We start from the raw sequence: 72,089 nt of genomic DNA on the forward strand, positions 1-72,089 counted from the left end.
TTGACAACAAGATGACAGACTGAAGATGCTGGCATGAAGAAATTCGTGGTCGGTCGATTTCTTGACTACAAGATGACAGACTCCAAGAAGGTTATCAATCAAGTCCAAGAGCTACAACTTATTCTTCATGAAATACATGCTGAAGGGATGTCGCTAAGTGAGACCTTTCAAGTGACTGCAGTAATTGAAAAATTACCTCATGCTTGGAAAGATTTCAAAAATTATCTCAAGCATAAGGGCAAAGAGATGGGACTTAAAGATTTAATCGTAAGATTAAGGATTGAAAAGGATAATCGTTGCTCTGAAAAGAAATCTAACAGTCAACTTATGCAAGCCAAGGCACACATTGTGAAGGGTAAGCCAAAGAATAACAAAAAAAGGAAGCACTCTGGTGAAAGTTCAAGCCAAGGGAATTTTAAGAAGTTCAAAAGCAAGTGTTTTGTTTGCAATAAGACAGGACATCGTGCTAGCGAATGTCAAAACCGCAAAGGTCAAGACAATTCCAAAAAGAAGAGTAATGAAGTACACATAACCGAGGAAGAGAGGATGTCCAAAGAGATCTCTGACATAAATCTTGCGGCTGTGGTATCTGAAGTCAACATGGTGGGAAACACTAAGGAATGGTGGGTTGACACTGGGCCTACTCGCCACATATGCTCTAATAGAAAAATGTTTACCACCTATCAAGAAGTTACTCATGGAGAGCAACTGCTTATGGGGAATTCTTCTACATCCAAGGTTCAAGGCCTAGGAAAGGTAATTCTAAAATGACTTATGGAAAGGAACTCATTCCTAACGATGTGCTTCATGTGCCTGATATCAGAAAGAACTTAGTCTCCGGACCATTATTGAGCAAAAATGGTTTCCGTTTGGTTTTTGAGTCTGATAAGTTTGTACTACCAAAGAGTGGAATGTATGTTGGGAAAGGATATCTTAGTGATGGTTGTGGACATCGAAATTTCGGTGAAGGGAATGTTGACCAATAATTAAAATTTCAACGCTCACGTGTCACATAAATTTTACATGTAGCGTGTGACTCAACGAAAAATTGAAATAAATTGGAAAAGTCATCAAATAGGACACGTGTCATTACCTGGCAGAAATGATTTATTTCATCTGATTATTTAAATCCAAAAATCAAGTTGTGGAATTCTATAAATAGGAAGCCAAGGCATTCATTTTAGTGAAAAGAAAAAAAGAAAGGAAGAAAGAAAGAAGGAAATTTACATCACACCAAAACCTTGAAGCTTTGAAACTCTAAAGCTCTCAAGCAAATCCCGAAGGATCAAGAAAACACTTTTCGTTCTTCGTCAAAATCCTCCTAAGATCAAGCCCCAATGGCCCTTGAAGAACTTCCACCGACTCAAGATCAAGCCCCGACGGCCCCTTGAAGAAAGTGTTCATCGTTCATCATCTGTTCATCCTAAGATCAAGGGTCGTTGGCCCCTTGAAGAAAGTGTTCATCGTTCATCATCCGTTCATCCTAAGATCAAGCCCCAACGGCCCTTGAAGAACTTCCACCGACTCAAGATCAAGCCCCGACGGCCCCTTGAAGAAAGTGTTCATCGTTCATCATCCATTCATCCTAAGGTCAAGCCTCAACGGCCCTTGAAGAACTTCCACCGACTTAAGATCAAGCCCCGACGGCCCCTTGAAGAAAGTGTTCATCGTTCATCATCCGTTCATCCTAAGGTCAAGCCCCAACGGCCCTTGAAGAACTTCCACCGACTCAAGATCAAGCCCCGACAGCCCCTTGAAGAAGGTGTTCATCGTTCATCATCCGTTCATCCTAAGATCAAGCCCCAACGACCATTTGGATCAACAACCTCAACAAATCCACACATCCAATCGTTCTTCAAGATTAACACCAAAAGCCCTTGAAAATCCGCTCATCCATCAACCTTCAAGATCAAGCCCAAAAGCCCTCGAAGATCCGTTTATCAACTGTTCATCCCTAGATTAAGCCCCGACGGCCCTTTGGATCAACAGCTCATCCACAAACCTACACCCTACGAAGATAGAATCAGAGGATCAAATTACAAAGAAATTGTAACCCCAAAAATCATTAAACACAAAATATATTTTGTGCACGTATTCTTGTTTCTTGTTTCAGGAATTTTTCGTGTTTACAAATTTGGCACGCCCAGTGGGACCTCTCTACCTCTCATCTCTATCCTCCAATCATCGAAAAACGCAAATGGCATCAAGAAAGGATCAAGCTGTTCCTGCAATCAAAGCAAAGAACAAGAACATCATCGCCGAAAGTGGTGATATTTCAGGCATCATAACCCGAAGTAAGGCAAGAGCTCTTTTTGCCGCGGCTTCCGCCCCTGCATTGACTCTGTCAAAGGAACAAGAGCACCTGAGCTACGAGCCTGTGATCACCCTAGCCTCGCTAAGGGCATCAAGGGGGGAAAGCCCGAAGAAATACTCAGAGTCCCTACTCACCGACGCTGATTCGAGCGGCAGTACAACCATGCAAGTCATGACCACTGGAGCAACTTCAATCGAGGAGCAGCTAGCTCAGATGAATGAAGCAATCGCAAGGCTCACACGGACTGTGGAAGAGAAGGACTTGCAGATTGCCGCACTTGTCAACCAACTAGATGCGCTGCCCGACGTGAAAGTCGACCCAAATATTGGCCTATTAAAGAAAGAAGACGACGAAGAAGAGGAGCCACCAGCGGAGAAAGTTGAAGAGAAGCCGAAGCTAGACCAAACAACGGCATTCATGGGATCTCTCTCTATCCAGCAGCTACAGGAGATGATCGCAAGCACTGTCAAGACACAGTACGAAGGAAGCTCGCATGACTCCGTACTGTACTCAAAGCCTTACTCCAAGAAGATTGATGCTTTGAAAATGCCAAGGGGTTATCAGCCCCCAAAATTCATGCAGTTCGATGGAAAAGGCAACCCGAAGCAACATGTCGCCCATTTCATTGAAACTTGCAACAATGCTGGGACAGAGGTGATGCGAAGATTATACGCACACAAATTAAACCCTCTTTTTGTCAAATTGTAGTATATGTATAAGTAGGGATCGTTCTGGACCGGAGATTAGGAGGGATTGTTAATCTCTTGGAAACTGACTTAAAAACGTAAAAACAATATAAAACACTATACTAGACTCAAAGAATTCAAAAATACTTTAAAACATAAACTAAACAGATTCTAAGCACTAAAGAACAAGAAAGTAAAGGGGGGGGGTTTGATTTGACGAGATTAAATTAAATGGACAAATTGTAATTAAAGGCAGAACGTAAATATGAATGAGATGAAAATATGGATGATGGAATAGCCAAGGGGTTCTTCTCCACACATGTTACACTTGCATACAAGATTGATTCTCAGTTGGTCTTTCGATAAATTATGAAACTCAATGCTCCAAGTTAATTAGGTCCGCTTAAATTAACTTTCAGATTTCCCTAGATTCGTTGGATTGAATGGAATACGCATTACAACCAAATTATTCTTAATCAAAGTCCCTAACTATGGAATACGCATGATAGAGACATTCAACAAAGATCATTAAGTTCAACGGAAATCATAAACATCGACGAGGCATTCGTTACTATGGAATACGCATGAAACTTATGCCAAGAATTCGTTTAACGCGATTGTTTATAAGCAACCTCCACTACTTGTGAATATAAGTTCATAACGATTAGGTGAAATTCACTTATATTCTAGCGTCATATTTATGCATGAAAATTAAGCTTGCAATCTCAATGAACATACATAAATAAGTTATCAATCAAACAGTTAAACGAATTGAATCCACAACTTATGAAATTCCAACCAAACGTAATCAATTCATATTGCAAATATAAACATGTATTTTGAATCACCCCCTAGCTAAAGGGGGGTTTAGTTCCTCATAACTTTGAAATCAAAGAAACATCTAAACATTCCAACAACTCAAACTTGAATTGTATGAACGTTTAGGCACTCTTCTCTTCCATTACAAAACAAAGAAAATTGAATTTAAACATTGAAATCAAAGAAACACCTAAACATTCCAACAACTCAAACTTGAATTGTATGAACGTTTAGGCCCTCTTATCTTCCTCGTTGTTGTAGCACAAGGTCTAAGGTGAGGTTTGGGGGATTATGGAAATGGATGAGGAGTGGTGTTTGGATTATAAGGGAATGGATGGGAAGCTCACGGCTAGGGAAGGGAGAATGTGTTTGTAATGTGTTGTGTATGAAATGAGATGTTCCTTGAATGAATGAATGCAAGGGTATTTATAGGAGTAGTGGAGGGAACATATGGCTATGTCATTTGTAGGTGAAGTAGGTGGATGTTGTAGGTGGAGTAGGTGGATGTTGTAGGTGAAGTACATGTGTTTAAATGGTTGAAATGTGTAGATGATTATGAGTGATAAGTGATAAGTGTATGATATGTTAAGTGATAAGTGAATGATTATGATATGATAAGTGGTGAATGATATGTGGTGAATGATAAGTGGTAGTGTAAAATAGGGAACAAAGCCCTTCCTTGCATGGCAAGGAAGGGAGACACAAGGAAACACACGACAATGTCCTAAGGTTGCTAGGAATGTTATTTTTGTGTTCTAAAATGCGTAGGAGTTTTCAATGATGTTCAAACATGAGGTCTTTTTAGGATTTAACTTTCCTACTTCAAGTCTTCAATTTCGTCCATCCTTTTGGCTCCAAGCATATGATATCCATTCCAATCTCTAATTTGCTCCAAAAGGCTCCAAAAGGCATCCTTTTGCATACTTTGCCCTTAGAACCTGAAAACACACAAAAGAAGCATAAAGAACTAAAATAACTAAAGAAACATAACATAAATGTACGAGAACAAGCCATTTAAGTCGCATAAATATGCTTCTATCAAGAGGGAGACTACCTCGTCAAACAGTTCGTGCGTTCGCTGAAAAGTAACGCTTTTGACTGGTACACTGACCTCGAACCTGAGTCTATCAACAGTTGGGACCAGCTAGAAAGGGAATTCCTCAACCGTTTCTACAGCACTCGTCGTACTGTAAGCATGTTAGAGCTGACCAGTACGAAACAGTCGAGAGATGAACCTGTCGTCGTACTGTAAGATGTGCGTTCAAGGCATGCACTGGGGGTTACATTACATCCTCCAAGGCATAAAACCAAGAACATTCGAAGAGCTAGCAACCCGTTCCCACGACATGGAGCTGAGTATCGCTAATCACGGGAAAAAGGAGCCGATTACTAACTTCAATAAGGATAAAGTATTCGCCCCAAATGTAGACAAGACCGGGAAGAAGCCCGCTAAGGAAGCTTTCACCGTCAACACTACCCCCATCAAGACCCCCTCAGCGCCCATCAAGACCTCCTCAGTGCCCATCAAGACCTCATCAGCGCCCATCAAGATCTCCTCCAAGAAGAAAGCGAAAGAGATAAAGACAAGTGAGCCTTCTCGCACCCAAGACAGATACAAGAGCACATTAAGAGAGTTGGAACAGAAAACGTACCCTTTTCCTGACTCTGACATGGCTGCCATGTTAGATGACTTGCTGGAAAAAAAGGTGATCGAGCTACCCGAATGCAAGCGTCCTGAAAAAATGAATCGCACAAACGATCCTAGATACTGCAAGTACCATCGTATTGTGAGCCATCCTGTTGGCAAGTGCTTCGTTCTTAAAGAACTCATCATGAAGCTAGCACAACAAGGGCAAATTGAGCTCGACCTTGAGGACACGGCCGCAACGCATACCACTACAATTGCGTTTGGATCATTTGATCCTGTGCCTCTCCAAACGACACCTGACCATTCCCGTGAATGCTCAAGTCGCACGGCACATCCTACACAACCATCACTGGAGAGAAGCGACCAAGATGCACATGCTGATGATGAAGAAGGATGGATATTGGTAACCTACAAAAAGACAAGGAAACCAAGACCACGAGTCATACAGCCAAAGGTGGAACAAAGAAGAAATCACCACGGCCGCAACAATGCGAAGCCTAAAAGAAACATAAAACATGATAAGACAACATATGCTGGGGAACCTACAGAGTAGGGGCCACGCATTCCCGTTTCCTTACATGAATACTTCCCGAATGACTTTTTCCAACAGAGCACTACTGTGGCCTGTCACATGGTTGAAGTAGAAATAGAAAAACCCTCAAAAGGCAAAGCTATCGCCACTGAGGTAGAAAAGACCCTTACACCTGGAGAAGGTCTGCCAACACACTTTAGCATCGAGGAAGCGCTACCATTGCCAAAAAAGATGCGAAGAGCACTAGCAGCAGTCTTGGCAGGTCCCGACGACCACGAAGTGCAAGAAAGTAACGACGAAGGCTCGAAGCTTCAGCCACATGTTGTGCTGTCCATGACGCAATTAACTTCACTGACGAAGACCTACTGTTGGGATCAAAGCCTCACAACCGTCCTCTCTTCGTCTCCGGGTACATAAGGGAATACAAAGTCAACCGCATGCTTGTGGATGGTGGGTCGGCCATAAACATCATGCCAAAATCAACAATGACCATAATCGGCATCAAGGTGAATGAACTATCCCTGAGCCGTCTGCTGATCCAGGGTTTTAACCAAGGAGGACAAAGGGCGATGGGCATGATCCGAGTAGAGATGACCATGGGTGAACTCAAATCAAGCACGATATTCCACGTGATTGATGCAAGAACTTCCTACAGCTTGCTTTTAGGAAGACCTTGGATCCACGCAAATGGGGTAGTGCCATCCACCCTTCATCAATGCCTAAAATTTTACCGAGAAGGAGTGAAGGTGATCCAAGGTGATACCAAGCCATTCACCGAAGCTGAATCACACTTTGCAGACGCCAAGTTCTACATGGATGAAGACATGGTACCCGAAGCCCTTCCGGAAGATATCAGATCCACGGGCAAAGCAGCACCTAAAAAGCAGGACTGGCAAGTCATGCCTAAAAAGCAAAAAAAGCAGGTCGTGCCATCTTCAAGCAAAGACGATGACGAGTTTGCTAAACCTGCAACAACCAAAGGGAGTAGGATGCCGTCAGAAGGACCGAACGCACCCATATTTCGATATATCCCGATGTCAAGAAGAAAGAATGGTCAATCTCCATTCGAAACTGGAACAAGAGAAGCCGACACACAGTGGCACGCGGATAATCTGAAGTTGCTCAAGACAAATGCAGTTTTGCCTTTGACACAGCTAGGGGGTGCTACGGTCGCAAGACTACCACAAGGCTTCATAAAAGCTCTACCAAAGAAGGTGGAATCAAGCTTTCTTCCAACCAAGAGGACCGAGGAAGGTTTCGACCCTAACGCCTACAAACTCATGTCAAGGGCCGGGTATGACCTCACTTCTTCTGCGGTGGCTGGAAAGAAGGTTTCAAACACTGTCAATGACGAAGAACGTAACCTCACCAAAACTCAAAAGAAGTTGAAGGAGCATGGTTACGGAGTTGACAACAACAAAGCCAGACTTGGTTTCACACCAAATGCACCTGTGATGATTTCAAACAAAGCGAAAAACACTAGCGCTCAACACATCAGCGTGAGCATTGAACGAGACCAAGAAGAGCCTAAACCCTCCCATCGGACGTCGGTCTTCGATAGGATGAGCCATTCAAGCTCCAGAACTGCAGTGCTTAATCGCATTGGTGGTCAAGACCGAACCTCTGTCTTCAAGAGGCTTAACGACACCAGACAATCCTTATGCCAACAAGCTCGAGAAGACAGCACTGAAGAGGAGATCCAAGATGTTTTCCACATCACGGTTCAAGAAGGTAAAGAAGACGAAATCCCCGAGGAAGATGTCACTGCTGCACCACCACAGCTCGAAGATGGGGGGCAAGCCACGATCGATGATCTCAAGGAACTCAACTTAGGTACAAGCAAGGAACCAAATCCTATCTTCGTAAGTGCATTATTAAGTACAAACGAGATAGAGGAGTATTATCAGCTTTTGTTAGAGTACAAAGACGTCTTTGCCTGGACCTACAAAGAAATGCCCGGCCTGGACCCTATCATCGCTGTTCATCATCTTGCGGTCAGGCCTGGAACACGGCCGATAAAGCAAACTCAAAGACGCTATCGATCTAAGCTTATCCCACAAATCGAGGTCGAGATTGACAAGCTAATCGAAGCAGGCTTTATTCGAGAAGTACAATACCCCAAGTGGATCTCCAACATCGTCATTGTCCTTAAGAAATCAGGACAAATACGTGTTTGCGTAGACTTCCGGGACCTCAACGATGCTTGCCCAAAGGATGACTTCCCCTTGCCAATCATTGAAATCATGGTGGATGCAACCACTGGCCATGAGGCGTTATCATTCATGGATGGCTCTTCTGGGTACAATCAAATTCGCATGGCGCTCGAAGACGAGGAACTAACAGCCTTTCGTACTCCAAAAGGTATCTACTGCTACAAGGTGATGCCCTTTGGTCTAAAGAACGCTGGAGCTACGTATCAACGCGCAATGCAGAAAATCTTCAATGACATGCTACACAAAAACGTAGAATGTTACGTAGATGATGTGGTGGTTAAGACGAAGAAAAGATCAGACCACTTGAAGGATCTGCGAATAGTGTTCGAAAGGCTGCGAAAATACAACCTCAAGATGAACCCGTTAAAGTGTGCGTTTGGCGTCACCTCTGGAAAATTCCTCGGCTTCATCGTTAAGCACCGTGGTATTGAAGTAGACCAATCAAAGATCAAGGCCATTCAAAGCATGCCCGAGCCAAGAAACTTGCACGAGCTGAAAAGTCTACAAGGACGGCTAGCCTTCATCAGACGCTTCATCTCCAACCTCTCAGGGCGTTGTCAACCATTTAGTCGCCTTATGAAGAAAGATGTTCCATTCGTATGGGACAAAGCATGCCATAATGCTTTTGAAAGCATAAAGAAATATTTGTCAAGTCTACCTGTCCTGGGGCACCTGTGCCCGGGAAACACTCATATTGTATATTGCTGCTCAGGAAAGTTCAATCGGAACACTCTTGGCGCAAGAGAATGAATCCCAAAGAGAAGGAGCACTTTACTACCTCAGTCGAACTCTCACCGGCGCTGAGTTGAACTATTCCCCAATAGAAAAGATGTGCCTCGCTTTGGTGTTTGCCATTCAGAAACTCAGACATTATATGCATGCTTACACCATCCACTTGGTTGCTAAAGCCGACCCTGTCAAATACGTTATGACTAAGCCAGTCTTGACAGGGCGACTCGCTAAATGGGCTTTGCTTCTTAATCAATATGAGATCATCTACGTCCCAGCTAAAGCCATCAAGGGACAAGCGCTAGCAGACTTCCTTGCCGATCATCCAATCCCGGCTGATTGGAAAATCTCAGACGACTTGCCTGACGAGGAGGTGTTCTACATCGACATCTTCCCGACATGGACGATGTTCTTCGACGGATCCGCACGAGCAGACGGAGCGGGGGCAGGAGTAGTATTCATGTCACCACAAAGGCACATACTACCTTACTCATTCCAACTGAATGAGCTATGCTCCAACACTGTTGCTGAGTACCAAGCATTGATCATCGGGCTCCAAATGGCGATCAACATGGAAATCACAGCTCTTGAGGTATATGGCGATTCCAAGCTCATAATCAATCAACTCTTAACTGAGTATGAGGTGAGGAAGGATGATCTCGTTCCATACTTCCGGCTAGCGACCCAACTGCTACAAAAGTTCGAAGCTGTGACACTAGAACATGTGCCAAGAAAGGAAAATCAAATGGCGGACGCTCTCGCCAATCTAGCCTCGAGTATGACACTAGGAAAAGATGAAGTTGTAGACGTGCCAGTTTGCCAAAGATGGGTGATTCCGCTCGTTAATAAAATGTCACTAGATGATACAAATGTCGTCTCAGTACTTCCAGTCGATGCTGAAGAGTGGAGACAGCCGCTGATCGACTACTTAGAGCACGGAAAGCTTCCAGATGATCTTAGACACCGTTCCGAAATACGTCGACGAGCACCTCGCATCCTTTACTACAAAGGAACACTCTACCGACGCTCTTTTGAAGGACTGCTCCTAAGATGCCTAGGTGAGGAAGAAGTTAATCAAGCCATGGAAGAAACACATTCAGGTGTGTGTGGGGCACATCAATCTGGACCAAAGCTACATTTCCAGCTTAAAAGAATGGGTTACTACTGGCCGAGCATGGTAAAGGACTGCCTGGAACACGCCAAAAGGTGCCAAGCCTGCCAATTCCACGCCAACTTCATACATCAACCGCCTGAACCATTACACCCTACAGTTGCTTCATGGTCGTTCGACGCATGGGGATTGGACGTTGTAGGACCAATTACGCCAAAGTCATCTGCAGGGGAAGCTTACATCCTAGCTGCAACAGATTACTTCTCCAAGTGGGCTGAAGCCATACCTTTAAGGGAAGTAAAAAAGGAAACTGTTGTTCGTTTCATCAAGGAGCATATCATCCACCGATATGGGGTGCCTCGCTACATTATCACTGACAACGGAAAACAGTTCTCCAACCGACTCGTGGACGAGCTTTGCGACAAATACAAGTTCAAGCAGCACAAGTCTTCCATGTATCATGCTCCGGCCAACGGCTTCGCGGAAGCATTCAACAAGACGCTGTGCAACCTCCTGAAAAAGGTAATCGGCGGAACAAAGAGAGACTGGCATGAAAGAATAAGTGAAGCACTTTGGGCATATAGGACTACACATAGGACTCTTACCCAAGCTACACCTTATTCTCTCGTATATGGCGTAGAAGCTGTTCTACCGCTTGAAAGTCAAATCCCCTCACTAAGGATGGCTATACAAGAAGGCTTGACTGATGAAGAAAATGCAAAGTTGCGCCTTCAGGAGTTGGAAGCGCTGGATGAGAGAAGGCTCGCAGCTCAACAACACTTGGAATGCTACCAAGCACGGTTAGCCAAGGCATTCAACAAGAAAGTCCGCCCAAGGTATTTCCAAGCCGGAGATCTCGTGCTGGCATTGCGTAGGCCTATCATTACAACTCATAAGACAAAAAGCAAGTTCACATCAAAGTGGGATGGACCCTACGTAATACAAGAGATCTACACCAATGGCGCCTACTTAATCATGGCAGAAGACGGGTTGGAGATCGGCCCCATCAACGGCAGACTTTTGAAGCGCTACTACCCCTAAAGCAAACGCACCACGCTCCTGGCCCGCAAGAGCATAAACTGTGTACGGCAAAATCATCATCAAAACCATCACTCATTTGAACTATGTTATGACTTGATCTCTTCTTTGGAAGAGTACGTAGGCAACTTGAAACTTCAAAACTTCAAGTACAGTCACATCAAAAAAAAAAAAAAAAAAAAAAAAAAAAAAAACACTTTGAAGAATAAAAAGCAAATTCAAGAATGCAAACATTTTATTTCTTTAAAGGAAAAAAGTCCGATTACAAAAGAAAAAAAAAAGGGCAGAAGACACTACTCGGAAACTATGTCCCTAACACTAAGGAGGCGGTCTTCAAGCAAGCCTTCCAAAGCCTTCAAAGTCTCTACCTCGGTGAGAGACAGGATGGGCAACTCCATAGCCATGTCTTTCTCTTGTTCTAGGCGTGAAATCTCCTCTTGGCATTGAGAAAGTGTAGCTCCCTGCTCCCCGAGAACACTTTCAAGTTTTGATGCCTCGATGCCCAGCTGTTCTTGTTCTCGCATCAACGTATCTAGACGTACCCGGACGGAAGCTAAAGAAGTCTCTGTAGATTGATAATCTCCCGAAGCAGCTTGCTGAGAAGACCGGGCTTGGGTTAGTGACAAGTCTATTGCAGCAAGTTGGTGAGCTCTAACATCTGGACTCAACTTCTTCGAGGAAATAACACGCAAGGAAGAATACTCAGTTGAGGCGGCCATAAGTTCGGCAATCTTGATCTTCAAGGATGAAGAATCAATGTTAAGATTGTCAATTGCAGAAATAAGTTTCGACAAGTCCTCCTTAAGCAACGCAAGGTCCTCCGACGGGCATTTTGAAATCCTCCCCTCAATATGGCTCTTCATATCCATTGCCGCATGAAGATTGATGCGATGAATAAGCTGCTCAGTACCACTAAGGTTTGGACCTCTCAGAGAGATCTCAGAGCTAGCTGGCAAAGGTGTAGAACGCATGACGGGATCTTGCATGCCTCCACCTACACACGGCAAACTTGCGAAATTTGACGAACTTGGGATAAGCTCTGTACCAGGTGGATCCCCAATCTCCTCGCCTGTAGGTAGGTCGCCTCCAAATAGCATCTCCGTATAAGAATAAATACCTGTGGTCGCCAAGTCAAAAGAACAAGAAGGCCCAACCTAAAGAAAACAAAGAAAGCTGTTAGAAGCAAAAGCTAGAACAATGAAAGCAGAAGAAGTCATAAGAGAGATGAAGATGCATACGTCTTTCTCAAACGACACACTGTCATCGAGTTGAGGGAGCCTAAACATTTCTTTCTTCTTATGACGAAAATTGACATCGCTATCGGCCTGAGCGCCTTCAAGACGTCGCTTGTTTAAAACTTGTTGACCCTGCCGCAAAACAAGTCCATCTTCGTGCGAATCAACTTCATCACCAGCCTCTTCAGATACATCCAGATGTTGAGAAGACAAGCGTGGGCATTGAGGGACTAAAACCACTGGTCTATCTTGCAAAGTAGCAGCACTCGCGCAATCAAAAGATATCAGTTGTGTAGGAACCACAGAACACCCCTCCTTCAATACATTAAGGTGGGAATGAGAAGAATTGGTACCACTTGCCATCCCCAAATTCTCATAATATACCTTTGACCACCAACTTACGTAAGCACGGGTTACTGGACTACTCTTGAACTCGTCTTTGGCCGACAGGGTGACAGAAGCATTTGTACATGCACGGGTACAAGACTCCCAATGCATATACACGGCTTGCAAAGAGTCTAATTGTTTTTTTTCCTTCAGCTTGCCTGGCACATGTTGGACAAAACCAAATTACCTGCTGAAACGGTGGGGACTATACGGCTGAACAATGCATCGATCTTCTTGCCGCAAAGAAACATACCCTGAGCGAAGACTTATAAGGTAAGATAAGTCTGAGAAGCGAAGATGCGAATCGTCCATGATGCCTCGCCGCACCGAGCCAACTCTCGCCAGATAGTCCATCTTCAAGCCTTCGCAGCTTCTAAACAGTGCTTGCACCTGGGAATCATCGAGGCTCTTCGAAGAAAGCACGCCAGAATACTTCATCATCAAAGGCCCTGACTTGTTTAGAGTTGAAGAAAAAAAATGAGTACCGAAGTACTCACCCAACCAACCATACACATAGTGGTAGGGAAGAACCGCGGCACGATCTTCAGTGTTTGCTGAGTTCGAAACAACACTCAAGCCATTATAAATATTGGCCAAAACCGGGATAGCAAGACTGAAAGATTCACCTGCAGCCATCTTGCTAGCAACTTTGAAAACCCCAGGACGAACAAAGTTGACGTCGCCGATTGGAAAAACAAACTTACAAAGCCAACAAGCTAAGAAAGCAGCTAGGTAAGATTCTTCTACATGCTCTGATGCTATGCCAAGGTCCTCAAACGCTCTCAACTCGGCAGGGGAACGGCGCCTAGCTGAACCAATGGCACCAGATGGATATGAGTCTCCCTTTGGCTTAGTGGTTTTGTTGCAACTTCTTCTCTTCGAGGACTTCTTGTACCTTGTGTCCTCCCAATACCAGAAGCGGATCCATGAAGAAATCTTCACGCCTGATTTACTTCGAGCATCTTGGGAAAGCTTGTGATATGCCCAAAATAAACAGCGACAACTCGCAGGCAATCCTCGGTTATTGCAGAGAGAAAGTTCCTCCGCACTAGGAACGACCTCGTCATAAAACTTACCTTGGATTGGCAATCCCCCTATCTTGTGGAGATCCCAAAGTGAAATTGACATCTCTCCTTGTATGAAGCGTGTTAGTCGCTGAACACCAATGCTCATTAGTATAAAAGAAAATTGAAATTCGGGGAGGCGGCTTACCTTTGTGCTCCGACATGAACTTACAAATAAACACCCCCTCGAAAGTTATGACATGTCCCGTGTCATAAAACCCTTTTTCAAAGCAACCCAATAGTTTGTCTACAAACATAGCCCTCATATACATTCGTGTAAGCAAAAACACACTTAACCACAACTAACACAAGGCAAGTAGGCAAAGAATATGGAATGGTGACAACATAAACACAAAATGAGGAAAGAACACAAACCACACTAGGTTGCCTCCTAGTAAGCGCTTTATTTAATGTCTAGGCAAGACATGGTAGCTTGTTCACGGTGTTGTAAACTCAAGAAAATCTACAACTTGATAAACTTGCTCTTCCTCCACTTTCTCCAAATATGGTTTCAATCGCTGCCCATTGACTTTAAAAGAGGTGCCATTCTTCATGTTCTCTATCTCCACAGCTCCGTGGGGAAATGTTTGCAGCACCTTAAATGGTCCCACCACCTAGACTTCAATTTACCTGGAAAAAGTCTCAAACGTGAGTCATACAACAGTACTTTCATACCTTGGTGAAACTTCTTCCGTAGGATGGCCTTGTCATGATAGAGCTTAGTCCGTTCCTTGTAGATTTTGGCATTCTCATATGCTTCATTTCTGAGTTCTTCCAACTCATTAAGTTGGAGCTTCCTTGCTATTCCAGCATCCTTGTAATCAAAGTTGAACTTCTTGATGGCCCAATATGCACGGTGTTCAAGCTCCATTGGCAAATGACAAGCTTTCCCAAACACAAGGCGATAAGGACTCATGCCAATGGGGGTCTTATATGCTGTTCTATATGCCCATAGTGCATCATTCAACCTCAGTGACCAATCCTTCCTTGTAGGGCTTACGGTCTTCATCAAAATGTTCTTGATCTCCCTATTGCTAATCTCCACTTGTCCTGAGGTTTGAGGATGGTACGGGGTTGCCACTTTGTGGTTGATGTTGTACTTCTTCATCAAGGATTCAAAGGGTTTGTTGCAGAAATGGCTGCCACCATCACTAATAATAGCTCTTGGGGTTCCAAACCTACAAAAAATCACATCTTTAAGAAAATTCAAAACAACCTTATGATCATTAGTTATTGTAGCAATGGCTTCAACCCATTTGGATACATAATCTACTGCCACTAATATGTATAAGTAACCAAAAGAGGATGGAAATGGTCCCATGAAATCGATTCCCCAAACATCAAAGAGCTCCACCACCAAAATGTTGTTCAATGGCATCTCATTTCTTCGGCTAATGTTCCCCATTTTCTGGCACCTATCACACTTAGAACAAAAATCAAAAGCATCTTTGAATAAAGTAGGCCAAAAGAAACCAGATTGTAAAACCTTTAGAGATGTCTTTTTGGCACCAAAATGTCCTCCACATGCCAATGTATGGCTGAACATTAGAATGCTTTGTTGCTCACTCTCTGGGACACACCTCCTAATGATTTGGTCAGGGCAATATTTAAACAAATATGGTTCGTCCCAAACGTAGTGCTTTACCATGGCAAGGAACTTCTTTCTTTCCTGAAAAGAAAGGTCATTTCTAATTATACCACAAACAAGATAATTAACAAAATCAGCATACCATGGTTCTTTTTCTTGAATAACAAGGAGTTGTTCATCTGGAAATGATTCATTTAGAGGCAAAGGTTGTCCAACTCCATGGTTTTCATTGAGCCGTGACAAATGGTCAGCCACAACATTATCACTTCCCTTCTTATCTCGAATTTCCAAGTCAAACTCTTGTAGTAAGAGTATCCATCTAATTAAGCGTGGCTTAGCATCCTTTTTTGTCATCAAGTACCTAAGGGCTGCATGATCAGAAAACACAATAACTTTAGATCCAACAAGATATGACCGAAACTTCTCTAAGGCAAAAACAATAGCAAGCAACTCCTTTTCAGTTGTGGAATAGTTAAGTTGAGCATCATTTAAAGTCCGGCTTGCATAGTAGATCACGTGTGGGAGCTTGTTCACCCTTTGCCCTAAAACTGCACCAATAGCATAGTCAGAGGCATCACACATTAGTTCAAAAGGTAAAGACCAATCTGGTGCCATAATAATAGGGGCCGAGGTTAATTCATGTTTCAAAGTATTGAATGCATCCATACAAGCTTTATCAAAATGAAATACAACATCTTTAGCTAACAGATTGCATAATGGACGAGTGATCATTGAAAAGTTCTTAATGAAACGACGATAAAAACCCGCATGTCCCAAAAAACTTCTTACTCCCTTCACAGTTGTGGGAGCTGCCATATTGGTGATGATGTCAATTTTGGCTTTGTCCACCTCCATTCCTTGGCTAGAGATTACATGCCCCAACACAATTCCTTGTTTCACCATAAATTGGCACTTTTCCCAATTGAGAACCAAATTTGTTTCCTGACATCTTTGAAGTACTAAAGAGAGATGGTTAAGACATTCATCAAAAGAGGAACCAAACACTGAAAAGTCATCCATAAATACCTCAATGAATCTTTCTACCATGTCAGAAAAGATTGCCAACATGCATCTTTGGAATGTTGCTGGAGCATTGCAAAGTCCAAAAGGCATTCTTCTATATGCAAATGTGCCAAACGGGCAAGTAAAGGTAGTTTTCTCTTGATCCTCCGGAGCAATTGCAATTTGATTGTAACCTGAGTAACCATCAAGAAAACAATAGTGTGAGTAACCTGCCAATCTCTCAAGCATTTGATCTATGAAAGGCATAGGAAAGTAATCTTTTCTAGTGCTAGAATTCAACTTCCTGTAATCAGTGCAAACACGCCAACTAGCCGTGGGTTTTGTGGGCACAAGCTCTTTGTTTTCATTCTTCATCACCATGATTCCCACCTTCTTAGGTACCACCTGAATAGCACTCACCCATTTGCTATCAGAAATGGGATATATGATCCCCACATCTAACAACTTCAACACTTCATTCCTCACAACTTCCTTCATGTGTGGATTGAGCCTCCTTTGTGGTTCACGGGTTGACTTTGCTCCTTCTTCCAAAAGAATCCTATGCATGCACATGGTAGGGCTTATTCCCTTGATATCTGCAATAGACCAACCAATAACTGATTTGAACTCTTTTAACACCCTAATTAGTTTATCTTCTTCATTTGGGGTGAGGTCAGAAGTTATGATAACTGGAAGAGTTTCAAATTCAGCTAGATATGCATACTTTAGATGTGGTGGACGTGGTTTAAGTTCAAGTTTTGGTGCCTTAACAGTGGAAGGGGTTAAATGTGACCTCGATGGTTCTAAAGGCTCTAAAAGAGGTAAAATATTCAAAGGATACGGTGCCAATGCTTCCAAGGCAGCTACCTCTTCCATGAGTGCATCTTCTTCATCAAACTCATCTTGAGATTAACTCTAAACAGTTTGTAATGGTTCATTAGATTGTGCCTGCAAGAACTTAGAGAAAACAAGCGAATCAAGCACATCAATGGCATAACAATCAAGAGATGAAGAAGGATGTGAAAGAGACTCAAACACTTTGAATTGAACGGTCTCTCCTAGCACTGTCATAGTGAGGAGTCCATTTTGCACATCAATGATGGTCTTGGCCGTGGCCATAAACGGTCTCCCAAGCAAAATAGGCAATTCTCGGTCATGTATAGGAGCTTCTTCCATGTCCAACACTACAAAATCCGCAGGCAAGATTAGTTTATCAATTTGAACTAGAATATCCTCTACTATACCTCTTGGATATTTCACGGATCTGTCTGCAAGTTGTAATGAGATGGTGGTGGCTTTCAATTCCCCCAAACCTAGTTGAAGGTATACGGAATAAGGCATTAAGTTGATGCTAGCACCTAAGTCAAGCATCGCCTTCTCTACCTTCTTGTCTCCTATGGTGATGTTGATAGAAAAACTTCCTGGATCCTTGAGCTTTGGTGGAAGTTTTCTTTGCAACACGGCACTTACATTCTCGGACACCACTACCTTCTCATGTGGTCCATACTTCCTTTTGTAGTTGTTTAACTCTTTGAAGAACTTCCCATAAGCTGGCATGTTCCTAATGACATCAAGCAAAGGTAAGTTAACATTCACCTTACTTAGAATATCAAAAATCTCTTTAAATGACTTATCCTGCTTGCTCTTGGCAAGTCTTCCAGGGAATGGTATTGGTGGAGTGTAAGGTTTCTCAGCCTTGTGAAGATTTGGTGCTTCAAACGAGGGAGTAGCATGGCTTGGTTCCTCATTTGGTTTCTCATTTTCTCCTTGAGTAACCCCTGCATTCACATGATCAGATTCATTAGTAACTTCATTGCCAACTCTATTATTGATAACCTTACCACTTTTAAGTGTAGTGATTGCTTTGGCTTGCTCTTGGTTCCTTTGGAGTATCACAGGTTGGCTTGGAAACTTTCCAACCTCTCTTTGGCTCAAGGCATCTGCAATCTGCCCCAATTGTGTCTCCATTTTGGTCAGAGCCGCCGAATGTTGTTGGAGAGTGCTATTGGTGGTTTGTTGGAATTGCAAGGTATTTTGGGCTAACAATTTAACCGTATCCTCAAGAGTAGGTTTTGGTTGGAAGTTTTGGAATTGATTGTTGTTCTTCCACGAAAGATTAGGATGATCTCTCCAACTTGGGTTATATGTATTGGAATACACATCATTCCTTGGCCTTTGATTGTAAGAATTCATGAGGTTCACTTGCTCTTGGACATACTCGGGGTAAGCCTCCCTAGATGGACATTGATGAGTAAGGTGGCTTGGTATGTTGCAAATGGCACACACTTCACTTGCTTTTGGCACCATGTTGAGCACGGATTCAAGCTTCTTTTCTAGGTTAGCTACCTGCAAAGAAAGATCATGATTAGAGCTTGTTTCATATACTCCAACTCTCTTACCCCTTACATCTTTGTGTTGAGCATTAGATCCCAACATCTCATAAATGTTATATGACTCTTGAGCATTCTTTTTCTTCAAAGCTCCACCTAATGCATTATCAACAGTTGATTGACATGTTTGGGTTAGTCCATCGTAGAAAATTTGCATTTGTAAGTGAAGAGGTAACCCATGGTGTGGACATTGCAACAAAAGGCCTTTAAAGCGCTCCCAACACTCATTGAAAGGTTCTTCATCATCTTGTTTGAAGTTGAAGATTTGTCCCCTTAATGTGGCTGTCTTTTGAGTGGAAAAGAACTTTTCCAAAAACTTCTTAGCCACGGCATCCCATGTGGTGAGTGAACCAGGTACTAGAGTCATTAACCAACCCTTGGCCCTATCTTTCAAGGTGTAAGGGAACACTCTCATCCTCAGATTTGCTTCACTTACTCCCTGTAACGGTAAACCACTCACAACATTGTAAAATTCTTTAATATGAGCTAAAGGATCTTCATTAGGTAAGCCATAAAAAGAAGGAAACATATGGAAATGTGAAGATTTAAGATCATAGTTTCTAGCTTCTGTGGGCAGCAAGATGCATGAAGGTGAATTTGGTATGATTGGTTGAGCAAAATCCTCCAAAGCTCGAAGATCATCTTGGTCGCCCGCCATCTCTTCTTCTCTTTCCCAATTAAAGTGCTCCGATCCTTCACTTGTTGGACTAGACGGTTTCCCTTCCTCTTCTTCACGGACAATGGAGGAACTTGTTGGCACAAAGCTTTCCAAAGTGTTGCCCTTTAACCGTTCAATTCTTTGGCCTAATTCAGCAAGTCTATTTGACATATACTACCTGAAACAAGATAAAACAAGTTTGAATAAAAATCAGAAATCTACTTAAAATGAAAAGAACAAGGTTTAATATCAAAACAAGCAATTATAAGGGACTGAAATCAGTCCCCGGCAACGGCGCCATTTTAATTGAGGTTTTCCTTCTTCGTGCTAGAATATGTTTAGTATAATGGCACAAGTAAGGGTGTCGAATCCACAGGGACTAATTGGACCTATATAATCACTTGTTTTGCAAGAACTTTTTACTAGAGAAATAAAACTAATCAATGTAGGCAGATTTGTTGTTGTAACTTGAAAGCATAAGGAAATGAAGTAAACACAAATAAATGAATCAACAACTAATAAAATGAGATAGTACCAATGGAGATGAAGCTAGGGATTCGATTTTACCATTGCTAACCCAAGGCCATGTTTGTTAAATCAGTTTATACTCAGTCATCTACCTATTTCTTGAGTTTGTTTCACTTAGATATGATCAACCATATGATGTGTGGATTTGATCAAATGTCTCTAATCATGAGCCTAATTGTGATGTGCAACTTTGGTTCCTAATCAAGAATATGTAGTGCACAAGAAACTTTCACAAAACCAAAGGGAACACTCAGCAGGATGTTTGCAAAACATTCCCTTCATTCATTCACATATCCACCAAGATTATGCATGATGTGTGCTTTAATCTTGGCTAAACAACCTGTGGTTAATTCAAATGATGATCAAGCATTAAAATCAACACACTAAGTCACAATTAAATCGAAGAATGAAACAAGAAATAGATAAATTAAATGAGAATTCTGAATTAACTACATGGCAATCTTGCAAGGCTACATCGAATCCCTAGAGAGAGATTAGTTACACTTCATGTTTACAAAAGGTTTGACATAAAAATATATAACATGAGTGAACATAGGATTAAGAAGAAAGAACCCTTGAAGCAAAACTGATGTTGAAATCCCTTAAGAGTTGCCTTCGGTGTTGGTGCTCCAAGTGTGTTGTAAATGAAGGTGGAGCGGCTAAGGTTGAATGGTTTCTGCAAATGGGAGAGTGTATGGAATGGAATGAAGCCGAGAAGAGATTGTGTAGAAATGGAATGGGAGCTTGCGGCAAAGGGGAAGATTGGATGTGTTTGTGGTGTCTTGTGTATGAAAATGAGATGTGATTTTTGTGTATGAATGCAAGGGTTTTTATAGGGGGAATGGGAGAATATGTGGGTGATTGTTTAAGAGTGAATGTGGTTGTTATGATTGAGAGTGCATGTGGATGAAATAATGATGGAAAAAGAGCTAGGTTGTTCGTGTGTGAATGCATGTGTTGAATTTGTGATGCAATGATGAAAGAGTAAGTGCATGTGTGTGTGAATGGTGGTGCAATGATGAAAGAGTAAGTGCATGTGTGTGTGAATGGTGGTGCAATGATGAAATGATGAAGTAGGAAGGTGGAAATGCATGTGTTGAATTGGTGGTGCAATGATGAAAGAGTAAGTGCATGTGTGTGTGAATGGTGGTGCAATGATGAAAGAGTAAGTGCATGTGTGTGTGAATGGTGGTGCAATGATGAAATGATGAAGTAGGAAGGTGGAAATGCATGTGTTGAATTGGTGGTGCAATGATGAAAGAGTAAGTGCATGTGTGTGTGAATGGTGGTGCAATGATGAAAGAGTAAGTGCATGTGTGTGTGAATGGTGATGCAATGATGAAATGATGAAGTAGGAAGGTGGAAATGCATGTGGCTAAGGGTTGTTGATTGGGCTAGAGGTTTTGTATGGCTCAAAGGATTGTTTGATTGGGCTAGGCCCTTTGTTTTATGTCCAAAGTGCATACAAGGCTTTCAAATTCGTCCAACACTTTGGCTCCAAGCATATGCTATCCATTCCAAGCCCAATTTTGCTCCAAAATGCTCCAAAATGCATCTTTTTGCTTCCTTAGCCATATGAACCTAAAAACACACGAAAATGGCTTAAACTACTAAAACAACTATGAATTAACAACATAGATGCATGAAAACAAGCTAAGTAAGTCGCCTAAATATGCTCCTATCACTTGTACACAAAATCCATGGTGATATTTTCCCATTTCCACTCTGGAACGGGAAGCGGCTGTAACAACCCAAACGGCTTCTTCCTCTCTGCTTTAACCTGCTGACAAATGGCACACCTACTCACATACTCGGCTATTTCCCTCTTCATACCCGGCCAATAATAAAATGGTCGAATGGTATGATACATTTTAGTAGCTCCTGGATGCATGGCATAAGCCGAGATATGTGCTTCATCAAGAATTTCCTTCTTCAAATCCTCAATATTAGGTACAAACATTCTTCCCTCTTGCATCAACATGCCATCCGAATCACGAACTCTGAGGTCTCGCCTCCTTCCTCGAACTTGAGCTTGGATAAGTTCTTGAGTCTCCTGATCAGCTACCTGAGTTTCAAGCACCCGATCAACAAGTATCGGCCTAACTTGGAAATTAGCAAGTAACGCCACCTCTCGGTCTTCGGCTTCTAACCTTACTCCCGTAGCACGCAAGTCAGCCAAAAGAGGAACACGACTAGCGTACAACGCATTAATACGACCTTGAGACTTCCGGCTAAGTGCATCAGCAACTACATTCGCACGACCAGGGTGATAATCAATCGTGCAGTCGTAATCGCTGAGCAACTCCATCCACCTCCGCTGACGAAGATTAAGTTCCTTCTGAGTAAAAAGATACTGGAGACTCTTATGATCAGTAAAGATCCTACACTTCTCACCATAAAGATAGTGTCTCCACAACTTCAATGCGAAAATGATAGCAGCCAGCTCCAAATCATGCGTAGGGTAATTCAACTGATGAGGTTTCAACTGCCGCAAGGCATAAGCAATCACCCTACCATGCTGCATCAATACACATCCCAGACCATTCAAGGAAGCATCGCTATAAACCTCGAAATCACCACTATCGTCTGGGAGTGCCAAAACAGGTGCATGAGTGAGACAATGCTTCAACTGCTGGAAACTCTGCTCACACCTATCATCCCACTCAAATTTAACATCCTTCCTCGTTAATCTCGTCAGTGGCAAGGCAATCACCGAAAAATCCTTAACGAATCTCCGATAATACCCTGCCAACCCAAGGAAACTTCTCACCTCGGTGACGGTTCGCGGTTGCTCCCAACTCTCTACCGCTGCAACCTTCTGAGGCTCAACCAAAATACCTTGAGCAGAAATGATGTGCCCCAAGAACGCAACTTGATCTAACCAGAACTGGCACTTGCTAAACTTAGCATATAACTGGTGTTCCCTCAACCTCTTCAACACCAAAGTAAGATGTCGAACATGCTCCGCCTTCGACTTAGAATACACCAGAATATCGTCGATGAAGACAATAACAAATCTATCCAAGTAAGGCTGGAACACCCGATTCATCAAATCCATGAAAGCTGCTGGTGCATTCGTCAACCCAAATGGCATAACCAGAAACTCGTAATGACCATAACGAGTCCTGAACGCCGTCTTAGGGACATCATCCCTACTGATCTTCAGCTGATAGTAACCAGACCTCAAGTCTATCTTAGAAAACACACAAGCACCTCTCAGCTGATCGAACAAATCATCGATACGAGGCAATGGATAACGGTTTTTAATCGTCACCCGATTCAATTGCCTGTAGTCGATGCACAGCCTCAAAGTTCCATCCTTCTTCCTCACAAACAGAACTGGAGCACCCCAAGGCGAAGTACTAGGCTGAATAAATCCCTTATCCACTAACTCCTGCAACTGAACTTTCAATTCCCTTAACTCTGCGGGAGCCATACGATAAGGAGTTAAAGAAATAGGATTAGTACCTGGAAGCAACTCAATAGTGAACTCCACATCTCGATATGGGGGTAAACCAGGTAAATCCTCGGGGAAAACATCAGGGAAAAGTCTGACCACTCTCACATCCTCAACTCTGTTAGGAACAGCCTCATCTAACACCACATGAGCTAGGTACCCCTGACAACCCTTAGATAACAACTTTTTCGCTCGCAGCGCCGAAATAACGCCATGTCTCACCCCACTCTGCTCACCCACGAAAGTAACCACAGGTAGTCCAGGTCGGTGAAATGTAACTACTTTCCCGTAACAGTCAATGTTGGCACGATAGAAGTGCAACCAATCCGTGCCCAGAATCACATCAAAGTCCACAATATCTAACGGGATAAGATCGGCTGACAAAGCAACATCCTCTACGATCACCAGACATCCTGGGTACACACAATCTACAACATATCTTTCTCCTCTAGGCATAGCAAACTCTAAATCATACCCTAGAGGTGTGGGGCGAGGTTGCGTCACTTGAGCAAATGTATGAGAAATTACGGAATGTGTAGCTCCACAATCAATTAAGACTCTAGCAAAACAACCAAGAATGTTCAACGTACCCATAATCAAGTCTGGGTTGTTCTGAGCGTCCTGCAGGGAAATATTGTGAAGACGCCCCTGGCCCTGCTGACGTCCGCTGCGGCCTCTGCTCGCCTGAACGCCGCGTCCCTGAGCACCACGCCCCTGACTGGGCTGGCCCGACTGTCTCGAAGACCCTGCACTGCTAGTGGCAATCTCCCCCTGCTGATATTGTCCTCCCTGGTACCACTAAGAACCACCTACTGGAGCTGGAGGATACGGCATATAGCCGCCTGAATACTGGGGATAGCCACCCTGGGAATAGGGATCCTGAGGGTACTGATACTGCCCCAGAGCATAAGGGACAGCATCACCCTGATAGTGGTAAGCACCACCTCGACCCGTCTGGCCGTAGCTACTAGAACCCTGGATCTGCTGGAGTGGTGCAGGTGGTGGCATAAAGGTCTGCTGCGGTTTCTGCTGCTGCTGACCCTGGGGACAATTCGCCGCTCTATGTCTCATCTATCCACACGTGAAGCAACCACTGCTACCACGTCTACACTCGCCGAAATGCCGGTTGTTACACCTACGGCAAACTGGGGCTCTGCCTCGACCACCATCACCCTGCCTCTGGCCTCTAGCACCACCAGAAAATCTACCTCCACGACCCTGTCCAGTGGCACTGAAGCCACCACTCGAAGAACTAGAACTAGCTCCACCTCTCTTGAAGTTCTGAGTCTGGCGAGGCCCGAGCAATGCTTGGCCCTTACCCTTGTCATCCTTCTTCTGATTGTCGTCTTTTTCTTCATAACTGTCGCTCGACATATTCTCAGAGTCCTCAATTCTCAGCAGTATCTCATAGAAGTCCTGGTAAGTCTCGCTGTGGACAGCAGTCGCCATAGAACGCCACCTCTTCCTAGTGCCCAAACGGAAACGACGGAGCATCTCTGCTGGATTACCAGCAACATCAGGATGGTAGCGGGACAGATCAGTAAACTTACGGTAGTACTCCTTCGCCGACATCTTCCGCTGCTTCAGTTCGGTAAACTCCTGCTTCTTACGGTCAATGTACTCAGGGGGCACATATCTCCTCTTGAACAAATCCGTAAAAACATTCCAATTCGTCCTCTGATCTGGAGTCAACCTACGAAGCTCCTGCTCCCACCAAGCTGCCGACTCCGTATCCAGAAACCATGAGGTCGTCTCGACCCACCTCTCAACAGGAAGGTCTTCCCCTGATTATGCAGCACACGGAAAGTCTTCTCTATGTGTTCTAGCCAGTGCTCTGCGCCCTCATGCCCCTCACTGCCCTTAAACTTATCCAACTTCAGATTATACATAGTCTCCAGAGGAGTCCTCTAGGGAGGGCGCATCACTGACTGAAGGGCTGTAGCAAAAACTTCCCCCAACTGAGCAACATCGGGGAAGCTAGACTCAGAAGAACGACGTGGTTCCCGACGAGGAGGCATAATTCTGACAGAAGACACCAAAACCATTAGAATACTCACAAGGACACAGGACTGCCAAACCTAGGCTCTGATACCAAACTGACACACCCCGACCGAGATCGGAGCGTGCTGGCCGTCACAAGTAACAAGTATAGCCACCACTCCTCTAGAACTTGTACATTCTGAAGTCTATGGGCATATGCAAACACCTACAAAGGCTGGGAAGTATTTTCTCACCTTTATAGATGATTGCACTAGGATGTGTTGGATCTATTTCTTGAGATACAAGTATGAGATATTTAATGTTTTTCAAGAAATTATAGGCTAGTGTTGGATTGCAAAGTGGTTACAAGTGATAGAGGTGGAAAGTACACTTTTATAGAGTTCAATCAGTTCTATGAAGATATGGGAATAGAAAAGAAACTTACAGTAGCATATTCACCACAACAAAATGGTGTTGTAGAGATGAAGAATAGAAATATAGTTGAAATGACAAAGTGTCTGATGTTGAAAAAGAAGATACCATTTGAGTTTTGGGCTGAGGCAGTTAACACTACCGTATATATCTTGAATAGGTGTCCAACAAAGCCACTAGACAATAAGACACCCTTTGAAGCCTATAGTGGAAGGAAGCCAGGAATTAGACACTTAAAAGTGTTTGGTGTCACTTTGTTATTTTCATGTACCAAACCAACAGAGATACGAGCTTGAAATAGCAAGTACAAGATGAATTTTCTTAGGATATAGGAGCAGTGAGAAAGGTTATAGGCTTTACAATATAGAATCTGGGAAATTCATTATTTCCAGAAATATAATATCCAATGAAAATGCGTTTTGGGACTGGGATACCCCGAAAGAAAGAAGTATCATTATGTTAATTACAGAAATGCCAAGTGAAGTGCAAGGATATGAAAGGAGTTATATAGAGCCTAATATATCTCAAGTTAATGTTCATGAATCATAAGGAGGTTAAAGTGGAAATGGTGGAGAATCAAGTTCTAATGTCTATCATGATATTCAGTGTGGAATCACAGGTCTATAGGAATTTGGCCACACTCATCTCAAATTCAAGAGCCTAACCTAAGCGTATGAGAAATGCAATTGGTACATCATTGAGCCAAAATGCTTTGAAGAAGCAGCCACGGATTAATCATGGCAGAAGGCTATGGAAATTGAAATTGCCATGATTGAGAAGAACTGTACTTGGGAACTTGTTGATAAACCATTTGACAAACCAGTTATTGGTGTTAAATGGATTTACAAAACAAAGTTGAATTTAGATGGTTCTGTACAAAAGAATAAAGCAAATTTAGTAGCAAAGGGATATTTTCAAAAGCTTGGAGTGGACTTTAATGAGACATTTGCTCCTGTTGGAAGACTTGACACCATAAGAACTTTAATAGCTCTAGGAGCTCAAAGAGGTTGGAAACTATGTCAATTAGATATGAAGTTTTCATTTCTCAATGGGGTATATGTTGATCAACCTCTTGAATTTGTGATTCAAGACAAAGAAGACAAAGAAGACAAAGAAGACAAAGTTTACATACTCAATAAAGCATTATATGGTTTGAAGTAAGCTCCTAGTAAAACTACATTGTATATCAAAACAACTGATACAGGTATTCTCATTGTCTCTTTGTATGTAGATAATATCATTCACACTAGAAGTTCAAATGAGTTGATTTATGAGTTTAAAACTAAAATGATGATGCCATATGAGATGAAGAGATTTTGGGACTAATTTAGTGTAACATCAAAGTGTAGGACTAGATTATCATCTCAAAATAATATAATGATATTAATGGCAGTGGTCTTCCAAAATTAACAAGTAAAAGAACTTCCAAAGAAGTCCATTTACTTGGTTCATTTGAATGATCAATGTATAGTGAGTGATAGAATTCATGCTATACATGTACTCTAATTTATCCGAAGGTATTGTAATACATATAGTTTTGCAGTTTTATGACTTGGGTATGCAAGATTTGAAACTGATAATTATGTATGGACAATCTCTTGCCCAAAGATGTGACTAAATCCATAGATTAAGAATGACAAGACATGTTGTTGAAAGTTCTTGATCATATATTTATGAAGTTTTTTCAAATGATTTTAAGTTAACAGATTTCAATATGATGAGTTTGGTGAATGTTGAGAAGTTAAGGGGCAACAACTTCAAAACCTGGAAGAAGCAGATTGAAATGAATCTTGGAATGTTAGAGTTCAATGTTGCATTCAGAGTTCCTCAGCCTGTAGCACTGACTAAAGTTCTTTGCAAAATGGGAAAGGGCTAATCAAATGTCCTTGCTCATAATGCAAAACTCAATAGAGGAACATGTGAGAGGTGGTATTCTTAGTTATGATTTGGCTAAGGCTTATTTGGACAAAATAGAGGAGAGGTTTAAAAGATCAGACAAAGCTAAAACTGGTGTACTTTTGTCAGCTTTCATTAACACTAAGCACGATGGTTCTGGGAGTGTTCGTGAACATTTGTTGAAGTTGGTTAATCTCGCCAATAAATTGAATGCCATGGACATTAGCATTACCGATCAATTCCTTGTGCATATGGCATTTTACTCACTTTCAATGATTATGAGTAGTTGAAAGTGAGCTTCAAAAGGAATCCTGGAGTGTAAATGAACTCATCTCCATTTGCTACCAAGAAGAGGAGAGACTGAAAAAGATGAAGACTAATAGACTAGAGTTTTGCTAACCTTGTGAATGTTGGAAAAGGCAAGGGAAAGATTACTTCAATTCCCAAGAATGACAATTACAAAGGGAAGAAGCCATTTAAGATTCAAAAGAATTGGTTCTACTTCTGGAACAAAGCAGCAGTTCAAGTCCAATGCAGTGCCTGCTAGACCAAATGCAATTTCCATGAGTAATGAACCTAAATTTAACAAACCAGGTGTCAAAAAGTGTCATTTTTGTCAATCTAAGGATCATTTAGGAAAGATTTTGCTAGTTTTAAAGCCTGGTTAATCAAGAAAGGTACCAAAATCTTTAATGTTTTTGTTACAGTAGAGTCTAATATGGTCTTTATACCTCAAAAGTTTTGGTGGTTTGACATTGGTTGTTCTATACATATAACCAATTCTTTGCTGGGATTTCAAAGCCAGAAGAAAACAAGTAAGAAGATCTACAATGTTTACGTTGGAAATGGAAATAAAGTTGCAGTTCAATCTGTTAGTATTATTAAACTGAGATTGTTAACTGCCTATGTTTTATCTTTAAGTAATGTACTTTATGTTCCTTCCATGAGAAGGAACTTGTTTTTTGTTATTCAATTTGTAAAAGATGGTTTTTCCTTTATTGGAGATATTAATCAAATTAAGTATTATGTTCAAAGTTAGTATGACAATCTTATTGGTTATGCATTTACGTATGGTGACTTATGGCAATTACAATGTACATACCGTCAAAAGTGTCTCAATGCTGAACATTCAACTCCTAGACGTATGCTTACTGATGATAAGTCTTTCATGCTTTGGCATCAAAGACTACGGCATATATCCAAGGAAAGAATTATGAGACTAGTTAAGGATGGCATGTTGCCACAGTTCAATTTTTTTGATGCAATGAAATGCATTGACTGCATTAAGGGCAAAACCACCAATTCAACAAATAAAGTTAATGCAACCAAGAGCTGTAATATCTTGTAAATCATACATACTAATGTATGTGGTCCATTTCCAACTAAAACAAAATTTGGAAATTCATATTTTGTTCTCTTTATAGATGATTTTTCAAGATACACTTTCTTATATTTGATTTCAAAAAAACTCACAAGTGTTGAATTGTTTTAAAATTTTAAAATTAGAAGTTGAGAAACAGTTAGACAAGAGGATTAAGATTGTAAGGCCCGATTGTGGAGGTTAATTCTATGGAAGATACATTGATAAAGGATAGAACAAAGGTCTATTTACTTTATTCTTGCAGCAAGAAGGAGTAGTGGCTTAATACACTACTCCTGGAACTCTATCTCAAAATGGTGTAGTTGAACGTAAAAATTGTACATTGAAGGATATGGTTCGAAGTATGATCTCTCACACTCACTTATTAGATTTCCTTTGGGGTGAAGCATTGCAAACAACTAATTACATCTTAAATAGAGTTCATACTAAAGCTGTGAATGTTACACCATTTGAAAAATGGACAGGCAGAAAGCCTAGCTTGTCTCACTTTCATACATGGGGTTGTAAGTGTGAGGCAAGGCTCTACAATCGAGTGGAAAAGAAGTTTGATATGAGAACCACCAGTTGCCATTTTGTTGGTTATGCAGAAACGTCTAAAGGGTATAGATTTTACTATCCTAGTGCACTGACTAGGATAGTTGAAAATAATAATGCTAAGTTTATTGAGGAATGTAATGACTTGAGTTCTCAGTCCAGCAATCTCTATGTGTTTGAAAAAGTGAATAAAGAGGAGCAGACCATTGAACCATCCAAAAATGAGATAGTCTTGCCTATGCCATTATTTACTTCATAGCTGGATGACACTGCAATTGCATCTTCATCTCCAAGAAACATTGCTTCAGGTACTAATGTTGTTTCAGATCCTATGCATTCTCATATGCCAAGTTATTCTTCTCAGCAGCCTTTACCAGTTGATTTTGTCCCAAGTACTCCTTAACAGCCTTTTGCATCAAGTATAACACTTCCCATTACAAACAATTCAACAATAATTTCCCACAGAAAGTCAAGTAGACCTAAGAAGTCACCTATTCGCAATGATTATTTGTGTTATTTACAAGAGATAAAGTATGACATTGGTGACCATGATGATCCAACTTCTTATAAGACTGCCATGGAAAGCACTCAATCTTTAAAGTGGCAAGCTGCTATGGAGGATGAGTTATAGTCAATGCAAAAGAAAAATGTTTGGTTTTTAGGTTAGCCATCAGCCAATGTCAAACCAATTGGTTGTGAATGGGTGTACAAAACAAAATGTGATTCACAAGGGAGAGTTGAGATGTACAAGGCTAGGTTAGTAGCCAAGGGTTTCACATAGAAAGAGGTATTAGATTACAATGAAACCTTTTCTCCAGTTTCGACCAAAGAAACATTCAGAGTTATTATGGCTCTCATTGCTCATTCTAATTTGGAATTACATCAGTTGGATGTGAAAACAGTTTTCCTTAATGGCAATCTTGATGAAGAAATTTACATGCAGCAGCCAATTGGATTCATTGAAAGGGGGAAATAAGCTATGGTTTGTAAGCTAAATAAATCAATATATGGACTTAAGCTGGCATATAGACAATGGTATACAAAATTTGATCATATTGTAACACCTTTTGGTCTTGTGGAGAATAAAATTGACAACTGCATCTATTTGCAAATGCAGAAATCAAATTTCATTTTCATGGTTTTGTATGTGGATGACATTTTGCTTGGTAGTACCAGCAAGCATTTACCAGAAGAAACCAAGGAAATGTTGTCACTGAGTTTTGACATGAAATATTTGGGGGAAGCACATTGTGTGCTAGGCATCGAGATCACTAGGGACAAATCCAAAAGAAGGTTAGGCATGTCTCAGAAGGCACACATTGATAAAGTTCTTAAAAGATTTAATATGGAGAACTGTAGTGGTGGTGATATTCCAATTGGAAAGGGAGATAAGTTGTCACTCTCTCAGTGTCCTATAATAGATCATGAAGTGCAGTCAATGAAAGAAAAGCCTTATACTTCCTTGGTTGGTAGTGTCATGTATCACAGGTTTGTACCATACCTGATTTAGCTTTTGTGCTTAGTGTTCTTGGTAGGTTTCAATCAAATCCAGGATTGGCTCACTAGAATGCAGTTAAGAAGGTGTTTCGATATTTAAAAAAGACTCAATCATTTGTTTTGAGTTATCAACATGTGAACAATTTGGAGTTAGTTTATTATACTGATGCAGATTTGGGAGGGTGTGTAGATGATAGAATGTCTACCAGTGGTTATGTTTCATGCTATGTGGAGGTGCAATTTCATGAAGAAGTAAGAAGCAAACCACAAGAGCAGTGTCTACTATGGAGTCAGAATATATTGGTTGTTTTGAGGCTATGAAGCAATGTAATTAGATGAAAAAAATTATTTATGACATGAAAATAGTGAAGAGCATTGAGAGACCAATTAAACTCTATTGTGGAAACACTGCTGCAGTGTTCTTTGCCAAGAATAACAAGAGATCAGAGGCTTCCGATTTGATGGACATTAAGTATTTGAAAGTTCAAGATCAAGTAAGGGAAGGTGTCATTGATATTGAACACATTAATAGACATGATATGGTTGCTGATCCTTTAACAAAGGCACTAAATGTTACAGTCGTCAATAAGCATGTAATGAAGATGGGCTTGCCGTTCTCATCTGATCTCTCTTAAATGTGGGAGTAAGGTATAAAAGTTTATATGTATATAAATGATAAACTTTTAATCAGTAATGTAATTGTGTTAATGCATGTACTATGATTAATGTTGGTTTATATAATTTCTAAAAGTATGCAAGATATCTGCAATATCTTGGGACCAAGTGATAGGAGCATATTCATGCAACTTAAGTAGCTTGTTCTCGTGCGTTTATGTTGTGTTTACTTAGTTATTTTAGTGTTTAAGGCCACTTTTGTGTATTTTCAGATTATAAGGCCAAAGTGTGCAAGAAGATGCAAATTGGAGTCTTTTGGAGCGAAAGAGGAATGAATGAGTTGAAGACTTGAAGAAACGACGAATTCCTACTCCAACAATGAATTCTTACCAAAACGAGGAATCCTACTCAAACAAGGTTTCCTACTTGAAGTAGGAAAGTTAACCCTAAGTTTCCCGTTTTGGTAACCTTTCCTAAACTTAAACGTCCATATTTTCTAGCCACTTTGAAGACCTTGTAGGCACTTTAGGGCACAAAACAATGGTCCTAGCCCACTTTAAACCCCTTGGCCGTGCCTTAACCCTAGTCCCTTCCCTTGCCGTGCAAGGGGGGGGCACTTTTGTCCAAAGTTGTGCACTTAAAACCTATTTCCTTCTCCTAACCTAACCCTAGCCGCACTCTTTAATCAGTCCCCCTTTAATTTCTGATTTTATTTCCTAAATTCTAGAAGTCTTTGAATTTATTTTAGTTAATAAAAACAAGCTAGGGTTTATTTCTGAAATCATATATGTTTTAAACCCCTAGCCGCATCTCCCATCCATCATCCATAAACCCTAAGCCTTCTAGTTCTAATCTCAGCCGTTCCCTTTAATTTTCTCCCTAGCCGTCACTCCTCACATTCTCCCATTTTTCCACCATAAGCCGTAGTAACATCTCCCATTTTATTTTTCTAAGCCGTGGTCCCCATTCCTCATTCACCTTAAATTATTCATCCTAAGCCGCAACCCCCATTTTTTCTCCCCCATCAACCGTGCATCCACCATTCCATTTTGCAGCCACTCACAAAAGCCGTGGCCCCCCCCCCCCCCATTTATCAAAAACCCTAAAGCTTATTTTATTATGGATTTTGTCTAATCAGCCACATTCACATTTTTAAATGAAGCGGTGATTATTCTACCATTAAACCCTAATTTCCCAAAAAAAAAGCCGTGGCAGCCACCATATTTCCTATTATTACCGTGCCTTCCACCAATACCAGGAGCCTCCCATAAGCCGCAGCCAATATATTATTATTTTCTCCATTCTCCATTTGATATTGGGGGAGCCACCTAAAAACCTAATTAATTTTTCCCTTAAACAGCCGCAATTCTCCCTCATTCAAACCGTGCATTCCCCTTCTAGTCCAGCCATTCTTCCACACCTTCCCCACCATTGCCGCACCACTAAACCTCCATAAATCCATCCCCAACCCAAAATAACATCAAAATCATCCATTTAACCTCACTGCCGCATCAAGGAGAAGAGGAAAGAGGACTTAGAAGCGCAGAAATTCAAGTGGATTCGTTGGGCGTTCTAGGTGTAATTATTAAGTATACAAGTTAGCAATACAGTTAGTAAGTTGGTTAGAGTAGTTAGGCTCTCCCTTATAAAAACAGTTGTGTAATTTTCATTCTATCAATTAATACAAAAGCATATTTCTCTCTCTAAATCTATCTCTATGTAAAACTCTCTGTCTTCTCTTCATCTTCCTTCTTGATTTTCTTTCAATTTCCAAACATTACAATGTAGTTAACATGGTATCAGAGCCACCAAGGCTCACGCCATGGATCTTGGTGGTCGATTCCTCTTCTATCTTTCTTCGTTACTTTCTTTCATTTCCGCGTATTTCCTTATTCGTAATACAAGTGCTCTTTCTTCCTTTCCTTCTCCGTTCAGCTTCCTGTTCACTTTCTCGTTCGCCATGACCGTGTTCTTTGTTGAAGAATTTGGATTCTGCGTAGGGCAACTGGGTTTCTGTCGCTGGAACTGTTCTCTATGTATTGTCCTTTTCACTTGGTGCATTTCTTGGAGCTCGTCTTGTTGCTGGGCAGTCCTCTGATTGCTCTGCTGCTCCATGGCACCGCTGATTGTAGCTCTAACGGCGACGGCGTCGACCGACTGAAAGACACAGAAGGAGCTCGGATTTCTCCTCGCAAGACACCCTAGAAATCTCAACTGCGGAAAAAGGGTTGGTCGGATCCTTGGTGATCTTTCGTTCTTCCATCGCTTGATTTGTAGTTGATTGGTTCTTGGTGGAGTTTCTTGGTTCTAGAATTATGGGGTTTCAGTAAAGTACAGGTCTGTGCATTCTACCTGTTTGTTGATTTGTCTCAGTGAGAATTTCTTTATGTTTGATGAATTCCAAGGTCGATTGTCATTGTCAACTAGTTTGCTCGTCGGTTTCTTGAAGAATTGTTAATTGTGGAGGCTTAAAGATTTGGTTTTGGTTCAATTTCTGGTAGTCTGGTTGGTCTAGGAATGTTGATCTTACTTCCCTTGATAGTCTAGATGAAGAGACTTGGGTTGGGATTAGCAACCAGCACGGTCCTCTGGATGAACAAGATGCGGCTAATATTGGTGAGAAATGAATGACCCTAATGGAAATCGGGCTTTTCTGGGTATGTGCAGCCTGACCTTTGGATGACAACGTTTGCTGCATAACAGCCAGCTTTAACACAGTCCTCAATGGGCTTCTCTTGAACCAGCTGTGACAAAAATCCCCCAACAAATGCATCTCCGGCTCCATTGGTATCAACCAGCTTCTCCTTAGGTAACAATATGACAGGAAATAGTTTCACCTTCCCATCCTCAGCAACTACAACAGGATCTGCACCTTGTGTGATCACAGTAATCCTCTTGTGCGTACCTGATGCTTTGGGCAACTGGGAAATCTTTATGGCGATCTCCTCGACATTCTCAGTCTTCCAGCCATGAACCCTTGAAAAGGTTCTTGCTTCAGTCTCATTCCCAAAAACATAGTCCATGTACGGAAGTGCTTTCTCCTATACATCCTTGAAGAACTCACAAATGAAAGGAGCGGAAAGATTCATTGTGAATACCTTATTGTTTGCCGCTGCATATTCAGCTACCAGTTGAATGGATTCAGGAGACACGATCCAATGTAACTAGTTGCGCCAGGAACTTGAAGCATCCACTGGGCAACTTTGATTGAATTTTGAGTAGCAACTCCAGCAATATACTCTACATTGTAGCTGGAAGACATTTCGTCGTACATGGGCAGATGCTTGTCCTCAGCAAGAATGGCATTGTTCGGCTTGATGTCATATTTTGTCAAGAATTCTTCGTCGACGACGGCAGAGATGTCGAGAAGAGGATTGCCAATCCCCAAGAGGATCTGCTCGTGTGCCATTGATGAAAATAGCGCGGAGTTCTGAGTTGTATTACGAGAGAAGGAGAAGGTGACTTTTGGTCAGGAAGAAATTCGGAGTAAGGACAGTGTGTTATGGGTTTCAAGATTCAAGTTCTCAGTTCTTGCTGGGTTAGCTACATTCTTTAAATCAGCCCCTGTCGCTGCAGATCGGTATATGTCTTCTTATTGTATATGTTACCTTCTCTGTCTTCATACTCTTCTTCAAGATCCGGGCGCCATTTGTCTACACCTTGCCGTGCTTGTATCCTCTTCCATAGTTCTTTAGCTTCCTCTATTGATGTGATCTCATTGAAGTTCTTCGTGTTTGGTATACCTAGGCAATGCATACCATGCTGATGGCGCCATTCCTTAAAATGTCTCTCAAAAGCTCTACGCCCCCAGTAACTGTAATTCCCGAATATCTCGCACTTGAATTCCTGACCAAGACCATGAAGCTTATACAGCCAGTAGGGAATGGGCTTCCCATCCCAACCCATTGGCAATTTCAGTGGATTGTAAATCTGCTTCTTCATTCATCTTGGTGGTGCAGCTTTCCGAGAAGTTCTTTCTCTGCTTCACTGATAGTCTGCAAGGTTACTGGGTTTGATCTTTCTGCAACTCTTGATATATTTGGAAAAATGCGTGTGAATTCTTGCATTCTGGTATGTACAATTTTGTGGTTGTTCCGATTATGGTTTGTGTCAAAATTCAGAAATGTACTGTCTAAGAAGATTGTTCAGCAGCTAACTGAGGAGTGGTGCAGTATTTTCCTTATTACAGCCTATAATGTCGAGTTTAACCAACTCAATTGTTAGCATGAATCTACAGTAAGTCCGGTTATACGATGAAGTTTGATGAAGTTGTAAACGGTAAATCCCACGAAGGGTAATTCCGTGATGTACGTAGGTACATCCCACGAAGGGTAATCCTACATTGATGTTGATTTTCTGTTGTTGAAATTGTGAAGGCCGATGCCACTGTTAAGAGTAGTTGTATTTTGGTAAAATCCACAAAGGGCGATCCCATTGTGCTATAGTTAAGGCCAATGCCACACTATAGTTTGTTATTTGTCTGTTTAAAGGCCGAAGCCAATGTTAAATGAAGTTGTTGACGGTAAATCCCACGAAGGGTAATCCCGCAAGAAGTTGTTATAACCGGCCTGAGGGTGTGTTACAATTTTATAAGAGGCTGTTCTTGGAAGATTGCAGATGGTTCAACATTGTGTTCAATGATTGTAGATGTTCTTTCAATCTCAAACTGGGTTTCCCCAGTTGAGATTGAGGGGGAGTATTAAGTATACAAGTTAGCAATACAGTTAGTAAGTTGGTTAGAGTAGTTAGGCTCTCCCTTATAAAAACAGTTGTGTAATTTTCATTCTATCAATTAATACAAAAGCATATTTCTCTCTCTAAATCTATCTCTATGTAAAACTCTCTGTCTTCTCTTCATCTTCCTTCTTGATTTTCTTTCAATTTCCAAAACATTACAATGTAGTTAACAGTAATCCATCCTTTGTTCTTTATGTTTAAATTCAATTTTATTTTTCTTGTTGTGAACATGAGAGGCTAAACCCCTATTTAGCTAGGGGGTGATTCGAAACCATGTTTATGCTTGCAAGATGATTTGATTACTTTTGGTTGGAATTTCATGTATTGTGGATTCAATTTGTTTAACTGCTTGATCGATAACTTATTTATGTATGTTTATTGAGAGTGCACGCTTAATTTTCATGCATGAATATGACGCTAGAATATAAGTGAGTTTCACCTAATAGTTATGAACTTATATTCACAAGTAGTGGAGGTTGCTTATAAACAATCGCGTTAAATGAATTCTTGGCACTAGTTTCATGCTCATCATAGTAACGAATGCCTCGTCGACACTTATAGTTTTCATGATGCTTAATGATCTTTGATTGTATCTTTATTGTGCTTTTCACGTAAAGGACTTTTGGAGAATGTTTTGAATTGCGTTGCGCTAACCCATCCAATTCATTAACTTAAGGAAAACTTGACGGTTAATTTAAGCGGACCTAATTAACCCGGGGTGTTGAGTTTCATAATTTATCGAAAGACCAACTGAAAATCAAATTGTATGCAAGTGTGACATGTGTGGAGAAGGACCTTCTAGCTAGCATTCATCCATATTTTCATCACATTCATATTTACATTCTGCCTTTAAATTACAATCTGTGTATTTAGTTTAATTTCGTCCAAACCTCAATCCCCCTTTACCTTAGTGTCTAATTTAGTTAGAAAGTGTCTTAGTTTGTGTTTATAAGTGTTTTGTATTCTTTGAGTCTTTTGATTTGTTTTAGTGTTTTATTGTTTAGTTTTGCATTCTTTGAGTCTAGTTTAGTGTTTTAACGTTTGTTTTACATTTTTGAGTCAGTTCCAAGTGATTTAGTAATCCCTCCTAATCCCCGGTCTAGAACGATCCCTACTTGCATCTTTACTACAATTGTCACAAGAGGGTTTTAATTTGTGTGCTTAATTAGTTAGCATCAAATTTTTGGCGCCGTTGCCGGGGATTAGCAACTTTGCTAATCCCTTGGTTCTTTTCTTTTTGGTTTAGTTGTTTTCGTTTTAGTTTCTAACTTAGTGTTGTTTTCTTTGTTTGTTGTTACTTTTGATATTTGATTTAGTTCTCTTTCTTTGATTTTAGGTACTAGAGAAGTAAGATATGGATTTTGCTAGCATTCAAGCTCAATTGGCAAATCTTACTTCTCAATTGTCGCCGTATGCCGAAAGGACCACAATGCAGAGTGTCCCTACATTTGGTGCTTCATATAGGCAAGGATTTCAAGCCAATCAATGTCCACAAAGAGATTGGAGGGATCATTCGAACTCTATGTGGTGGGAAGCTCAACAAGTTCAACGTGAAGCATATTGGCAGCCATATGAGGAGTTCTATTCAAGACCTATGCAGCCACCACAACTTCATATGCAATATGCTCAATTAAATTCAAGTTCGTCAATAGATTATAATCAAATTCTTAATGAATTAAATTCTTTGGTGCAGGGGTCACAAAATCAAGCCAAGGAGGCTCAACAAGAAGCATATTGGCAACCATATGAGGAGTTCTATACAACACCTATGCAGCCACCACAACCTCCCCCACAACAATTCCAATCAAGTTGAAGTATGTCCATGGATAATGATAAAAAATTTCAATTACTAACCTCTTTGACGCAGGACGAACAAAATCAAGACAAGAAGTTGGGTAAATTGGAGGAGCAAATTGGGCAGATTATGGAGTTCATGAAACAAATTCAAGAGCAATGTGAACTCTCCAACTCAACTATTGAAAACTCGAAGGAAGATTTTGAAATCCATAATGCTATCAATTTGGGAAGTGCTATGGAGGTTGGAGCTGACCTAAAAATGTCCAAACATAGCCTAGAAGTGGATGAGGAGCTGCTAATTGAGGAGGAGGAAGAAGACATGCACACGGCAAGGGTAGAACAACCCTTGCCGCAGCCCCCTAAGCCCTCTAAACCACCCACCACAAGTAAGGACGTCCCAATTCCATGTTATTCTGATGTTATTCCACCCAATGTCCCTTTTCCTAGCAGGTTTTTGATTCCCAACCAAGAAGAGAGTAAAAATGACATCGTGGAAGCCTTCCCAAAGGTGCAAAATGCTATTCCAATTCTTGGTGCAACACATCAAGTTTTAGATGGTGTTGAATTCTTCAAAGGACTTTGTACACCAAGAAGAATGATTCAAGAGAAGGTAGTGGCTGGAGAAGATGTAGAAGGCATCAAAGATGACATATTTGAAACCACAAAACCCAAAGAAGTTGAATTTGATGACATTGGACAAGTCATAACCATCACATGCAATCTGGCCAAGTCCAATATCCCTGAAACTTTCAAAGGAGTGGTGTTTGTCATTGAGTTCTTGTCGGACAAAACAAGTAAGTCATCTTCTCCAAATTCCATTACATTTTATACTAATTGGCTGATTTTGATGAATCAGGCACCTACACTAGAATTCAAACCAATGCCGGTTCACTTCAAGTATCACCTTCCATTCATGGATCCATTCTATGCCGTGAGCCCTAGTGGAGATTAAAAAAAGGTTTCGTCCGGCTGGAAGACGTTAAAGCAAGCGCTACTTGGGAGGCAACCCATGCAATCAACAAAGGACGAACTTGGGAATCGCTCCACACTCAGATTTGCGTCCCTAAACCCTTTCCTTTGTTGCTTACTTTATGTTATGTGTAATGTGATCAATTGTGTCTAAAACGTTGAGGACAATGTTTAGTTTAAGTGTGGGGGGGGGGGGGGGTAACATTCTGTTTTGAGATATTTTTGCATGAAATTCGTAGGGTTTTAGCACCTAACATGTCTAAACTTGTTTCCCACTGTTTTTAAGTGTTTTTAAGCTATTTTAGAGTGTTTTAGAGTATGTTGACTTAAAAATCCGAAAATCCCATAAAAATTTGAAAAATTGCTTTGAAAAACCCAAAAAGAGTTGTTTTTGTGTGTTTGTTTGTGTCGTAGGTTGCCTTCCAACACAATGATGAGGATTTGGTTTTTAATTGCATGATGGTTAAAGAAAGTTACAAACATGGATGGACGTCTGATAGACTCTTGGTTTATGCTTGTTTGTAGTTATAGTTTACGAATTCACATGTAATCACAAATGATAAAAATCAGTTTTTGTAACATGCTTGGAGGAAGGAACTTAAACAAACGCTACATCCCTGTGAGACTTGAGCCTAAACGTTATTTGGAGAGTAATAATATGTGCATCATTGTTTTCTTAAGTCGTTGCATGATCTCATTACTCATTGCTCGGTTACTACTTAGAAGGCGTTTCATCACTTAGTTCCAAATGCTAGAACTCATGCCCATTTCATTCAAAGCATGTTATTGATTTGCATAACACGTATTCAAGATGAAGTTGTGTAGTGACCACCATCAAAGCCAAACAGCCATGTGCCCTTCACTCATTTTGTGTTTAAGTTTAACCCCATTGAGCCATGTTAGCCCATGTTCTTTGTTAACCCACATTATCCTCACCTAGCCTAGAATAAGACCATCTGTATCCTTGTTCTTGAAGCATAGTAAGCATGAATGAATTCCCTTTGATTAATGTGTTGCAGAAAATAAGTGTGGGGGAAGGATTATTGATATGAGTTTATGTGCCATAGGCACGGCTAGAAAAAAAAAAAAAAAAAAAAAAAAAAAAAAAAAAAAAAAAAAAAAAAGAGAGAAAAAAAGAAAAGAAAAAAAAAAGAAAAGAAAAGAAAAGAAAAAAAAAAAAAAAGAGTTGAAAAGTATTGTTTGTTGAAGTAAGGGCCCAAAACAATGAATTAGGCCCTAAGAGTTGTTTGAATCTTCCCTATTTGTCTAAAAGTTGAGTTCTGCATTCTAAGGGAATTCTAGGTCTTAATTTCATTACTTTGCTTGCTATTGCTTAAAGAACTTTTGTTTATCCCTATCTTTCCTTGTTAGCCAATACCTAAGCCCCGTTATAACCTTTGACTTCTATCTTGAGTGTTGTGCATTTCAATTGTGGAGTTTGAATTTGGTATGAGCATATGGTGTCACTGGTTCTCGCATCTAAGTAGTAGCGTTCCATTCATAAGATCATATCTAAACACGTTTAATTACTCTAGAAATTGCGTTCTTTGTTATAACGTATGTGAGTACTAGTCTTTCATGTTTACATCAATCTTCTCACATATAACTAGTGTAGGGTGTGTAGTCAGAAAATCTGAGTGAAAATTGAGTGCATAACTAGTGAGGAATTGAGGGAATTCTCTAAGGCATGTTACTACATTCAAAATGTGTTTTAATTGATTAAATGCCAATTAGTGAATGGTGACTATGATTAAGTATGTTCTTGAGGGGAAGGAAGACTAAAAACTATGTGAGTAATGATCTTTGACATGTCATGTTTCATTGGAAATCCCTGAGGCAATCGTTGGAAGGTTTAGGTTATGTTTTGTTTATTTTGTTTCGTCTTATTTACTTTAGTTGTTTTGTTTTGCTCGAGGACTAGCAAAAGTTAAGTGTGGGGGAATTTGATAGGAGCATATTCATGCAACTTAAGTAGCTTGTTCTCGTGCATTTATGTTGTGTTTACTTAGTTATTTTAGTGTTTAAGGCCACTTTTGTGTATTTTCAGATTATAAGGCCAAAGTGTGCAAGAAGATGCAAATTGGAGTCTTTTGGAGCGAAAGAGGAATGAATGAGTTGAAGACTTGAAGAAACGACGAATTCCTACTCCAACAATGAATTCTTACCAAAACGAGGAATCCTACTCAAACAAGGTTTCCTACTTGAAGTAGGAAAGTTAACCCTAAGTTTCCCGTTTTGGTAACCTTTCCTAAACTTAAACGTCCATATTTTCTAGCCACTTTGAAGACCTTGTAGGCACTTTAGGGCACAAAACAATGGTCCTAGCCCACTTTAAACCCCTTGGCCGTGCCTTAACCCTAGTCCCTTCCCTTGCCGTGCAAGGGGGTGCACTTTTGTCCAAAGTTGTGCACTTAAAACCTATTTCCTTCTCCTAACCTAACCCTAGCCGCACTCTTTAATCAGTCCCCCTTTAATTTCTGATTTTATTTCCTAAATTCTAGAAGTCTTTGAATTTATTTTAGTTAATAAAAACAAGCTAGGGTTTATTTCTGAAATCATATATGTTTTAAACCCCTAGCCGCATCTCCCATCCATCATCCATAAACCCTAAGCCTTCTAGTTCTAATCTCAGCCGTTCCCTTTAATTTTCTCCCTAGCCGTCACTCCTCACATTCTCCCATTTTTCCACCATAAGCCGTAGTAACATCTCCCATTTTATTTTTCTAAGCCGTGGTCCCCATTCCTCATTCACCTTAAATTATTCATCCTAAGCCGCAACCCCCATTTTTTCTCCCCCATCAACCGTGCATCCACCATTCCATTTTGCAGCCACTCACAAAAGCCGTGCCCCCCCCCCCCCCCCCCCCATTTATCAAAAACCCTAAAGCTTATTTTATTATGGATTTTGTCTAATCAGCCACATTCACATTTTTAAATGAAGCGGTGATTATTCTACCATTAAACCCTAATTTCCCAAAAAAAAAGCCGTGGCAGCCACCATATTTCCTATTATTACCGTGCCTTCCACCAATACCAGGAGCCTCCCATAAGCCGCAGCCAATATATTATTATTTTCTCCATTCTCCATTTGATATTGGGGGAGCCACCTAAAAACCTAATTAATTTTTCCCTTAAACAGCCGCAATTCTCCCTCATTCAAACCGTGCATTCCCCTTCTAGTCCAGCCATTCTTCCACACCTTCCCCACCATTGCCGCACCACTAAACCTCCATAAATCCATCCCCAACCCAAAATAACATCAAAATCATCCATTTAACCTCACTGCCGCATCAAGGAGAAGAGGAAAGAGGACTTAGAAGCGCAGAAATTCAAGTGGATTCGTTGGGCGTTCTAGGTGTAATCCATCCTTTGTTCTTTATGTTTAAATTCAATTTTATTTTTCTTGTTGTGAACATGAGAGGCTAAACCCCTATTTAGCTAGGGGGTGATTCGAAACCATGTTTATGCTTGCAAGATGATTTGATTACTTTTGGTTGGAATTTCATGTATTGTGGATTCAATTTGTTTAACTGCTTGATCGATAACTTATTTATGTATGTTTATTGAGAGTGCACGCTTAATTTTCATGCATGAATATGATGCTAGAATATAAGTGAGTTTCACCTAATAGTTATGAACTTATATTCACAAGTAGTGGAGGTTGCTTATAAACAATCGCGTTAAATGAATTCTTGGCACTAGTTTCATGCTCATCATAGTAACGAATGCCTCGTCGACACTTATAGTTTTCATGATGCTTAATGATCTTTGATTGTATCTTTATTGTGCTTTTCACGTAAAGGACTTTTGGAGAATGTTTTGAATTGCGTTGCGCTAACCCATCCAATTCATTAACTTAAGGAAAACTTGATGGTTAATTTAAGCGGACCTAATTAACCCGGGGTGTTGAGTTTCATAATTTATCGAAAGACCAACTGAAAATCAAATTGTATGCAAGTGTGACATGTGTGGAGAAGGACCTTCTAGCTAGCATTCATCCATATTTTCATCACATTCATATTTACATTCTGCCTTTAAATTACAATATGTGTATTTAGTTTAATTTCGTCCAAACCTCAATCCCCCTTTACCTTAGTGTCTAATTTAGTTAGAAAGTGTCTTAGTTTGTGTTTATAAGTGTTTTGTATTCTTTGAGTCTTTTGATTTGTTTTAGTGTTTTATTGTTTAGTTTTGCATTCTTTGAGTCTAGTTTAGTGTTTTAACGTTTGTTTTACATTTTTGAGTCAGTTCCAAGTGATTTAGTAATCCCTCCTAATCCCCGGTCTAGAACGATCCCTACTTGCATCTTTACTACAATTGTCACAAGAGGGTTTTAATTTGTGTGCTTAATTAGTTAGCATCACCAAGGAAATGTGGGAGTAATTCGAATATATTCATTTTATATCCTAGATATTTAGTTTCCTTGCATACAATGTTAATATATCATAGATTATTCATATTGTGGTTTTCTAGTACTGATGCTAAAACTAGCATCAAATTGCTTAAAGACTCAATTAATAAATCAGGTATATGATTGTAAAAGTCATTGAGAGAATGCAATCAGTGATCACATTTGAATGGAATGAATGAGTCATCACTTTCTTCTTCCTTGAGCTCTGAACATTCTTTGTAATTCTTCTACTTTTCTATAAACCAAATCATTGTGCTTTAGCCACTCATTGTATCAATCTCACCAAAACAGTAATGATATCTAATATGTGTAGCCAACGAGATTTTACATCACCAAGATCAAGTGGGAGTTGTTAGGATACGATCATGATGATATTGGCTTTACTATGTGTGTATTAGATGTATGAAGGTGCACCATAAGATTGGTATATTGACGTAGACTTAACCAAATGGTGTGATAAGAGATATGACTTATTATAAGGGTTATGGCCTTTTATAAGTGATGTGTCTTATCATGGAGGACATGACCATTTAGAGAAGTCTTGTCTTGTAACTTTCTAGAAAGGGTACAATGAAGTCTATAAAAGGAAGGGTCATTCCTCCAGACAAATCATCTAACAAGAAAACTATTTCTCTTTTCTTCCCTTTGATGTGCTCTTTCTCCCTTTGCACTGCCGCATAGTAATCAATAGTCGAACGACATTAAAGATTGATCTTCCATTTTCTTACAAGTCTGTTATAGATGAGTCTTTCTTGTCTTCGCTGTATATATTTTTATCCCCATTGTACACTGATGCGAGATTTATACGCACACAAATTAAACCCTCTTTTTGACAATTGTAGTATAAGTATAAGTAGGGATCGTTCTTAACCGGGGATTAGGAGGGATTGCAAATCACTTGGAAACTGACTCAAAAACGTAAAATAGAGTTTAAAACACTAAACTAAACTCAAAGAATGCAAAACTAAACTTTTAAACACTAAAACAAACCAAAAGACTCAAAATACTTTAAAAACACAACTAAATTGATTTCTAATTAAATTGAACAATAAAGTAAAGGGGGGATTGTGTTTGGACGAGATTAAATTAAATGGACAAATTGTAATTAACGGCAGAATGTAAATATGAATGTGATGAAAATATGGATGGAATGCTAGCTAGAAGGTTCTTCTCCACACATGTTACACTTGCATACAAGATTGATTTTCAGTTGGTCTTTCGATAAATTATGAAACTCAACACTCCGGGTTAATTAGGTCCGCTTAAATTAACCGTCAAGTTCTCCTTAAGTTAATGAATTGGATGGGTTTGCGCAACGCAATTCACAACATTCTCCAAAAGTCCTTTACGTGAACAGCACAATAAAGATACAATCAAAGATCATTAAGCATCATGAAAACTATAAGTGTTGACGAGGCCTTCGTTACTATGAAAAGCATGAAACTAGTGCCAAGAATTCATTTAACGCGATTGTTTATAAGCAACCTCCACTACTTGTGAATATAAGTTCATAACGATTAGGTGAAACTCACTTATATTCTAGCGTCATATTCATGCATGAAAATTAAGTGCGCATTCTCAATAAACATACATAAATAAGTTATCAATCAAACGGTTAAACAAATTGAATCCACAACTTATGAAATTCCAACCAAAGATAATCAATTCATATTGCAAGCATAAACATGTATTTCGAATCACCCCCTAGCTAAAGGGGGTTTAGTTCCTCATAACATTGAAATCAAAGAAACACCTAAACATTCCAACAACTCAAACTTGAATTGTATGAACGTTTAAGCACTCTTTTCTTCCTCTTTGTTGCGGCACAAGGTCTAAGGAAATGTTTAGGGCTTTAGGTGTATGGAGGAATGGATGTGTGGTGGTAGGATAGTGTTTTGGAGGGATGAACTGGAAGAGAAAAACTGCAGAAAATGGAAGGGGATGCACGGCAAAGAGAAGTGTTTGTGTTGTGTGTTGTGTTGTGAATGGATGAATGAATTGTGGCTGCAATGCATGCTTATTTATAGGTAAATGAGAGGGAACATGACAGCCAGGAATAGGTGGAAATGTGGCTGCAAGTTTGGTGAATGATTATGAGTGAATGCATGTGAATGTGGCTAGGTTGGAAAGCTGGAATTGCATGTGGAGTGTGCTGAAATGGAGATGTTTTGCACGGCAAAGGGTGGAATATGTGGCTGCATGTTTGGGTTTGTTTAAAGGGTGCATGTGGGTGAATGTTAGGTTGAAATAATGATGGAAAAACAGCTAGGAAAAGAGGGAATGCATGTGCAAAACAGCTAGGAAAAATGGTGGAAAGCTGGAAATTGCAAGGGTGGCCACGGCATGGGTGTTTTTGGTGCATGTGGCTGCAATGTTGTGTAATTATGGAGGAATAAGTGCATGTGCATGGCAAAGAATGGATTTGGCTGCAATGGTGTGTAATTGGGCTAGGGTTTAAGTGCATAAAATGGACCCAAATTGCTCCCCCTTGCATGGCAAGGAATGGTGTTTGTGTTAAGCCCACAACAAGGTGAATGTAATTGGGTTAGGGCCATTGTTTTATGTCCAAAGTGCATACAAGGCCTTCAAATTCGTCCAACACTTTGACTCCAAACATATGCTATCCATTCCAAGCCCAATTTTGCTCCAAAATGCTCCAAAATGCATCTTTTTGCTTCCTTAGCCATATGAACCTAAAAACACACGAAAATGGCTTAAACTACTAAAACAACTAGGAATTAACAATATAAATGCACGAAAACAAGCTAAGTAAGTCGCCTAAATATGCTCCTATCATACACTGAACCCTAATACTGTGACCTAACCAGATATAGCTTGGTGTGATACAAATGTACAAATAAATATATTGTTTCAAAGAAAGTCAAACCTAGATTAAGTCTTGACTTAACAGTTTCATCACCATAAAAATGTAAAGAACACTAACATCAGTCACTACCTCAAGTTCCTGAATGGAGAATGGAAATAATAGGTACTTTGACCCAGAACTTTGAAACCTAAAATGAACTTAGTAGAACCTTTATTATAGAAATATTTTTATATCTAAAATCTATACATATTGTCAGTCATAGGAGTTGAGTTTTTTGGCTTCTTTTTATTGTACGATTTCATTTTATTTATTTTCCTAATATCAAAATGAATCTATGTATAACTTACATAATTTGCAGTTCCCTATAGGTTAATATATTCGAACAACAATTTTCTTGGTAGTGAATCCAAATTCATCGTAATGAAAGTTTGCATACTTACTCATTCAATAAGAAGAAAAGCTAAGCACAACCTATAGAAAAAAGGCACAAACTAGAAGGGGTTTGGATTGTTTTTAATTTTGAAGATATCTGGATTTACTTTACACACTTGTTTTGACTATGTATGAAATTTTTGTAAAAATTGACATTTATGAAATCGGGCTCTACAATTTAACCATGTATGATAAAAATTCAATATGAAGAAAAAAAGGAAAGAAAGAAAGAAATAGTACAAAGGCATTTTAGTCAAATTCAGTGTGATAATACCTCAATTAATAACCAAAAATCTTCTATATCATCATAAAATCAGACACATCAACAGAAGGTTTCAATTCATCAAAAATGCACTGTAAGAAGGGAAATTGATATGGTGTACCGTAAGACTAAAAAGCAAGTGCAGACATTTTCACAAAAGCATTGGGAGTGATTTCAGCAAAACACTTAGAAGAGAGTGTTGTACTACAAGTGAATTTGTAGAAATATGCTCTAAGTGTTCTTATTACTTTTGTGTAGCCAACGAGATTTTACACCACCAAGATCAAGTAGGAGTTGTTGGGATATGATCATGATGATGTTGGCTTTACTAAGTGTGTATTTGGTGTATGAAGGTGCACCATAAGATTGGTGTACTGACGTATACTTAACTAAAGGGTGTGATAAGAGGTATGACTTATCATAAGGGTTATGCCCTTTTATAAGTGATGTGTCTTATCATTGAAGGACTAGACCATTCAAAGAAGTCTTACAACTCTCTAGAAAGGGTATGATGAAGTCTATAAATGGAGGAGTCATTCCTCTAGACAAATCATCTAATAAGAAAACTATTTCAATATTCTTCCCTTTGATGTGCTATTTCTCCCTTTGCACTGCCGCATAGTAATCAATAGTCTAACAACATTAAAGATTGATCTTACATTTTCTTACAAGTCTATTATAGATGAGTCTTTCTTGTCTTTGACGCATGTATCTTTATCCCCATTGCACACTGCACCCTAATACTATGACCTAACCAGAGCTAGGTGTGATATAAATGTAAAAATAGGGTTAGTTTAGGAATTAAAGTTTTTATTAAATGCACTCAAGTGCTTTATGTGTTTTTGATTGGATAATCTACACTATACTTTATTTATTTATTTTGACAAATGCTCATTTAATTTACACTAAACCTCGAATACAAAAGAAAATGTTATGTTTGTTATTCAGTACTACGATCTGATGATATTTCTCTTTGCTTGTAAGTAAGAGATCTTAGGTTCGAATCTCAAAGATGACAAATTCGTTACCAAATTAGGTTGCCCATTGTGTGGCTGAGCGGAACTCTCCCTCCCCTTAGTGTAAAATATATCGTTGTACTAAAAAAAATAGTAGTCCTTTTTTTTATTAAAAGAAATTCATTAAAGGGAGGAACTACGAATACAATCAGTACTAATACAATCAAAGTTTAAAGGTAAAGAAGCAAAAGAGGGAGTAACATATTCCCAAATATGATTCAACGAAATGCCCAACTTATGCTTGGCAAAAGCATACGTCGCAAAATTTCCTTCCCTATAAATATGGTTCCATGAAGTAGAATTGAACTTCTTGACCTGTCTTCTAATTTCTGCGACCACAACACAAAGGTTCAAAGGAACCGCCCAATGGCCAAGAAGCCCATGACGGTTGCCATTATATTAAAGGAAAACTAATGAAAAGGTCTTCAAAACTTTGAATCTTAACCAAAAACCATGTTGTAACTTTATTTAATGGTTAGGACAAAGCCAAACAATAAACCAGTCCAATTTAAATGGCCCAAATATTGAGTTTTCGATTTTGCCCATGACATTGACTGCAAACTTTTGTCCGTTTAATAAATTTCTTCATTTATGGATCTCTCTGCTATTTTGTCTCCCTCCCCCATATTTCTTCCCGATATTTGAAACCTTCCATTTTTTCTTTTTATTCACGCATCGCAGCTCCATCTCTGCACTATGCAAAAACTACAGATCAGACCCCCAAACTTCATTTTAAGTTGTCTCCATCTCGGCGGCGAGGCAGTACGGAGTGACCAATATTGACTGCCAGGATGACGGAAGTCGATATTCAGAGGACATTAAAGTTGGAGAAGGTTTGTGACCAGACCTCGTTCACACCTTTGCTTAACGGTACCGTTTCATAGGCCTTCTCCCAACTACTTTATTGAAAGCCATTTTTTGGGGTTTTCTTTGCCAACATTACCAAGCTACAATTGCAGCGAATTTAATTACTCATCAAATTAAATTGTATTATGTGTTTTTTTTTTTGGGGGGGAAGGGGGGGAGAGTGATTCTTGTTTTGCAGAGACTTGGTGTTCGAGCGACACAAATTTAAGTATCCTTTTCAATTTCCCTCCTTCATTCTGATTAATTAAATTTTACCCGAATGTGATCTATATATATATATATATATATTTTTTTTTTTTTTTTTTTTTTGTAAATTTGACAATCCCGATATGCAATCCCATTTGGTGATTTTTGGTTGTTGAAGGTGTTTTCTTGAAAGCTCAGATTCGTGGAAGAACATATAGAATTTAGAGAAAAATAGTGTGACCAATCTTAGGATTTTGGTTAATCTTGGCTCTGAAGTTCGCGTAGGAGTATAACTTGAACTCATTAAATGATTCTATGTTCTTGTTTTACGACTATGGCTGAAGAAGATGTGGCATATGGACTTGAAGGTTGTAGACTATGTAGTCCTTTGATCTTGAAAAGTTGTAGTTGTACACCCATGGATATATATATATATTTCGTATGGATTAATTCTACTTCCATTGACACGGCTAAACATAATCTTGCTTTTCACATTCGGTAAAATTGAATGATGGAATAATCACTACATTGTTCTTTATCTTAACACATACATAGGATGATTAGATGATCACCATTTTAAGATGCTTGTAAAAGGATAGAGATCAAAACAAGTAATTCTCACGGTCATGTCGAATGTTGCTTGTTTAGATAGGGTTTTCACATTCTTTTTGTATGATGCACCACTTATGATGTAACATGCCTTTTCAAAAGGATGAGAAACATGTATGTATATATATGTAAAGTTGCAAACAAAATTGCAACTTCGTCTGCTAAGGTATAGCCTTCAACCAAATTGACAACTCTCTAGATCTATAATGTTTTTCTTCAACCAAACTGAAGAGTCATCAAATGGTGTAGCACCGTTAAATTTCATAAACAATGTAGTACCTTTATGTTTCATAAACAATGTAGTAAGTTTCATAAATAGTGTCGTAATTTTTCATAAACAGTGGTAAATTTCATAAACAGTGTGGTAAATTTCATAAACAGTGTCATAAGTTTCATAAACAGTGTAATAAGTTTCATAAATAGTGTCTAATTCGTGGTCTTGTTTTATAAATAGTGCCTAGTTATTGGGTCCAATTTCATAAATAGTGTATAGTATTGGTACAGTTTCATAAATAATGTCTTTTTCGTGATCCGGTTTTATAAATAGTGCCTAGTTATTGATCCACTTTCATAAATAGTGCCTAGTTCTTTAACATGTTTCATAAATAGTGTATAGTTCTTGGTCTAGTTTCATAAAGAGTGTATAGTTTCATATGTGTATGGACGCACGGGTCCCGCATGTCAGATCTTTTTTTCTTTTTTTTGCAATTTGTTTATATTAAAATTGTGTCATTTTTATTAAAATTTAAGTTCTTTTGTCTTTTTTTATTCAAACTTAAGGTTTTTTTATGAAAATTTAAAGGTTTTTCATTAATATTTAATTTTTTGTTCATTAAATAAAGTTATAGCATGGTTTTTTTATTAAAATAGACTTAGTCCAAGTTCTTTTCATAAAAGGGTAAAACAACACTATTAATGAAATGAACCAAAATTACCCACACTATGTCTGGAAGTTAACAAAATAAACATTATTTCTAGAATTGCAGTAAAATAATCAACATTATTTAAAATAACTCTTACTATTCTTGGAACTATAACAAAAGAACTCACTATTTATGAAACCAAACCAGAATAGCTCATATTATTTTTGGAATTACAACAAAAAACTATCACTATTTATGACATTGAACTAAAATAGCTCATACTATTTCTGGAACTACAACAAAAAACTCACACTATTTATGAAACTGAACCAAAGTAACACATACTGTTTATGTAAGTGACAACCTGTCCTGGATTATTCGTACCGTAAGGGTGAAAATGACGGTTTTGCCCCTAGTGGATAATGGTTGTTTGTGTGGTTGTTTTGGGTTCTTGGTTGGTTGCATCTCAGCCACACATCCATCTTCATTTCCATCACCCTCTCCCGTTGACTCTCTCTATCCCGAAACCTCTCTCTTTTTCTCTTTTCTTCACCATACGTACGGACAAGAACCATAGTGCTTGAAAACGTTGCAGATCGAGGAAGAAAATCATACCTTTGTGTTCGTGAGCTTCATACGAGTTCAACCATACCCATTTCAGGTAAGGACACCTTCGTTTTCACGTCAAACCCGAGATGTTCAATTCGGGGGTACTGTTCATGCACACGTAAAATCATGTGTTTTTGGGAATTTCAGGGTTGTAGAAAGCTTGGTGAAGTCCTTAGGAAGCTCGGGGTGGTTTGTTTGAAGGTTTTGGACGTCGGGATCGTGAGTTGCAGGCTTGGCCGAATTTGGTGGAGTTTTTATGGCGAGATTCCGTTGGTTTTAGTGCTTGAAAGTGATAAGGTTTTGTTCCTCTAGTTGTAAGCTTCATTTTGGTACCAATTTCGTGAAATTTGGGTGAAAAACAAGTGAGATATGAAGTTTAGAAAATTTCCCGGTTTTTCGACGACGGCGACGACGTCGAAGGTTGGCCGGAGAAGACGACAGCATATTCCGTCAGTTTGGACGGAATATTCCTAACGACATTAGGTTAACTTTAACGGAATCTGTCAGATATAATGGAATATTCCTGACATCGTTAACTGACGCCGTCAGTGTGCCAGGCATGTGCCTGCGCATGGGCGGCGAGTGTGGCCGTGCCTTGGCCGATGCGTGGGGGCCCGTGTGACGTCAGAAAATTATTTTAAAAATATGGGGATGTTCGTGAGGTTGAGTAGATCACGTTGGTGTATTCACACACCCCATTTGAGCATTCTATGAGAAGTTTTTACCTAGTTTGGGTTATGTGCTTTAAATTAATATTTTTATAGTTGTTTTGCATATAGGTGAGACCTATCCCGAGGACAAGCACGGTCACTCGAGGCAAGAGGGTTACGACCCTTCTACATACCAGTGAGTGGGCTTTTGGTTTTCCGTATATACCTATATACTTGTGATTTTCCCAGAAAATGAAATGAAACGTTTATATGTTTTAAATGCCATGCATTGCGTTTGCCTATTTAATTATGCATTAGTAGTTGCATATATATATATATATATATATATTTGGTGTTGCAGACGCACAGGTAAGTGCCAGGTAAGTTATGGTTTATGTTTGTGATCAGTAGTGATGTGATATGCATAGAGAGCTCATAACCTGCACCCCCGGTGTTAGTGCTCCTGCCCAGAGTAAGGCACTATCCTTCACGTGATGTTTACCTCCCGTACCACACGCTCATATTGGATCTAAGTTAGGTGCACAGTCTTGTCGTACAGACCACTTTAGGTGGTTCCGACTCGTAGGTGACCCGTGATTATTCGCCCAGTCTTCACGTGATTGTAGCACTTGAGCGTACTTATTTACACCCAGTCCTGTCGTACAGACCACTTTAGGTGGTTCCTACTCATGTGCAGGTATAGTTAGTAAGTTGGGGATTTGAGCTCTAGATTCAGCCGTACAGGTCACGTTAGGTGACTCCGGCTGACAGATTACATGGCATTGATTGATATTACCTGAGTACTTACATTTTATATAGAGGCATTCAACATGGCATATTTCTGAGCATGTTTTATATATATGTGCATATTCTATTTTTTGGGAAACTATACGGGTTTTACGGCGAGGGGTTAGAATTTTGATAATGAAATGATTTTGAAAAGCTTTGTTTTTGCCCACTCACGTTTTCTGTTTTGCGCCCCTCCAGGTTCTAGTTTGGATAGCTCTTTTGGTGGCTCTCGAGGAATTCATGACATATCTGACAGATTATCACCAGTGTAGGACCACCTTTGATTGTGTTTATTTAGTGTTTGTTTCTCCCAGACTGCACTAGGTCTTCTGTGCTCTGAATATTGTTTTTCACACTTACGCTTGCACATGTATGTTATGTACTCAGTGTATAGCATGGTTTTTATTTATTTGTACTTTATTACTATTCTTAGCTTCCGCACTGTGCACATGGTTGCGTCACTCTCGCATGATGGCTAGCATGCCTTGATTTCGGTTAGGGTGTGTTAGTTTATGTAAGGAGCAAAATAAACACTATTTCTTAAACTATAACAAAATAACTCACACTATTTTTGCAAGTAAACCATTATTTCTTGACTACAACCAAATAACCCACACTATTTGTGCAAGTGAACCACTATTTCTTAACTACAACAAAATAACCCACATTATTTTTGAAAGTAAATCATAATAACCCACACTATTTCTGGAACTACAGCATTATAACCTACACTATTTCTGAAAGTGAACCAAAATAACTCACACTATTTGTAGAACTAAAACATAATAACACATACTATATCTGAAAGTAATCCACAATAACTCACACTATTTATGAAAAATAACAAAATAAACACTATTTCTGTAACTAGAACAAAATAACTCACAATAATTCTGGATTTGAACCAAAGATAATGCATACTATTGATGGAACTATTACAAAACTATACACTATTTATGAAACTGAAGAAAACACACATTATTTCTCATGGTTCTAAAAGACACTTGGCGCAATATAGAAGAAATATCTAAATAAATTTGGCAACTTCCAAACATGGCATTCAGAAAAATACAATATATGGTAAATAGCTCTTTTGCCCTCCCTTGTAGGTGGAGCTGCTAAGTTTATGTTTGTTTAACCAATAACAGTATGTATGTATGTATAAATCAAGCAATCCTAATGATTGAGTACACAACAAGGCACAAGAAATTCAATTCAGCAAATTAAATAGTTGAATAAATTATCATTAAAATTTTCAAAATCAATGGCAGACCAACATTTCAATTTCCAATTCCAATAAAAAGAAAGAACAAGTAAAAGTGGATCTGATTTGTAAATGAAGGAAATGAAGCTTAACTTGGCTTATAGGAGATGGACTTGATCTCCATGACGAGGTTCACGGACACCAAGTTCTCGTAGGTGCCCTTGATCTGGATGATGGTTGGGTGCTCGGAGAGGTGGTGCATGATCTGAATCTCCCTCTAGATGTCGTCGTAGTCCCCCTGGCAGAGGAGCTTGCGCTTGGGGATGGACATGCAGGCGAATTGGGTATCAGTAAGCTTGTGGGTGTAGAAGTAGGTGGTGTCGAATTTGCCTTGGCCCAATTTCTTGCTGAAGAGGTAATGGTCTTTGAATCACAGCGTTTCGTATGGCAATACGGCAATATTTCATGACTTTTTTGAAGCTTCCTTGCTTGGGAATGCGATCTTCCAATTCGATTTCATTCTCTATTGACGATGAATTTCTTCTGATTTTTTTATTTATTTTTATTTTTATTTCTGATTTGTGATTCATTCCTTTCCATCCTTCTCCTTTGCTCTATGAAACTGTTATTCTCTCTCTCTCTCTCTCTCTCTCCCCCTCTCTCCATGTGCCTTTGTAGATTTTGGTTGTTCACTATGACAATTATTATTTATTTCTGACATAACGATGTTTAGGATTTGACAAGGTAGTGGCATATTTGTAAATAAAAGAAAGTTTATTTAACGGAATTGGACTGACAGAATGAACTTTCTGTCACGGGGGGCTGGAAAAAAAAATTTATTGCACGTTAGGCTTTTTAATTTAGCCAAACAAAAAAAAAAAAAAAAAAAAAGGCAATAATAGAAAAAGAAAAACCCTTATGTCCCCAAATCAGTAATTCCTGACGGCAAAGGGAGGGTTTTAGGGTTTAAGAGTGTGAGCTACTCAACGAGCACCACCATTTCCATTTTCCCTGGGACTGTTACTTTTGGTGCTTCTGATTTGCCGACTCTCGCCATGTGGGCTCTCCGCCGTGCTTCTCTTCCTCTCAGGTATATACACTCTCTCCTTCTCTCTTGGTTTCAGTGGCCCCATCTTAATCACCTGTTTGTTAATCAGAAGGTGGGAGAGAATATTCTGAACGATTACAGGTTTTAGGGTTCATCTTAGTCACCTGATGTGCAAATGGCTGCTTTGTTTTTTTTTTTCTTTTTTTCATCTTTTATTTTGTTTACCAGTCTTGATTTGTCATCTGTACGCAATGAGTTAAGCAGTTCAAGGATTTTTCTTACCTTGAAGTTAGAAATCATTAATTTCATCTTTGTTGAAAGGAAGAGAGAATGTTTTGAAGAGGATTAGAACGGAATTGAAATGCTTCGTGCGACGTTTAAAAAACCACAAACAAAAACAGAGGAGGAACAAATTGAGTTCATGGAGTGGAGACTATTAGGACAGGAAATTTATCTTCTTTTGATCCTAGACTGTTAAAAAATCTTCTGTCACATCACTGGATATTTTACAGCAACATCGTTTCTGCCGTTGAATCTCACTTTTCTCTTTATATAGAGAATAACCACTAGAGCAGCTGCCCTTGTTTCCGAACGTTTCTTAGGGATGCAATTTTATGTTTCTTTTGTCTCGGAGGATTTCATAATATGCTTGTACTAGTAGAAGCTTGACAATGACATCTTCTGAATTTTTATCTCTTTTAGTTATATATTTCCTGCTATTATTTCTTTTTATGCAGGATGTTTTCTCGTAAATTCTGGATCTTTCGTTATGTTATGTTGTTGGTTCTTTTCTTTGGGAATGCATGTGAAACTTAGCTTTCCTCTTGCGTCCAGGAACCGAGCATTCAACATAGGAACTTCTCGTGTATGTTGTGCTAATTTGGAGCTACCAATTACTGACAGACATGAGGATGTTTGTTTCTTTGAGTCCTGTAAATCATTGTCTGATGAATGTCTGCCTTCCAAGAGACTATACCACACAACATGTGTTTCTTGGAACTTCTCCATGGATAAACGCAGCCTTTCTTCACAAGCTGGTGCAAAAAGCAATGGCGAGGAAGATGACTTGGAAGATGGGTTCTCTGAACTTGAAACACCATCTAGTGTTGAAGCAATTCCAGAGATCAATGGAAATGATGAAAATGTAGATGAATTAATTTCTGAACCAGAACTCTCTGAAGTTGATGAAGAAGTTGAGGCTTCCCAACATGAGCTGGAGTTGTCAGAGACTGAGACCGATCCAAATGAGAAAATATTGCGAAAGAAAAGAAACCCTTTAGCACTTTACAAGGCCATCTTAGCTTTCCCAGGTTTCTCTGTTCATGGTGCTCTTGATAAGTGGGTAGAAGAAGGAAATGAAATAAACCGGACACAGATATCAATGGCCCTGCTCAATTTTCGCAGGCGTCAAATGTTTGGGAGGGCATTACAGGTACTTTGACTTGATTTTCTATTGACACTTAAAAAATTCGTAAACCAGATGATAATCTCAAAAGTTTTAATTTGGTCTTAGCTGCCTTATAATTTCCCACTTAATTTATTTATCACGTTTTGAATTGTTTTATTTATATAAATAAGCCAACATAGCTGATTAAGAAAAGAAAAACAGAGATATTTCAACATAGCAGCCTGCCTACATTATCTCAGAAGTATTCTAGCATGTGATACACTTTTCCGGTCTTTCTTACATAGAATAGCTTCTTGTTTTGATATATTTATGTTGTAATCATGATACACTTCGCTTCTTTGTTTTTTTTTTTTTTTTTTGTTTTTTTTTTTTGTTTATTTTTTTTTGTTTATTTTTTTTTGTTTTTTTGTTTTTTTGGTTTAATTGTACTTGAAGGAGGACCGATACATATTTTTCAATCAGTCAATTGCACTGGCTTATGGCTGGATCTTTTGGTTTTCTTTTTTATGATAAATTAATGGTCATCTCATTAACTTATTTCTTTGAGTCCCATTTTTATGATCAAAGGTAAGAGAAAAGTTGACTTTGAAGTCATGAGTTCTCACATGCTTTAATGAAATTCTGTAGCTTTATGTTGAAAGTGACCGTAGCACACTGATTTGGCAATGCTTCCATTTGTGCGTCTTATAGTTTGATTTAAAGCAGAACAAATTTGTGATAAATTTACTTTCTTTTCATTTCATCATTTCCCTCAATATATTAGATGTACAATGAGGATGGTAGTATCTTCTTGCACCACAAGTGCATCTTCTTTTCTTCTGTTTGTTTCCCGGTTCCTTAAAAGCATGAATTTCGTGCTCACAGAATCTTACTATTGTGTGAGGCACTTTGCAGCTTTCAGAGTGGTTGGAGGAGCATAAGAAGATTGAATTTAATGAAAGAGATTATGCAACTCGTCTCGGCTTAATCGCCAAAGTACGTGGCCTCCAAAAGGCAGAAAACTATCTCGAGAAGATTCCAAAATCCTTTAGAGGTGAGGTAATGTACCGAACCCTGTTGACGTACTGTGTCTCTACCAGCAATATGAAGAAAGCCGAAGAAGTTTTCAACAAAATGAATGACCTAGAATTCCCGGTCACAGCATTTACTTGCAACCAGTTGCTACTCCTCTACAAGAGGCTTGACAAGAAGAAAATACCAGCTGTATTACTGTTAATGGAGAAAGAAGATGTCAAGCCAACTGCCTTCACATATAAAGTCCTAATAGATACAAAAGGCCAGTCAAATGACATAACTGGAATGGAGCAAGTTTATGAGACAATGAAGGCGGAAGGCATTGAGCCAGACATCAGCACAAAAGCCACCTTGGCTAGGCACTATGCCACTGGCGGGCTTAAAGAAAAAGCCGAGGTGGTTTTGAAGGACATGGAATCTGGAAGCTTAAAACAGAATCGTTGGGTTTGTCGATCTTTGCTTCCCCTTTATGCTGAGTTGGGAAATGCCAACGAAGTAGGGAGAGTTTGGAAGGTTTGTGAATCAAATCCTCTGTTTGTAGAGTGTTTGGCTGCAATCGAAGCTTGGGGAAATTTGAAAAAGATTGAAGAAGCAGAGGCAGTTTTTGATATGATGTTAAAATCAGGGAAGAAACTTTCTTCCAAGCATTATTCTGTGATGTTGAAGGTGTATGCGAACAATAAAATGCTAGACAAGGGTAAAGATCTTGTCAAGCGTATGGCAGATAACGATTGCGAGATTGGGCCATTAACTTGGGATGCACTTGTGAAACTCTATGTGGAAGCAGGAAAGGTTGGAAAGGCTGATTCTATTTTGCAGAAGGCTACCCAAAACAACCAAAAAAAGCCACTGTTCACTTCTTATATGACAATTTTGGAACAATATTCAAAGAAGGGGGACATCCATAACTCAGAAAAGATATTTCATAGGATGAGACAGGCTGGTTATACGCCTCACCTTCGTCAGTTCCAATCTCTTATTCAGGCCTATGTAAATGCCAAGGCTCCAGCTTATGGAATCTGGGAGAGGATGAAAGCAGATAATGTCTTTCCCAACAAATCTGCACTGGCACAGTTGACACAAGTTAATCCATTTAAGAAGACAGCAGTGTCGGATTTGTTTGATTGAGGAATCTGAGGTTGCTCCTGCTCTCTTCAGAACCGGTACTTTAAATGTCTAGTTCGAATCCTGGATCTGTGAGCATCTATCTACTAGTATTAGGTTTATTTATGTTTTTCTATTTATCCTTTGAATTAATCTTATATTCAGAAGTTATTTCTCTATGCTGGAGGATCTCTTTGTTACTGTATGAGTCTGACAAAACCTTGTGGGTATTTAGGGACGTCGTTGCAGCTGCGGTTGAAAGTTTTTGCAGGGCATGAATGCGCAACGTCAGATTCTCAATGGAAATTCTTTAGCTCGCTCATCTCTTCTAGGCAGTAGGAACTCTTAATTTTTTGACACATTGGTATAAAATCTATCACTCGACTATTTTGCTCATTGTAGTCCAGTGCTGCATAGAAGCCTTTTGCTTTCCTTCAATATCGTATCATTGAATGCTTCGTGCGAAGCGTGAGGACTAAATATTTTACGCAAGCCTTTCTCCAGAAAACGCTTGCGTCTATTGGTGGTTTAGAAATGTTTTTAAAATAAGTAAAAGCGTTTTTGGATTGCTAGAAGTGTTTTTTAACATGTTTGACTGAACAAGTTAAGAAGCGTTCTTAGGTTCAAAAAAGCACTTGAAGTATCTTCTAACGAAGCACTTGTTGTGTGCTTTTCGAAAGCACTTCAAATGCTTTTTAAGAAGCATCTGATTAATAAGTTCAACATCAACGTGGCGACTCAGTGGTGAAATCCGTTTCTTGTAATGACTAGTAGATCAATCTTGATGTTTTTGGGAGCTTGAGGTAACGGAGTGACGCATTGGGAGGAGGATTCTCTCCCTTTCGAATTTCTCTCCACTTCCCTTTCTTCTTATTTGAACGGTTAAGATTAAGCCACATTAACGTTTTATATTGAATTTTTTTTAAGACTATAAAACAAAAGACAAAGTAAGAGAGGAGGGAAGAAAAATGATGGAATAGAAGAGAAAAGAATCCTATTCCGCATTGACCATCCCTGATGTTCTGAGGTGTCGTCTTGGCCCTTGGGAAAGTTAAAGGTGGTGTATGGTTGAATCATTTCACTCGACTGTTTTGCCCGTTCTAGTCTAGTGGTGCATGGTTGAATCATTTCACATTTTCGTTTCCTTCTTCCAAAAACACTTCCAAACAACTAAAAACGTTTTCAGATCGCAAGAAGTGTTTTTTAACAAGCTTGACAAAAACAAGTTAAGAAGTGTCCCTAGGTTTTAAAAAAAAAAAAAAAAAAAAAAAAACACTTGAAACGTTTTCTAGAGAACCACTTGTTGTGTATTTTTAGAAAGCACTTCACATGTTTTTCCAAGAAGCATTTAGCGGGCGAATTCGTTTCTTGTATGACTCTGGTAAAATATAGGCCACAATAATAACTTCCCTATTTTGTCCAAATTGAAGATTACTCCTGAAAAATAGTAGTCCCTTTTAATCAATATTATTTTTTAGGGATTAACCTTCTTGCAGGGGTAGTGCATTACTAATCTAAATAGTGCTCACAAGAAATGTAACTTTGAGGCCTCATTTGATAGAAATGATTGAAGAAAGAGATGGATGAAAACTTTCATATTTTGTTTAAGTTGAAGGTTACTCATGAAAAATAGTATTGATTCAAGGCAGTTTTAACGAAAAGTCCGCGGTGCTGTTTACTTTAACGAAAAACCACATTTTTACACTAAAAAATCAAACCTGGTATTATTCACTTTTTTTTTTTTTTTTTCATGAGCAACCTTCAATTTGATGCAATGATATTGTGAATTTGGCATGTAGTGTATACCATTCGACCATAGTGCTAGGACACTCGCATACACTCGGAAGTACATCTGGGTGCTAGTGGAACTAAAATCAAGTTTCGGAGGATTAAGTGAAATTAAGTTCGAATTTCATGAGATATTGAAAAAATGAGCCTAATATATTTATGTACGTGTCCACAGAAGACGGGCAATACGTTTTTAATGTTTTCAGAAGAATAAAAAGACCAAAATGTTCACCATGAAAGATTGCATGCATGCGCGATTGTGCGGGAATGAATATTGTCGGTTTTGGTGCAGTCAGGGAAACGTACTTGCACGGGTAATATATTTCACAAAAATGCTATCATTACCAATTATTTGTACTATCATTTTTCTATAATAGAGATTTGACTCACATACATTGGCGGATCCTACCTTTATCAGAAATAGTACAAATGATTGTATAATTAGATGGTAATTGTAACATTACTCTATATTTCATGCCCAATACAGAAGCAACCTAGTAAATATATTTCAAACGACCATGTTGACATCAATTCATTCTTTCTTAATTGGAAAAATAGATTCATAATTCAAAGAGAGCATTAATGAAAATGATTTGGGCTATTAACGCTATTGAATTATAGAAATCTTAAAGAAGAAGAAACTAAAGGAATTGAAGAAGAAGAAAAGAGAGAGCTTTCAATCATATATTCTGAGTAAAAGGAAATATTACATCATGAGTCTCTAAATCTCTAAGACTATACTTATATAGAGACTATGTTGCACAGTTTTACATTTTACCCCTTACATTTAGCTCCAACTACCTCTAACTGTTTTGAAGATAAGTCACACCTGATTCCAACTAATTCAGTTTACCCTCAAACAAAAATGGGAATTCCTAAGTTTTGTTTGCATCTGCAATGAAGAACTAGTAGGATTGTCATGGTCCGTATCTGCTGCACTTGACGCTTCTCGAGCTTGGAAAGATTGTTGACCAACATCAGGTACTCCAATATGTAAACTATGACAATGTTGAATGAACACTGGATTATGTAAACCTTTTGTGAATATATTTGCTACCTGTTCATGTGTTGATATGTATTGAACACGAAGATATCCCTTTTTAAACTTTTTCCCTTACAAAATGATAATTTGTGTCCAGATGTTTAATCTTCGAGTGGAACACTGGATTGGAACACAATGCCAGAGCTGAAAGGTTATCACAATGCAAGGTAAGAGGTTGTGTAAGAACTTGATGAACATCCTTAAGCAGAGACCTGATCCAGAAGACATCTGCAGCACAATGGGCCAAGGCTTTGTACTCGGCTTTTATAGAACTTCGAGAGACAGTAGCCTGTTTCTTTGACTGCCACGATATCGGATTGGAACCCAAATAAACAACATAACCGGTAATGGACCTCCTCGTGTTAATATTTGATGCCTAATCCGAATCAGAATAAGCAATGATTTGAAAATCAGAAGACTGAGTGTATGTCAACCCACAGTTGGATGTACCCTGAAGATACCTCATAATCCTTTTCACCAGATACATATGGGACTCAGAAAGATTGGTCATATATTGACACACTACATTCACTAAGTGTGCAATATCTAGCTTGGTAAAAGTCAGGTATGTAAGGCCCCAACCAAGCTTCTATAGTGGGTAGGGTCAGACAATGGTGTGCCTTCAATTGTAAGTAAATATGAGTGAGGTTTGGAAGGTGTGGACGTTGGTTTACACTGCTCCATTCCAGCCTTTTTCAACAACTCCTTTATGTATTTAGATTGATTCACAAACAAAGACCCATCTGCATGATATTGAATCTGGAGGCCCAAGAAATGTGTCAACTTTCCCATATCTTTTAAATCAAACATAGTCGCAAGATGATTAATAACAGACTGAATTTTCTCACTATTAGATCCAGTTACAATGATGTCATCAACATATAAAAGGAGTAAAATAACATCACTCTCATCCACCTTCACAAATAAGCTTGTATCAGACATGGAGGTTTTAAAACCAAGTGCAGGCAGAAAACTTGTAAATTTCAAATTCCAAGCTCTTGGAGCTTGTTTCAACCCATATAGTGATTTTATCAATCTGCACACATGACTTGGGTACTGTGGATCCACAAAACCTTGGGGTTGGTTCATATATACTTCTTTTTCAAGTTTCCCATGCAAAAATGCATTTTTAATATCTAATTGTCTTAAAGTCCAATTGTATTGAGCTGTCAATACTAGAATGAGCCTCACAGTTGCATGTCTAACCACAGGCCTAAAAGTTTCGGAATAATCTAACCCTTGTTCTTGACTAAACCTTTGTGCTACCAATCGGGCTTTGTACCTTGACGCTGTCCTATCAGGATTTCTTTTCACTTTATAAACCCATTTACTGCTAATCACTGCTCTATCACTTGGAGGAGGGACTAATTTCCATGTACCTTGTGACTTTAAAGCATCATACCCTTCTTGCATAGCATTCTGCCATTGAGACATAGTTGATGCAACTCTAAAGTTCTTTGGTTCCTCTTCCTCATGTATGTTAGCCAGAAAAGAAAAACCACATGGCATATGACCATTGACATCTTCGATATCATCAGCTTTAAACTGAATAGATGTTAACTCAAGTAATGCAGCTAGACATGATGTGTAATCTCATCTCATAATAGCACTTGTCTTAAGTCTTGTTTGAATAGTATAATTGTGTGACAGAGATTGAGTTTGTGCACTTGGAGGAATGATTACCTGAAGCTGAGATGGATCGAGGATAGGAAGTAAGGGAACTGTATGTTGAGAAGAGGAAAAAGTATCTGTGGATGCTTGAGTTTCAAATCCCTGTGTTCCATTGCCTGATTGTTTTGAAGAACTGTTAATGTGTGAAGTAGAAACTGAACCTTCTTGATGCATTGTATTCACAGGAGCTGAAAATCTGTGTTGTACAGGAACTGGTACTACCACAGTGCTACATTGAAGTGGACTTGGAAGGACTCTCTGTCCTTGAACTTTAGATTTTATCAATGCATAGGGAAACACATTCTCATCAAAGATAACATGTCTTGAAACAATACATTTCTGGCTTTGTACATTATAACAAACTACACCCTTATATGCCTTAGAATAACCCAAAAACACACATTGATCAGACCTAGGTAGTAACTTGTGTGCAGAATATGGTCTTAACCAAGGATATACTGCTGATCCAAATACTTTTAAATTTTGCAACTCAGGATCTTTACCATACAATTTCTTATAAGGGGACACCATGGACAACACTTTGCAAGGCATTTGATTGATAAAAAACACAGCATGTGCACATGCATAATACCAAAAATCAAGTGGTAATGCAGCTTGAGCAAGAAGAGTAATGGCAGTTTCCACTATATGCCTATGTTTTCTTTCAAATACTCCATTCTGTTGTGGAGTGTATGGACAAGAAATCATTTGTTCAACACCCTTTGCAACAAGAAAAGCTTTAAAGGAATGACTTGTGTACTCACCCCCACCGTCAGATTGTATACATTTAATAGCAACACCAAACTGTGTAGAAATCCAGTTGTAAAAACTTACAAAAATTGCATACACATCTGATTTATTATACATTGGAAAAATCCAAACATACTTTGTATATTGATCAACAAAACTAACATAGTATCTATACCCCTCTATTGTTTTGACTGGAGAACCCATACATCTTAGTGCACCTTTTCAAATGGTGAGAAGTATCTATCACTGCAAGGAGAAAAAGGAAGCCCACACATCTTTCCTCTAATACAATAAGAACACATACTATGATTCATATCTAACTCTAGTGTTATATTTGATTGTTCCAACATGATGGACATGATTTCATTGGATGGATGACCAAACCGTTGATGCCATAAAGTTGATTTCACCAACTGTCCAAGAAAACCATAAGGCTGCTGAATCACAGACTAAACTCCTCTTGACTACTTGATAATAGGGATTTGAAACAACTATCTTGCTTTACTCTTTCCTCTGTACAATATGCCCCTTGTCTTCTTGTCCTGCATAAAAAACTCATTCTTATCATAAACAAACCAACTATCATTGTCAGCAAACAATTGTTGTACAGATAGCAGACTTCGGGCAATTTTTGGAACATGTAAAACATTATTACAAACCAGGCTATGAGAGTTAGTTTTAGTAGTAGTTCCAACTAAAACTTTTTCAGAACCTTGGAAAGGTGTAACATGATTCAATGTGCTGATATCAGTAGTGATATGGTGAGATGCACCAGTATCAACAATCCAAGCATCCTGAGGAATTTGTTGGTCTGCCTGAGGAATTTGTTGTTCTGCTTGTTGAATTATCATAGATGTGAACTGTGCAGGTGATTGTTGACCTTGGAACACATAATTTCCTCTATGATAGCAATCGAGAGCAGAATGACCACGTCTCCCATAAATCTGACACTCCATTTGAAAACCAGTACTCGGTGCAGCAGCATTCCGGTGAAAACAATTAAAAGCTGTATGTCCTCTCTTGTTGCAGATTTGACACTCAATCACATTTGGAGACCTGTTTGCTGTATTCTCACTCCACACATTTGTACCAAATTGTCTTGTATTGCCAGATGAAAAACCAAAAAAAGAGCTTCTATTGGACCCTTTGCCTTTAAACGAACATTTGACTTGAAACTGTTATTACCCTTATAATTTGACTTCGATGTAAATGGAGGTCTTGAGCCAGAATTCAAAGAGTTACCCATATAGCCAACACCATAAGGAATTTATGGATAAATAGTACCTGGAAATTGTTGAGGTATAGGAGGTTGTGAGTATGGTTGTTAAGGCATAAGAGGCATAAGAAAGTGTTAATGCAGAGAAGGTTGAGGGTATGGGTGTGTGTATGGTTGAGAATAAGGCTCAAACGAATAGGGATATGGATTAGGAGTCAGGACACCCCTAGTTGTTCCAAGCAAGTGACTATGTCTTACAGGATTAGACCCCGAAACAGAAGACTCTCCCGGGGTCATTTGAGAACCTTGAACATATAATGTAGAGAGACCACTAGATTCACCTTCAATTTCTCTTTCAGCCCCAAGCAGCAAAGCTTGAAATTCTTTAGGAGAGATAGATGATTTTCTGGCTAATATCACTGTTCGAATTATAGCATACTCTTTTGGTAAACCAGCAAGACCAGCAATTATGACATTATTATCAGAAATGAATTCTCCAGCAGCAGTTAACTGTTCCCTTATTTTTTTTAATCTTAACAGATATTTATCAATTGAATCCCCTCATTTCTGAATTGTATGCAATTCTGTCTTCAAATGATTAACTCTAAACTTGGACACGAAAGCAAATCGATCCACAAGATTTGACCAAGCCTCATACGCAGTTACACATCCAAGAACATATTCAATAGCCTCATCAGACAAAGTAGCTAGTAAAAGACTTAAAAGTGCCATATTTGTGGACTCCTATTCAATATATGCATCATTAAGATCAGAAGAAACTCCTCCATCAGGACGAACTACAAATTTCGACGGACAAGCAGTAATGCCATCAAAATGGCCAAACAATTTATGACCCTTCAACATAGACCTAAACTGAAATGCCCATTTCGCAAAATTATCATCCTTCAACTTTATAGTGATCATTCCCAACAAATTTTCAACTTTGACAGTAGAGCTAGCCATGACTCCTTGACGTAAAACACACACTTTCAAGAATCAAACAAACACCCAATATTTGCTATCCAGAAAAAAAAATCAAGAGAGAATGAAACTCCCTTTGCAGTCAAGAAAGATTGAAACTTTCTTGAAGAAATCTTGAAATATAAGCGAAATCAAACACACAAAATACACCAAATTCTGAGATTGAAACCTTTTAATCAGGACTAAAACCTTCTAATCAGGACTAAAACTCAATTACCCAACAAAATCAATTTACAATGTCACCTGAATTGGAGCCAGAATGCACACCCCAAGAACCGAGATGAACTCCTCTCGGACTATTTGATCATGTGTAGCAGCGGAAGAACTAGGATCGACAACAACAGTGAGCCAATGTCGGTGATGATACCATATTAACGCTATTGAATTACAGAAATCTTAAAGAAGAAGAAACTAAAGGAATCGAAGAAGAAGAGAGAGAGCTTTCAATCATATATTATGAGTAAAAGGAAATATTACATCATGAGTCTCTAAGTCTCTAAGACTATACTTATATAGAGACTATGTTACACAGTTTTACATTTTTACCCTTTACACATAACTCCAACTACCTCTAACTATTTGGAAGATAAGTCCCACTTGATTCCAACTAATTCAGTTTATTTTGGTTAATATAGGCTAACTCTCATTTACCCAAAATGTAACATCCCACATCGCTCAAGGGAGTGATCCTTAAATGTATATTCCCATCCCTACCTAGGACGAGGCCTTTTGGGAGCTCACTGGCTTCGAGTTTCATAGGAACTTCAAAGTTAAGCGAGTAGCGCGCGAGAACACTTCCATGATGGGTGACCAACTGGGAAGTTCCCGTGTGAGTTCCCAGAAACAAAATCGTGAGGGCGTGGTCGGGGCCCAAAGCGGACAATATCGTGCTATAGTGGTGGAGCAGGCTCGGGTTGTGGTGGGGGTCCGGGCCGGGATGTGACAATTTGGTATCAGAGCCTAACCCTGGCCGCGTGTGTGCCAACGAGGACGTCGGGCCCCTAGGGGGGTGGATTGTAACATCCCACATCACCCAGGGGAGTGATCCTTAAATGTATATTCCCATCCCTACCTAGCACGAGGCCTTTTGGGAGCTCACTAGCTTCGGGTTCTATCGGAACTCCAAAGTTAAGCGAGCATAAGGCTAGAGCAATCCCATGATAGGTGACCCACTGGGAAGTTGCTCGTGAGTTCCCAAAAACAAAACCGTGAGGGAATGGTAAGCCCAAAACGGACAATATCGTGCTACAGTGATGGAGCGGGCCCGGGAAGTGATCCATCCCGGGCCGGGATGTGACACAAAAAGTATCCTAAACTATTATTTAATAAAAAGGACTTAAGTTTTAACCATAAAAATAAATTATGAATACATTAAGCCCTTTAAAAATTGAAAACACGGGCTCAATAAAAAGCCCAACCCGCTTAACAATTATGATTTCAAAAATGCCCCTTAACCCAAGACCTGTTACTAAAATAATGGTTACAACATTTAATCCACCACCTCCACTGCCATTAATAATACACCAATCACTACAAACCAGCAAATTGAACCAAATTTGAACTCCACAAAAAAAAATCCATTCTACAAAATCCAATTTCAACTTCAAATTCTAATTTTAAAAAAAAAAGCTACACATCAATGACAGAAGAAAAACAAATTCCCGACGAACAAGAGGTACTAAACTAAAATCCTTGCTAAATTCTCGCTTCCAAAATATAGTAATATGTATGTTTGCATGTTCGTGATTCCATAAACCTGTCAATTCTTACTTAGAAACACTACAAAACAATTAATTTCTTTTTACTGTAGTTTGATAACTAATCAATTTTTTCTGAAACTAAAATTATGTGTGTTTCCTACTTTTCTTCAATTTCATGTATAACTTTGGGATAGTTCAAGCAATATTGTCTGTTATTTTTTGTTCAAATCCACAATTAGTGTCAGTTTTATTGTTTTAGAACAAGAAACAATGTTTATTTTGTTACATCTCAAAAATATTGGGGTTTTTTTTTAATCAATTTCACAAAATAGTGAGGGTTATTATACTTAAATCCAGAAATAATGTTTAGTTTTGCTCGCTTTTCATAATAATAGTGTGGAATATTTCATAAACAATGTGGGTTATATTGTTCTAAATCTATAAGTGTTTATTTGTTATATCTCATAAATATTGGGCGTTATTTTTTTTTTTATCAATTTCACAAAGTACAGGTTATTATGCTTTAATTCGAAAAACACTATTAATTTTTTGTTCTAGTTCGAGAAATAATGTGCGTCATGTTAATTTATGATCATAAAATGTGTGGGATGTTTTGTTGTAGTTCATGAACTAATGTTCGTTTTGCTCCCCTGATTGTTTTGGTTTTGTTTTGTTCCCTTTCATAAACAATATGGGTTGTTTTGGTTTGGTTTTGCTCACTTTCCTTATAAATAGTGTCGGATATTTCATAAACAGTGTGGGTTATTTTGTTCTAGATGCAAAAACAGTGTTTATTGTGTTACCTATCATAAATATTGGGAATTTTTTTTTTATCAATTTCACAAAATAGTACAGGTTATTAGGCAATTCCATAAACACTAGTGTTTTTTTGTTTTAATTCGAGAAATAGTGTGCGTTATGTTAATTCATAATCATAAAAAGTGTGGGAAGTTTTGTTGTAGTTCACGGACTAATATTGATTTTGCCATTTCAAAAACAATGTGGGTTGTTTTGGTTTGGTTTTGCTCCCCTTTCCTTATAAATAGTGTGAGATATTTCATAAATAATGTGGACTGATTTTGCTCCATTTCTTAAATATTGTGACTTTATTTTTGTTCTTGGTTAGTTTGATGTAATTCCACAAATATAGTTTATTTTCTTACCTTCCAAACACCCTTGTGCCGCAGCAAAGAAGAAGAAAGAAGAGAGGAGAAGCCTTGGACATTTTGGCCATTCAAGCTTGGATTGTTGGAGCGTTTCTAGGTGTAATCTATCTTAGTTTTAATGTTTAATTTATATTTTCTTTATTTTGCTGTAAACATGAGGAGCTAAACTTGTTTTAGCTAGGGGAGGCTTTGAAACCATGATTATGTTTGTGATATAAATTGATTAATTCCAGTTGTGATTTCATAAATTGTGAATGCAATTTACTTAACCATTTGATGGATAACTTATTCTTGTTTGTTGATTAAGGGTGCACGCTTAATTTGCATGCTTGAATTGGATGCTAAAATATAAGGGAGTTTCACATAATCGTTACAAACTTATATTCACAAGTAGTTAAGGTTGTTTTCACAATCATGTTAAGTAAATTCCTAGCATGAGTATCATGATGTCATAGTTATAAGTGTTTTGTCAATACTTATGATTTTCATAGAACGTAATGATCTTTGATTGTATCTCTATTATGATGTCATGTAGGGAACTTTTGAAGAATGATTTGGGTTGTCGAATGATGTCATCCAATCCAATAACTAAAGGAGAATATGAGGGTTAATTAGTGATGTCACAGTTAATCTGGGGTGTTGAGGTTCATGATTTATTGAGAAATCAATTGGAAATCAATTTGTGTTCAAATGTATCATGTGTGGAAAAGAATCCTCTAGCTAGTTAATCATCCATAGTTTTTCCCCAAATTCGTCCAAACTTTATTTGAGTCTTTACATTTTTTGTTTTACTTTAAATTCGTCCAAAAACCCAATCCCCTTGTCTTTGTTGTGTCTTGATAGGAGCATATTCATGCGACTTAAATGGCTTGTTCTCGTGCATTTACGTTATATTTCTTTAGTTATTTTAGTACTTTAAGCTATTTTCGTGTGTTTGTAGGCCAAAAGGGCTAAAGGAGCAAAAAGATGCATTTTGGAGACGTTTGGAGCACTTTTGGGCTAAGGATGGATAGCTTATGCTTGGAGCCAAAGTGTTGGACGAAATTGAAAACCTAATTGAAGACCAAAGTGTTGGAACCTTGTTCCTTTTAGTTTTAGGATATTTAAACCTTTCCTATATCCTTAGTCGTGCATAACATTCCAACATTCCACTCCTTCATTCACCACTTATCATATCATACACTTATCTTATCATAACCACTTATCATTCATTTATTACTTATCATATCATTCATTCATCTACATATCAATAACCACTTATCATTCATTTATTACTTATCATATCATTCATTCATCTACATATCAATAACCACTCATCTTATCACTCAACATATCATTCATTTATCACTCAACATATCATACACTTATCACTCATCACACTTCATCATTATACCACCATTCATTCTTTAATCACATGCACATTCACACACACTTCACACAAACAACATTCACATGCAAACACAAGCTTTAACCAACAAACAAAACAGCCAACACATGCACCAAAACACCTTTGCCGTGGCCTTCACTCCCCCTTGCATTTTCAGCCATTCCACTTCATCATTACACCACCTTCTCCATCTTTAATCACATGCACCACCAATTCAACACATGCACTTGTTCCTCCATTAAATCAACCACATTCATCACCAAAGAACCCTTGTGCCGTGAGTTCCATTGCATTTCCAGCATCCTCACATGCATTCCCTTCACATTCACCCACATGCACATTCAATCATTCACTCATGCACCCTTTATTCTTCATCATTCAAGCCATGCCTTCACATTCATTCCCTTTAATCATTCAGCCACCATCATACATTTATTCTCTTCCCAAACACATGCACAACCTGCCATCATTCCAGAAAAACATCCCATGCCGTGGCCTTCATTCACATTCCAACACCTTCACATGCAATTCCAGCTTTCACATGTTTTCCTAGCTATTTGTCCATCATTAATTAGCCACTTGCATGCTTAAACAAACAGCCATTTATACCTTCATTCTCCTATAAAAGCCCTTGCATTCCCATCATTCAAACACATCTCATATCTCATTCCATTGTAGATACCACAACACAAACACTCCATTCCTTCTCTAGCCATGAGTTTCTCTCCATTTTCTGCACCATTTTCTCCACCACTCCTCACCTATTTCCATAATTCCCCACTCCATTCCACACTTCCATCCCCCCAAACCAACTATCTTTAGACCTTGTGCTACAACGAAGAGGAAGAGAAGAGGGCCTAAACGTTCATACAATTCAAGTTTGAGTTGTTGGAATGTTTAGGTGTTTCTTTGATTTCAATGTTTAATTTTAATTCTCTTTGTTTTGTATGAGGAACTAAACCCCCCCTTTAGCTAGGGGGGGATTCGAAATATATGTTTATGCTTGCATTTTGATTTGATTACTTCTAATTGCGTTTCATAAGTTGTGGATTCAATTTGTTTAACCGTTTGATTGATAACTTATTTATGTATGTTTATTAAGAATGCGCGCTTAATTTTCATGCATGAATATGACGCTAGAATATAAGTGAGTTTCACCTAATCGTTATGAACTTATATTCACAAGTAGTGGAGGTTGCTTATAAACAATCGCGTTAAACGAATTCTTGGCATAAGTTTCATGCAATCATAGTAACGAATGCCTCGTCAACACTTATAGTTTTCATGATGCTTAATGATTCTTGCTTGTTTCTCTATTATGCAATTCATGTAGGGAACTTGTGAGGAATGCTTTGGGTTGTCGTATGCAATCATCCAATTCATTAACTTAAGGAAAACTTGACGGTTAATTTAAGCGGACCTAATTAACCCGGGATGTTGAGAATTCATGGTTTATTGAAATGCAATTGGAAATCATTTTATTATGCAAGTGTAACATGTATGGAGATGAACCCCTTAGCTAGCTTCCCATCCATTCATTTCCGTCAAATCCATATTTACAATTTGTTTTGTTTCCAAGTATTCATTTTAGTTTAAATTCGTCCAAATCCAATTCCCCCCTATTTCGTTGAAGTCTTAGTCTTAATCTTTCTTATTTTTAGTTTTGCTTTCTTCGAGCATTAAATAGTGTTTTATATTGTGTTTTTATGTTTTTAAGTCAATTTAGAAGGTTTTAGCAAGCCCTCCTAATCCCCGGTCTAGAACGATCCCTCACTTATCCATTCTACTACAATTGTCAAACGAGGGTTTAATTTGTGTGCGTATAAATCTCGCATCAAATTTTGGCGCCGTT

General features: G+C 39.0%; 3 protein-coding genes, 1 non-coding gene and 1 pseudogene across 5 annotated transcripts; 2 read left to right on the forward strand and 3 right to left on the reverse strand.

The window, feature by feature from the left end:
- Positions 1 to 17,229: 17,229 nt before the first annotated feature.
- Positions 17,230 to 33,849, reverse strand: LOC137744437 (uncharacterized). The gene is made up of 6 exons (XM_068484251.1): positions 33,600 to 33,849; positions 24,630 to 25,183; positions 23,990 to 24,188; positions 23,331 to 23,827; positions 21,811 to 23,102; positions 17,230 to 17,314 (listed from the first exon to the last, which is right to left on the reverse strand). The coding sequence occupies exons 1-6, from the start codon at positions 33,847 to 33,849 to the stop codon at positions 17,230 to 17,232; spliced, it is 2,877 nt and encodes a 958-aa protein (XP_068340352.1).
- On the forward strand, positions 18,930 to 19,040 carry LOC137746355 (small nucleolar RNA R71). Its single transcript, XR_011069826.1, has one exon. It is a non-coding gene; the product is annotated as a small nucleolar RNA R71 (small nucleolar RNA).
- A 505-nt stretch (positions 33,850 to 34,354) lies between the features above and the next one.
- Positions 34,355 to 35,143, reverse strand: LOC137744438 (adenosine kinase 2-like; annotated as a pseudogene).
- Positions 35,144 to 35,286: 143 nt separating this feature from the next.
- LOC137744439 (splicing factor SF3a60 homolog) lies at positions 35,287 to 35,676 on the reverse strand. The gene has a single exon (XM_068484252.1). It carries the CDS (start codon positions 35,674 to 35,676, stop codon positions 35,287 to 35,289), a length of 390 nt encoding a protein of 129 aa, XP_068340353.1.
- A 19,158-nt stretch (positions 35,677 to 54,834) lies between these two features.
- On the forward strand, positions 54,835 to 58,968 carry LOC137745615 (pentatricopeptide repeat-containing protein At1g80270, mitochondrial-like). Of its 2 annotated transcripts, none has more exons than XM_068485592.1 (4): positions 54,835 to 55,052; positions 55,845 to 56,442; positions 57,313 to 58,570; positions 58,772 to 58,968. In XM_068485592.1, the coding sequence occupies exons 1-3, from the start codon at positions 55,018 to 55,020 to the stop codon at positions 58,558 to 58,560; spliced, it is 1,881 nt and encodes a 626-aa protein (XP_068341693.1). In that variant the 5' UTR covers positions 54,835 to 55,017; the 3' UTR covers positions 58,561 to 58,570; positions 58,772 to 58,968. The 2 variants fall into 2 exon arrangements, 1 of the variants encoding a protein (XP_068341693.1); XR_011069702.1 differs by having other exon boundaries at positions 54,836 to 55,052; positions 57,313 to 58,628.
- Positions 58,969 to 72,089: the final 13,121 nt, after the last annotated feature.

The sequence above is a fragment of the Pyrus communis genome, chromosome 9 (genome assembly GCF_963583255.1).
Source record: "Pyrus communis chromosome 9, drPyrComm1.1, whole genome shotgun sequence".
Taxonomy (NCBI): domain Eukaryota; kingdom Viridiplantae; phylum Streptophyta; class Magnoliopsida; order Rosales; family Rosaceae; genus Pyrus; species Pyrus communis.

Bases quoted from the DNA above. Each gene is read 5' to 3' on its own strand.
- LOC137744437 (XM_068484251.1), bottom strand. From the start codon at position 33,849: ATGGAGCAGCAGAGCAATCAGAGGACTGCCCAGCAACAAGACGAGCTC. The intron at 25,184-33,599 runs GTAACGAAGAAA...CTGCATAATCAG, and splicing joins ATACGCGGAAATGAAAGAAA to GGGAAGACCTTCCTGTTGAG. The intron at 23,828-23,989 runs GTACGTTGAACA...GATATGTTGTAG, and splicing joins CAACCCAGACTTGATTATGG to ATTGTGTGTACCCAGGATGT.
- LOC137744439 (XM_068484252.1), bottom strand. From the start codon at position 35,676: ATGAAGAAGCAGATTTACAATCCACTGAAATTGCCAATGGGTTGGGAT.
- LOC137745615 (XM_068485592.1), top strand. From the start codon at position 55,018: ATGTGGGCTCTCCGCCGTGCTTCTCTTCCTCTCAG. The intron at 55,053-55,844 runs GTATATACACTC...TCTTGCGTCCAG, and splicing joins CGTGCTTCTCTTCCTCTCAG to GAACCGAGCATTCAACATAG. The intron at 56,443-57,312 runs GTACTTTGACTT...GGCACTTTGCAG, and splicing joins TGTTTGGGAGGGCATTACAG to CTTTCAGAGTGGTTGGAGGA.